This window comes from Macaca fascicularis, chromosome 11 (genome assembly GCF_037993035.2).
Source record: "Macaca fascicularis isolate 582-1 chromosome 11, T2T-MFA8v1.1".
In the NCBI taxonomy this organism is placed as follows: Eukaryota; Metazoa; Chordata; class Mammalia; order Primates; family Cercopithecidae; genus Macaca; species Macaca fascicularis.
The window spans coordinates 61,754,310-61,826,398 of NC_088385.1; the positions used below are offsets into that span (position 1 = coordinate 61,754,310).

Here is a 72,089-nt window from a genome sequence, read left to right on the forward strand (position 1 = left end):
AAATTCTATGTAAATTGTTGTTTTACCTCATTGTCTTAAAAAGTCTATACATGTTCAGTACAAATCATCCATTTTTTATCGATCAAATACTCTCAATCCATGTTAGTTGAATATGAAGATGCAGAACTCATGAATATGGGGGGCTGACTGTATTGTAAATAATTCTGTGCCATAACAATAAGGCTTCAACTTCAATGTGGGGATTTCTGGTTAACATTAGTAGGAATATCTAAACAAATGGGCTTGGAATTATTGACATAAACAATGTAGGCAACTTTGTAGCAGAATTTGAAAAAGTGACACACACACATGCACACACTTGTTATACATATATTAGTGGTGTTTCTTTCAATGACTGGTAGTGATGCTGTGGGAGTTGGATGGGCATGAGATCGCAAAATCTCCAGTTCAGTGACTTAGAGAAGTCTGAAATTCAGCTTTCCCCAAATCATACTTTTCATATTGTGAACCCAAAATATCTGAGACATGTCTCAGTCAATTTAGAAAGTTTATTTTGACAAGGTTACGGCATGCCCGTGACACAGCCTCAGGAGGTCTTGATGACATGTGCCCAAGGTGGTTGCGATACAGCTTGATTGTATACATTTAGGGAGGCATGAGACATCTATCAATATGTATAAGATGTACATTGGTTCAGTCTGGAAGGGTGAGACAACTTGAAGTGGCGGGGGGGGGGGTTTCTAATTCAGAAGTAGATAAGAGAAAAAAGGTTGCATTCATTTGAGTCCTTGATCAGCCTTCCACTGAATACACAATTTAGTCTGCCTCAGTGAATCTGCATTTTTACATAAACAGTAGGGCAAGGGAAGCAGTCAGATGTGCATTTGTATCAGGCAAGCCTCAGAAGGATGACTTTGAGTTTTTTCTGTCCTTTGCCCACAAGGAATTATCTTGCTGGCAAATTGTGAGGGAGGTATGTAGCATTTTATCTTTGTAGCTATCTTATTTAGAAATAAAATGGGAGGCAAGTTTGCCTGATGTAGTTACCAACTTGACTTTTCCCTCGGCTTAGTGATTTGGGGGTCCTGAGATTTATTTCCCTTTCAAAATATATTGTTCTTTCTCTATTCTGTAAGCTTAATTTAGGTACTTATATGGTTTGACTGTGTCCCCACACAAGTCTCATCTTGAATTATAGCTCCCACAATTCCCATATGTTGTGGGGGGGACCTGGTGGGAGGTAATTGAATCCTGGGGGCAGGTCTTTCCCATCCTATTCTTGTGATAGTGAATAAGCCTCATGAGACCTGATGGTTTTATAAAGGGGAGTTTCCCTGTACAAGTTCTCTTCTCTTGTCTGCCACCACATGAGACATGCCTTTCACCTTCTGCCATGAATGCGAGGCCTCCCTAGCCATGTGGACCTGCGAGTTTATTAAACCTCTTTATTTTGTAAATTGCCCAGTCTCATTATGTCTTTATCAGCAGCATGAAAATGGACTAATACAATAAATTGGTACCAGTAGAGTGGGGCACTGCTGAAAAGATACCCAAACATGTGGAAGTGATGATGGAACTGGGTAACACGCAGAGGTTGAAACAGTTTGGAGGGCTCAGAAGAATACAGGAAAATGTGAGAGGTTGGAACCCCTTAGAGACTTGTTGAATGACTTTGACCAAAATGCTGATAATGATATGAACAATGAAATCCATGCTGAGGTGGTCTCGGATGGAAATGAGGAACTTGTTGGGAATTGGAGCAAAAGTGACTCTTGTTATATTTTAGCAAAGAGACTGGCAGCCTTTTGCCCCTGTCCTAGAGATTTGCGGAACTTTGAACGTGAGAGAGATGATTTAGGGTATCTGGCAGAAGAAATTTCTAAGCAGCAAAGCATTCAAGATGTGACTTGGGTGCTGTTAAAGGCAAGCAGTTTTAAAAGACAAGCAGAGCATGAAGGTTTGGAAAATTTGCAGCCTGACAATGCAATAGAAAAGAAAATCTCATTTTCAGAGGAGAAATTCAAGCCAGCTGCAGAAATTCGCATAAGTAACAAGGAGCTGAATGTTAATCACTAAGACAATGGGGAAATTGTCTCCAAAGCATGTTAGAGACCTTTGCATCAGTCTCTCCCAGCACAGGCTGGGGGCCTAGGAAGTAAAATTGGTTTTGTGAGCCAGGTCCAGGGTCCCTCTGCTGTGTGCAGCCTAGGGGCTTGGTGCCCTGGGTCCCAGCCACTCCAGCCATGACTAAAAGGGGCCAAGGTACAGCTTGGGCCATGACTTCAGAAGGTGCAAGCCCCAAGCCTTGTCAGCTTCCATGTGGTATTGAGCCTGTGGGTGCACAGAAGTTAAGAATGGAAGTCTGGGAACCTCCACCTGGATTTCAGAGGAAGTATGGGAATCCCTGGATGTCCAGGCAGAAGTTTGCTGCAGGGGCAGGGTGTTCATGGAGAACCTCTGCTAAGGCAGTGCAAAATGAAAATGTGGGGTTGGCACCCCCACATAGAGTTCCCACTGGGGTGCCACCTACTGGAGCTGTAAGAAGATGGCCACCATCCTCCAGACCCCAGAATAGTAGATCCACTGACAGCTTGTACTGTGTGCCTGGAAGGCTGCAGATCCTCAATGCCAGTCCATGAAAGCAGCTGGAAGGGAGATTGTGTGCTGCAAAGCCACAGGGGTGGAGTTTCCCAAGACCATGGGAACCCACCCATTGCATCAGCGTGACATGGATGTAAGACATGGAGTCAAAGGAGTTAATTTTGGAGCTTTAAGATTTGACTGCCCTGCTGGATTTTGGACTTGCATGGGGCCTTTAGCCCTTTCATTTTGGCCAATTTATCCCCATTTGGAATAGGTGTATTTATCCAATGCCTATACCCCCATTTTATCTAGGAGGTAACTAACTTGCTTTTGATTTTACTGGCTCATAGGTGGAAGGGACTTGCCTTGACTCAGGTGAGACTTTGGATTCTGGACTTTTGAGTTAATGTTGAAATGAGTTAAGACTTTGGGGGACTGTTGGGAAGGCATAATTGGTTTTGAAATGTGAGGACGTGAGATTTGTGAGAGGCCAAGGGTGAAATGATATGGTTTGACTTTGTCCCCACACAAATCTCATCTTGAAGTATAGCTCCAATAATTTCCACGTGTTGTGGGAGGGACCTTATTACTTATTAATACTTCCAAGTGGGAGGTACTTGAATCATGGGGGCGGGTCTTTCCTGTGCTATTCTTGTGATAGTGTATAAGTCTCATCAGATCTGATGATTTTATAAAGGGGAGATTCCCTGCATAAACTCTCTTATTTTGTCTGCTGCCATGTGAGATGTGCCTTTCACCTTCCACTATGATTGTGAGGCCTCCCAAGCCACGCGCAGCTGTGGGACCATTAAAACTCTTTCTTTTGTAAACTGCCCAGCCTGGGTATGTCTTTATCAGCAACATGAAAATGGACTAATACAGGTACCATAACACCAAGTATGACTCTTGCATGCTATCTGTATTATTGCAACATGTAAAATGCTTAAATGTCCTTGGGCATGTTAGCAAGGTCATACAGAAACATGGACTAGGAATTTTTATTCATAAAAATAAAGAAGATATTAGGTGTGTTAATGTTAGTCTATGACTTTGTAAAAAATACATAAATGTTAGTCAACTTCATTTATATTCTTTGCCTAGTTTGTCCATGTAGGTTGTTGCCCTTTTTTCTCACCAATTTATAGGCATAGTTTTACCTTACTATGTGTTTGATATAATGAAAGCTTTACCCGACACATAAATAATAACATGTAATTTGAGTAAAAGCTTCCTTATGGGAAATGAAGCTCCTTTCTAAGGTTGAGGATCTGGCCTCCATCAATATCCTTTCAAATGTGCAAAGTGGGAAGGGGCAGGGATGTGATTCATACCAATTTTACATCACTAACCTGTTCTTACTTGTTATTCTCAGTGTATTAGCATTGGCCTAAGAAGGCATAAAATCTAACCAAATTTGCAGCTCCAATATAATTCAGAGACATAATTATTGTCATGCGCGTCCATGTGAAGAGCCCACCAAACAGATTTTGTGTGAGCAATAAGGCTTTTTAATCACCTGGGTACAGGCGGGCTGAGTCCAAAAAGAGTCAGTGAAGGGAGATAAGGGTGGGGCCGTTTTACAGGATTTGGGTAGGTAAAGGAAAACTACAGTCAGAGGGGGGTTGGGGGGTTGTTCTCTGGTAGGCAGGAGTGGGCCTCACAAGGTGCTCAATGGGGGAGATTTTTGAGTCAGGATGAGCCAAGAAAGGGAATTTCACAAGGTAATGTCATCACTTAAATTAAGGACCGGCCATTTTCACTTCTTTTGTGGCGGAATGCCATCAGTTAAGGCAGGGGCAGGGCATTTTCACTTCTTTTGTGATTCTTCAGTTACTTCAGGCCATCTGGGTGTATATGTACAAGTCACAGGGGATGTGATGGCTTGGCTTGGGCTCAGAAGCCTGACATTCCTGCTTTCTTATATTAATAAGAAAAATAAAACAAAATAGTGTTGAAGTGTTGGGGCAGCAAACTTTTTTGCAAGGTGGTATGGAGAGAGAATGGGCGATGTTTCTCAGGGCTGCTTCAAGTGGGATTAGGGGTGGCGTGAGAACCTAGAGTGGGAGAGATCAAGCTGAAGAAAGATTTTGTGGTAAGGGGTGATATGGTGGGGTCGTTAGAAGAAACATTTGTCATATAGAATGATTGGTGATGGCCTGGATGCAGTTTTGTATGAATCAAAAAGCTAAACGGAAGACACAAGGTCTGAATAAGAGAAGGAGAAAAAGCAGGTATTGAAGGACTAAGAATTGGGAGGACCTAGGACATCTAATTAGAGAAAGCCTAAGGGGTTCAGCATAATTACTTGCTTGATTGGTGAGTTTTTGGGCTTTATCTAAGTTTTTGGGGTGCAGTTCAAGTTGGTCTGGTGTCTGGAATGAGACTGGGACCTAATAAAAAGGGATGTCCACACAGGAGCTCAAATGAGCTGTAACCTGTACCTTTCCAAGGACATGCCTGAATTCTGAGAAGGGAAAGTGGTAAAAATATTGTCTAGTCCTTTTTAAGTTGGTGACTGAACTTGGTGTGTTTTTAAAAGACCATTAGTCCCTTCTACCTTTCCTGAAGATTGAGGACGGTAAAGGATATAAAGGTTTCACTGAATACCAATAGCCTAAAAAACTGCTTGGGTGATTTGACTAATAAAGGCTGGTTTGATATCAGACTGTATAGAGGCAGGAAGGACAAACTGAGCAATCATGTCTGACAGAAGGGAAGGAATGACTGCAGTGGCCTTCTCAGACCCTGTGGGAAAGACGTCTACCCATCCAGTGAAAGTGTCTACCCAGACTAAGAGGTATTTATTTTTCTGACTCGGGCCATGTGAGTAAAGTTAATGTGCCCATCCTGGGAGGGGGAAATCCCCAAGCTTGATGTGCAGGGAAGGGAGGGGGCCTGAGAAATTCCTGAGGAGTAGTAGATTAGCAGATGGAACACTGAGAAGTGATTTCTCTGAGGATAGATTTCTAGGATGGAAAGAAAATGAGAGGTTCTAAGAGATAGGCTAGTGGTTCGTAACCTAGATGGAAGAGGTTATGAAATGACAAAGGAATAGAATGGGCCTGTGAGGTTGGAAGGAGATATTTTCCTTGGTCTAAGAACCATTTGCCTTGTGTGGGAAGAGATTGATAGGTGGAAATTTCAGTGGGGGAGAAGGTGGGAGTGACCGATGTGAAGGAGGAAAACTGCCATGAGGGATAGAAGTTGGAACACTAGCTGCTTTTTTAGCTAACTTACCAGCATAAGCATTGTCTTGAGTGATGGTATCTGATGCCTTTTGATGGCTGCTTTTTTAGCTAACTTATCACCATAGGCATTGTCTTGAGTGATGATGGGGGGAAGCAAATAGATTTTGGAAGTTATAAGAGCTGTAGAGAGTGAGTTGAGCATATTTTGTGATTTTTAGGGCCTCTAACAGTATTAAAGCAGTGGCAGCCACTGCACACAGACATGAGGGCTAGGCTAAAACAGTAAGGTCAAGTTGTTTGGACAGAAAGTCTACAGGACGTGGTCCTGGCTCTTGTGTAAGAATTCTGACTGCATTAACCATGCCTAGGAAGGAAAGGAGTTGTTGTTTTGTAGAAAGAATTGGGATTTGGGAGATTAGCCAGACATGATCAGCAGGGAGAGCACGTGTGTTTTTATGAAAATTATACCAAGACAGGTAACAGATGAGGAAGAAATTTGGGTTTGACTGAAGTAATGGGGGCTGTCTGTGAAGCCTTGTGGCAGTACAGCCGAGGTAATTTCCTGAGCCTGATGGGTATCAGGTTCAGTCCAAGTGAAAGCAAAGAGAGGCTAGGATGAAGAGTGTGAAAGAATAGTAAAGAAAGTATGTTTGAGATCCAGAACAGAATAATGGGTTGTAGAGGGAGGTATTGAGGATAGGAGAGTATATGGGTTTGGAACTACGGGGTGGACAGGCAAAACAATTTGGATGATAAGGTGCAGATCTTGAACTAACTTGTAAGCCTTGTCTGGTTTTAGGATAGGTAAAATTGGGGAATTTTAAGGGGAGAAAAGGAAAATTAGAAAGACTTAGTGATGCTTGGGGTTGGGACTGAAGAGACAGGTGGGAGGGAAAGAAGGAAGATTTGGGATGAGTTGCATTGGGAACAGAGACTAAGGAGGGACCGATGTGTAAAAGAATGCCTGGACATCAGGCACCTCAGACCGTTTGCCCATTTTACAATGAGAATTATTTAGATCTTGTAGGATGAAAAAATCAGAAGTGCTATTTTCTGGTCATTTAGAGCCATTGTGAAGTTTGTACTGGGGCCAAGTGGTGTTGCAGAAGATAAGGCATTTAGGTTTTAGGTCAAGTGTGAGTTGAAGAGTTTTAAGTTCTTGAGAACACAGGCTAAGGGAGAAGAAGGAGGAATGGAGGATGGAAGGTTGCCCATAGTGAAGGAGGCAAGCCTAGGGAAAAGAGAGAGTAGAGACATGGAGAGAAGGGGTTCGGGGTTCTTACCCTCCAGAAAAGCTGGAAAGGGGTCAGGGCATGGAAATAAGGGGTTGGGGTGCAGAGATAAGAGGTCAGGGTGCGGAAACAAGGGGTCAGGGTGCAGAGATAAGAGGTCAGGGCACAGAAATAAGGGGTTGGGACACAGAGATAAGAGGTTGGGGTGTGGAAATAAGGGGTCGGGAGGTTCTTGCCCCCCAGAAAAGCAAAGAAGGGGTAGAGACAGGGAGAGAAGGGGTCGGGGTTCTTGACCCTCCCACAGAAAAGTGGGACTTGCTGCTAAGGGTGAAGGACCAAGGCAGGCATCCCTGCATGGTCAGACACCTCTGAAATGTGGGTGAGTAATCAGAGAGGCATTCCTGCAATGATTAAACACCAAGGGAAGGCTGCTTTCCTGAGTCTGTGACCGGCGCCGGAGTTTTGGGTCCACGGATAAAATGCGTCTTCTTTGTCTCTATCAGAAAAGGAAAGGAACTGAAATTAAGATAAGGGAAAGAGTGAAGTGTGGCATCAAGATTGAAAGGAGAAAGAGGTTGAGGGACAGTGAGAGAGGTTGGAGAAGAAAGTAAAAAGAGGGGCCACTTACCCAATTTAAAATTGGTGAGATGTTTCTTGGGCTGGTTGGTCTGAGGACCAGGGGTCATAGGTGGATCTTTCTCACCGAGCAAAGAGCAGGAGGACAGGGGATTGATCTCCCAAGGGAGGTACCCCAATTCGCGCCACAGCACCAAAATGTCATGCGCATCCGTGTGAAGAGACCACCAAACAGACTTTGTGTGAGCAATAAAGCTTTTTAATCACCTGGGTGCAGGCGGGCTGAGTCCGAAAAGAGAGTCAGTGAAGGGAGATAAGGGTGGGGCTGTTTTACAGGATTTGGGTAGGTAAAGGAAAATTATAGTCAAAGGGGGGTTGTTCTCTGGTGGGCAGGAGTGGGGGTCACAAGGCACTCAATGGGGGAGCTTTTTGAGCCAGGATGAGCCAGGAAAGGGAATTTCACAAGGTAATGTCATCACTTAAGGCAAGGACCATCCATTTTCACTTCTTCTGTGGTGGAATGTCATCACTTAAGGCAAGGACTGGCCATTTTCACTTCTTTTGTGGTGAAATGTCATCAGTTAAGGCAGGGGCAGGGCATTTTCACTTCTTTTGTGATTCTTCAGTTACTTCAGGCCATCTGGGTGTTTATGTGCAAGTCACAGGGGATGTGATGGCTTGGTTTGGGCTCAGAGGCCTGACAATTATGAGCTATAGTTGTAGTTTCTATGAAGAAATTTTTGGACATAGCAAACAAGTTGGCCATATGAGACATAATGAATGGCTTCAACTATTTCAAAATTTGTGTACTGTAGCGTGCCATTTTGGGGCTTAGAAGATAATGTTCCAAAATATGGTGTTTTGGCATGCCGAGTGCTTGAATTAAAGGAAATAAAACCCCTCAGAACCAAGGTATCTCTCTGACTTTCCCCTGCCTTTCTGATCTTTTTTTTCCAAGTACTGAGAAACTTCCTATTCTGACTAGGGGAGCTTCTTTACAAAAGAAATAAAATTGTTTTAAGATTTGCCCTCTGGTAATCTCATCAAATAACCAGGAAATATTGACTGTTAGAGAAGAGAAAAGACTGGGAATCATCACATCCAGACAGGCTTTTCATTTATTCTTCTGAAGGTAGCTCAGAGGGGTTCCTTGGGAAAGTTTATCTACATAATGAAACAACTTTTGCTTACTGTGAAATTCTACCCTTCCCCTTCCTGCCACCTCCCCTAGAGCGTATTTTCCTGGAAATCAAGTACTCCTATACCCACTCCCCATCTCACCTTCTTCTATGAAGAAGGGTGTGTAAGCATCTGGACCTCATTGGGTTTTTGGATAATCACTCCCTTGAAATTCCCTGGTGTGTATGCACATTAAATAGATCTGTAAGCAAATTTTTATATCTTAAAATATTTAGCAGAGATAGTATCTGATCTGCTAAATTAATTTGAAGATGTTTCTATCTTATTTTACCAAAGATTTAAAAAATTATCTTTACCAAAGATGACTAAAGTCATGTAAACTGAAATGTATTTGAGTTAAAGTTTTAATTTTTCTGATAAAATAGTTGATTTAAGTACTCTTTTCTTTAAGCCAATTAGAGCTGTTTTATATATTTCAGTAGTAAAACATTATATACACCTGACATGTATAAATACATAGACATACAGTGGCAGACCGAAGTGGATCTTATAGATTTATAACATTATTATTTTGACAGTTTTCAAAATTTCTCTGCCCCATTGTAGACTTGCAATTTTTGTGAGAGCCTGTCTCATTGCTCTAGGCAATTGTCAGCTAGGCAGCTGTAAATTTGCATTCTAAAACAAATTCGGGTGAAATCAGATAGAGAATTTACATCTCAAAGTACAGAGCTAAGAAGTTGGGCCTGAAAGATCATTATATGCTCAAACCAAGGAAATAGAAAAAGAAATGGTGTAAGTAAATTTTAGTTAAGAAAGCCAGGAAAAGCACTTTAAATGGAGGTATGACTTATGACAATAAAGAGAAGTTTTAGATTTAAGAATCTCTCTGCTTACAACTCTGAGGGTTCCATGAGGAAAACAGAGGTTCCTCTTAAAAAGGAGTTTGTAGTGACTTTTCTGTTTCTCCCAAAGGAATCCCAGGCTGTTGGAAATTATTTTGGGTCCTCTCATGTGGGCATCCAAAACGGCAAGAGGAGAGAGAGGTCGAAAGCCCGAGTGGTAAAAACTTTACCCTTATGTGGGCATGTCAGGCTTTTGGATTCCCTTCCACTGAGCCCAATCCTAAGCCAACCAGTTTAGGGTTTGGGAAATCAACTCTTTCCAGTTTGGAGGATGCATCTGAGGGGAGTGTCCCACAGTACGGAGACACAATTATCAGTGAAGACAGAACAATGAAGGAGCAAGGAAAAAAGGTGCTTTTTAAGAGAGTCCCAGGAGTTCAGGATGCATTCGAGAGGGGTACAGACAAAATGAATGACTACTCATCTAAGAAGGAAGGCCTTCTTCCTTCCCTCTTCCATCTTTGCATCCTCAACTCCTGGTGACCTTGGCAGGCACTGCCATGGGTGTTAAGGTGACTTGCACCCATGAAGAAGAAATGGCCTAGAGAATAGGAAAATGTGCTGTCACCTATGTCTCTTTCCCACTTACTGTCAGTAGCTTTGGGTTTCCTAGACTTCATTTATGCCATAGACACTAATGTGACCTTTATTCACTAAACAGGAAGCTTGGCTTAATCATCAGGAATCCACAATGCTCACCTGCATTGTGCCTTTTAACTTCCGTTATCATCTGCCTTTGGATCCCTCAGATTCAGTTTTCCTTCCTAGGGCTTTGACTCAAAACTTGGAATTGAGTTTGGGACAAAAATATTTTTCGGGGGGCTTGCATGGACTCCCTATCATAAGCCAAATGCTAAAGTGAAACAGTGGGACTGAGTCCTCCTCCAACAAGAAAGAGGAAAGGATGTCTTATAACACACCCAGATAACTGGTAGCTATAGAAATGCTTGCTAGGGTTTGGGTGTGTGGTGCTCGGCTTTGGTTAGATCCCTTGGTCTTACTTTTCCAAAAGGAAACCTCTGAGTGATGGGCATTCTATTTATTCCTATCACCTAGCAGGACTTGCAGGATAATTGCTCAGAAGTAGAATATTGATCCAGATTTAGGCTCGCAGGCAATTTGAAGGGTGTGTAAAGGTTTTATTGGGTGAAAAGGGGGGAAAAAAAGGAAAAACAGAGACTCTTGGTGAAGTGAGAGAGTGTGCTTTCTGTCTTGCAGATTGAATCCCAGGTTCCACCCAGGAAGAGGAGAGGCCAGGCTCCTCCCCACTGCAAATGGCATGAACTTCTGTGGCTCTACCCCAGAGTGCACTCCTCCCAGTGTGCAGGCCAGCTGGAGTTTTGCCAGGGAGCCCTTCCCACCTGGCTGTCTCATTATTGCCAGATTTTAGCTGAGGCAAATAGCTGATATTCCTGGCTTTTGAGCATCTTTACAAAGGGTAACTTCCCCAATGAAGCCAATAAGCGTTAATAAGGTTATGACTTATCTATAGAAGGGCTCACACAATTTATATGATTACTGAGTACTCTAATTGCAAAGAGAAGTTAAGAATAGCTGGTTGTCAATCTTTATGTTAGTGGAAAGAGGTCCTGATCTAGACCCCAAGAGAGGGTTCTCAGATCTCATGCAAGAAAAATTAGGGGTGAGTCCACAGAGTAGAGTGAAAGCAAGTTTATTAAGAAAGTAAAAAAAATAAAAGGGTGGTTACTCCATAGACAAAGCTGTTTGGTTATTTTTATTGTTGTTTCTTGATTATGTGCTAAGCAAGGGGTGGATTATTTATAAGTTTTCCAGTAAAGGGGTAGGCAATTCCTGGAACTGATGGTTCCTCCCCATTTTAGGCCACATAGGGCAACTTCCTGACATTGCCATGGCATTTGTAAACTGTCATGGTGCTGTTAGGAGTGTCTTTTTAGCATGCTAATGCATTATAATTAGTGTATGAGCAATGAGAATGACTAGAGGTCACTTTCATTGCTATCTTGGATTTATTGGGCTTTGGCTGGCTTCTTTACTGCATCCTGTTTTATCAGTGGGGTCTTTGTGACCTTTATCTTGTGCCAACCTCCTTTCTCATTCTGTGACTAAGTACATAGCCCAGCAGGTCTCAGCCTAATTTTACCCATCCCTTATTCAAGATGGAGTCACTCTGGTTTGAATACCTCTGGCACTAACTTAGTCATTAAAGAGAATTTTTTAAGACAAAATCTCAACTTAGCTGTTATCCAGGAATGAGGCTCAGGCTAAAGACTGCTCTCTACCATTGTAAAAGCAGGAAAAGTCACCTTCTTTTCCAGAAGCAAGCAGAACTCCAGAATGGAATTGTAACAGCAAAATAAACCTTAGATCTCACCCCAATTTTGGGAGATCAGGGCTTCGCTGGAGAGGATGAAGTTTCTAGACCTCAGCAAGTTGTCCTATCGGTTTGAGCAATAAAAATAGCCCAAGTTGGTACCAGGCACTGATAGGAGATTTGCCACATGTCCAGGGCCACCTCCACTCAGAATTTCATCATGGTTGCCAATTTGTAAACCAAAAACAGTGTCTGTATTAATTTAAATGTTCATTTTGTCAAGGTTGAGGTTGTCCCTAGGAAGAAGAGACACAAGCCATAGTAGGATCTGTGGCCCACAATTTTTTCCAAAGAGGATTTTGAGGGCTTCAATATTTAAAGTGGAAAAAGTGGGCAGGTGGGGAAAGGAGGAAGGAAAAAAAAGGGAGAGTATGTCACATTTTTGTGAGGCTTGGGTTAGCCATCACTGAATCTACCCGTTACATGAAAAGGAAAAGGTAGAGGAATAGCCAATTATATATTTGTCTTGCACTTCATAAATCTGTGCTTTGCTTAAGGTAAAGTAAACATAGAGCAGAAGTCAAATATACATTCATCTCAGGGAGGACAGGGGGACAATTTTTAGTTTCCTTTTGTTCCATACCTGAGAAGATAAGCTGTTAATTTACATAGTCAGGGTGAGGGAGGCCCCTTGAGTAGATATATGTCCTCCTGTCTCATTATCTGTTTAGGAACAAAAGGAAAGTCAGCATTTTACATGACTCAGTTTCAAAGCTTTATTTTTTTTCCCTTTGGTATAGTGAGTTGGAGTCCTGAGATTTTATTTTCCTTTCACAGGGGTACAGACACACAGAGGATGAAAAGGTTTCAACCATTTTTCTTCTAAGAAGAAAGTATAATAGACTCTCGGGTAGGACCTCAAAAATTGATCAGCAGGAATTAATCATCCCTTTCCACTGCCAATACTTTTACCTTTCTACATGCATATTTGATTTTTAATCACATTTCTCTCTTTTTTTTTTTTTTTTTTTTTTTTTTTTTTTTTTACAGAGTTTTGCTCCTGTTGTCCAGGCTGGAGTGCAGTGGCGTGATCTCGGCTCATTGCAATCTCCACCTCCCGGGTTCAAGTGATTCTCCTGCCTCAGCCTCCTGAGTAGCTGGGATTACAGGCACCCGCCACCACACCCGGCTAATTTTTTGTATTTTTAGTAGAGATGGGGTTTCACCATGTTGGCCAGGCTGGTCTCGATCTCCTGACTTCAGGTGATCCACCCGTCTCGGCCTCCCAAAATGCTGGGATTACAGGCATAAGCCACCACTCCTGGCCCACATTTTTTCATTGCCATGAATTCTTAAAGGTTTTTCTGAACTCACAGCCCTTTGAATTCTATGGAGAATTTTCGTTTGCAAGGATTTCCAAAGCAGAAGTTTTTAGCATCTTGCCCAGTAATCATGTGCTTCCTCATTATTTCTGACAGTTAGTTCCCTCTGGGTTCAGTCTTAACTTTGTTATGCTGAAATCTTAGCTCTTTCTCTCCTCCCATTCTTTGGCAGGGAAGAACATCCGTTCTCCATTCTTTGCAGGTAACAACGTGGCTTAGATATGTAAGCAATGACTCAGTCCCTACTCAGTCTGCTCTTTCTTCAGCTGAGTCATCCTGACACCCACTAGAAAAACTGAAATAGTCTCTTAGTCTTTTTGTGTTGCTATAATAGAATACCCAAGTCTGAGTAATTTATAAAGAACAGAGGTTTATTTACCTCACAATTCTGATGGCTAGAAAGTTTGAAATTGGGCAGTTGCATCTGGTGAGGGCCTCAGGCTGCTTCCAATCTTGTTGGAAAGTAGAAAGGCAGGTCATGCAACAACATATCACATGGTGAGACAGGAAGCAAGAGAGAGAAACCGAGGAAACCAGGCTCTTTTTAAGAAACCACTCTCCCACAACCTTATCTATTCCTATGAGAAAAGAGAGAATAAGAACTCACCTCCACAAGAGAACATTAATCTTTTCAGGACGGATCTTCCCTTATAACCTAAAGCCCTCCAACTAGGCCCCACCTCCCAACACTACCACACTGGGGATACAATTCCAACATGAGTTTCAGAGGGAAGAAATTCAAATCTACAGCACAGCCCAATGCCTTTTTAAGGCATTTTTAGTAACAGATAAACTTAGACCAAAAAAAAAATCTCACCCATCTCTTTGCAACTGGGCAGGATCACTTCTTTCTGATGAACTAGACTCCTCAAGGAAATGGGCCCAGGCTTCCCTCATACTGTTCCGTTGGGTAGCTACTAAGGCCCTACTTTCAAATTGCTTACCTTGTTTCTTTGGGCATACATATGAACAGAAGGGCCAAGTGCCTGCATTCTAGTAGTAATATACATTGAGAAACACATTTTATTCAAATGGAAAAATTGAGATCTATTTCTGTTGTAGGAACTAACATAGAATTCATTTCTGTGTATAAGAAAGCCTTTAGATCTAACGTGAATCATTCCGGCTGTTTTTAAGCTCATTGAATGTGGAAGCATTTCTTATAATTCTTTTGGGGGAGGATAATGCAAGGTAGAAAGAAACCACATGGAAAAATACCTCATGACTAAATCAAAGATTCAAACAATTAATATTGGTAAATCTGAAGTCATCTAGTTGAATATCTTTAGTCTTCATTAATTCATGTATTTAGTCACAGAGAGACTCAGGCATAAAGCACTAATCTTGCCCTTGAGGATATAGTGGTGGACAAAAAAGATAAAAATACCTTCCCTCATGAGCTTACGTTCTACTAAGGAGAAAGAGACAATAAACACATTAAATAAGTAAATATAAAATGTGAAATAGGGTAAGTTCTATGGAGGAAAATTATGGCAGGAAAGGGGTAGATAGAAGATGTGGGCTGCTGCAGGTGGAATTGGAATTGGATGAGAACACTGAGGCTGAAAGATAGAGAGAGGATTGTCCAGGGTCAGGCAGCAAGTAGAAGCCATGATGAGACAAGAATCAAGGTTTCTTTAGTCTCAGTCCTGTGTACATTTCTCTACTCCTCCTGCATGTGCCAAGATCAGAAGGCACCGTTACACAGATCGCTACATCCTGACTCACCCTGTTGAAAGTAAGTAGGTAAAAATGCAGAACAATGCATTTTTTTCTTAGAATATTGATACAATAACTGGTAAGTTTAGGGAGTGGTGGAATATGAAAAGCGAGTAGCTGTGCCTTAAACTGCAACTTGTGAAAAAATATAATTCCCTGGTATATATTTGACTTATGGTTTAGAAAGCACTCTCTTATTCTTTTGTCTGATCTTCACAGCAATAACTTGAGAGGAAAGCAACCTTTATATTATTATCCCCATTTTAACAAATGAGGAAACTCTCAGGGTGCTCTTGAGCTGTCTCTGAATCTAACCAGAGCCAAATACCTGGGAAGAGTTAACTTGAAATAAACACCCAATCCCTAGATTTTAGCAACTCTGGAGACCTTGTTAAAAATTTAGACAAATTATATTTAAAAGAGTTTATTTGAGCAAAGAATGATGCATGCATCAGTCAGCACTAACACAATTGTTAATATTAGGTGTCAACTTGGTTGGATTGAAGGATGCCTAGATAGCTGGTAAATTATTGTTTCTGGGTGTGTCTGCGAGGATGTTTCCAGAGGAGACTGACATTTGAGTTAGACTGGGAGAGGAAAGCCCACCCTCAATGTGGATTGGCACCATTCAGTTGGTTGCTAGCTCAGTTAGAACAAAGCAGGTGGGAAAAGGTGGGGTAAGCTGGCTTGCTGAGTCTTCTGGCTTTCATTCTCCTCCCATGCCAGATGTTTCCTCCCTTTTCTCCTGCCTTTGGACATCAGACTTCAGGTTCTTTGGTCTCTGAACTCTTGGACTTACACCAGTGGTTTGCTGGGGGCTCTCGGGCCTTTGGCCACAGACCGAAGGCTGCACTGTCGGCTTCTCTGCTTTTGAGCCTTTTGGACTATTGGCTCCTTTCTTCCTGAGTTTACAGGTGGTCTATTGTAGGACTTTGCCTTGAGATAGTGTGACCCAGTTCTCCCTATGAAACTCCCTTTCATATATGCATATATCCTATTAGTAATGTCCCTCTGGAGAACCTTGACTAATACAACACAGAACCAGACAAAGTTCAGAAAGCTCAGCCAAGCATTGTGAGCAGTGAACTTTTACAGGCTACACACAGAAGCTGAGTAGAGATATCATCTGACAGCTAGGAATCTGCCTTATTTGGATGTAGTGTGATAAAGAATTTGCCCTTTTTGGACATGATTTGATGAGTTGGCTGCCTGTGATTGGTTGAAGTTCAATTACTTGTAATTGGCTTTTGTTACCAAAAATGTTCCAGGCATACTCATTTTCTTGTGTTTTATTTTATTGTACTTTGCAGATATTGAACTTAGTACAAATAGAAGGTTTGTGGCAACCTTGCGTGGAGCAAGTCTATTAGCACCGTTTTCCCACGGCATGTGCTCCTTCACGTCTCTGTGTCACATTGTGGATGTTCTTCTAATAGTTCAAACTTTTTCACGCTATGGCGATCTGTGATCAGTGATCTTTAATGTTACTATTGTACTTGTCTGGGACACCACAAACTGCCCAAATATGATGTCAAAGTTAATTGATACAGGTTGTGTGTGTTTTCTGACTGCTCCATCAATTGGCTGTCCCCCCGCCTCATCTTTCTCCCTTTCCTCAGGCCTCCCTATTTCCTGAAACACAACAATATTGAAATTAGGCCAATTAACAATCCTGCAATGGCTTCTAAGTGTTTAAGCCAAAGGAAGAGTCACATATCTCTCACTTTAACTCAAAAGTTAAAAATGATTAGGCTTAGTGAAGAGCCATATCAAAAGCTGGGATAGTCCAACTGCTAGGCCTCTTGCACCAAACAGCCAGGTGGTGAATGCAAAGGAAAGGTTCTTAAAAGAAATTAAAATTGCTACTCTAGTGAACACACAAATGATAAGAAACTTATACAGCTTTATTGCTGATATGAAGAAAGTTTTAGTGATCTGGATAGATCACATAAGACACAATATTCCCTTAAGCCAAAGCCTAATCCAGACAAAGAGTCTAACTCTCTTTTATGAACTTCATAAAACTCTTAGTTCTATGAAGGCTGAGAGAGGTGAGGAAGCTGCAGTAAAAAAGTTTGAAACCAGTAGAGGTTGGTTCATGAGGTTTAAGGAAATACATTATCTTGATAACACAGAAGTGCAAGGTGAAGCAGCAAAGTGCTGATGTAAACGTTCCAGCAAATTATCCAGAAAATCTAGCTAGGGTAATTGATGGAGGTGGCTACACTAAATATCAAATTTTCAGTGTAAGTAAAACAACCTTCTATTGGAAGATCCCATCTAAGACTTTCATAACTAGAGAGGAGACATCAATATCCGGCTTCAAAGCTTCAAAGGACAGCCTGACTCTTGTTAGGGTCTAATGCAGTTGGAGGCTTTAAGTTGAAGCCAATTCTCATTGACCATTTCAAAAACCTTAGCGCCCTTGAGAATTATACTAAAACTATTCTGCTAGTGCTGTGTAGATGGAAAAAAGCCTGACGGATGACAGCACATCTTTTTATAGCATGGTTTACTGAATATGTTAAGCCCTCTGTTGAAATCTACTGCTCAGAAAAAAAATATTATTTTTCAAAATATTACTGCTCATTGACAATGTACCTGGCCACTCAAGAGCTCTGATAGAGATGTACAAGATGATTTTTTTTTCATGTCTGCTAACAAAACATTTATTCTGCAGCTCATCAAGGAATAACTTCAACTTTTAAGTTTTATTGTTTAAGAAATACATTTCGTAAGGCTTTATAAAATGGATGGATCTGAGCAAAGTAAATAAAAAACCTTCTAGAAAGAATTCACCATTCTAGATGCCATTGAGAACATTTGTGATTCATGGGTGAAGTAAAAATATCAACATTAACAGGAATTTGGAAGGTGTTGATTCCAACCCTCATGGATGACTTTGAAGAGTTCAAGACTTCAGTAGAGGAAATAACTGCAGATGTGGTAGAAATTGCAAGAGAACTAGAATTAGAAGTGGAGCCTGAAGATGTCATGGAATAGCTGCTTGTAATAAAACTAACAAATGAGGCCGGGCGCGGTGGCTCACGCCTATAATACCAGCACTTTGGGAGACTGATGTGGGTATGTCACCTGAGGTCAGGAGTTGGAGACCAGCCTGACCAACATGGTGAAATCCTGTCTCTGCTAGAAATACAAAAATTAGCCAGGCATGGTGGAGTGTGCCTGTAATCCCAGCCACTTGGGAGGCTGAGGCAGAAGAATTGCTTGAACCCAGGAGGTGGAGGCTGCAGTGAGCCCAGATCACACCATTGCACTCCAACCTGGGCAGCAAGAGCACAACTCCGTCTCAAAAAAAAAAAAAAAGAAAAAAGAAAAAAAAAAAGAAAAAAAAAAAAGGAGTTAGTTCTTATGGATGAGCAAAGAAATTGGTTTCCTGAGATGCAATGTACTCCTGGCGAAGACGTTGTATTCGTTCTTGAAATGACGACAAAAGATTTAGACTATTACATAAACTTAGATAAAGTGGCAGTGGGGGTTGAGAGGATTAACTCAAATTTTGAAAGAAGTTCTGCTGTGGGTAAAATGCTATCAAACAGCATTGAAAGCTACAGAGAAATCTTTCATGAAAGAGTCAATCAATGCACAAACTTTATTGTTTTATTTTAAGAAACTGCTATAGCCACACCAACCATTAGCACCCACCACCCTGATCAGTCATCAGTCATCAACATGGAGGCAAGATACTCTACCAGCAACAAGGTTATGACTTGCTGAAGGTTCAGATGATCCTTGGCATCTTTTAGTAATTAATAGAATATTTTAATATTAAGATGTATACTTTTTTAGACATAAGGCTATCACACACTTAATAGATGGCCATATAGTGTAAACATAATTTTTATATGCACTGGGAAACTAAAAATTCATATGACTCACTTTACTGTCATATTTGCTTTATTGCAGTGGTCTGGAACTGAATGTGCAATATCTGAGAATTCAGATGAGGTAGTCCTGTGCTCTTAAATTAGGTTGCAGTTTGTTAGAAAGCAACTCAAATTACAGTCACAGCCTCAGGCTAATAGTCTTCTACTTTTAAAATTTAACAGTCTATATCCTCTTCAAGCCAGATGAAAGCCTCCTCTCCCTCACTTCCCATCCCAGCAGCCTCCACTGCCCTATTCCACCCAGTAGCCTCAGAGGCCTTTCTGTAACTCAGAAAAGTGATCTCCTAAATGCTTCTCCACCAATGTCACTTTCCTTGGAATTAGCTCCCTGTAATGACCTTGGCTTTCCTTGGCCTCCCCTTAGAATTCACTTAGGAACTCTAATTTGCATACATACACTTGTCACTTTTTGTTTTTTTGGGCAGCACTTATGAGGTCCGGCCTGTTTCCTGAGGACAGCCTATCTCCCAGATTGGCCTCTCTTCCTTCTACAGGGCTTTCAGATAATGCAGGAGAGAAATAGGGGGTGGGAGAAAGTCATGGCTGAGATAAGTCAGCACTGAAAGGGGATAGTGAAGAATTGGGGGAAAGGCTTGGACAACATGGAGAATGCATATAATAGAAAAAAAAAAGCACTTCTGCTCATGGCCATAGGAACACAGCTCTAGCCCTGGATGCCAGTCTGCGATCTTGATCACATTCCTTTGCTCTCTCTGGCCCTTTTTTGTTTCTTTTCAACGAGACAACTGGGTTAGTCCTTTTGAATTGTGATAGTCTGTAATTTCCAGCCTCAGTTTACCCATTGGGAATGGAAATATTAGCCCCTGTTTTGCTAAGTTCACAGTGTAACAATTTGGTTTACAGCTTGTAAACAAGCCTACAACTTTATCAAGACTGCAGCGCTGCACTCCGCTTAAGAAGCCACTGAATTGCCATGTGTCTAATCCACTTTTCCTAAATGATGCAGCAGCTCTGCCATCCACCCAGCTTCTGTCACTCACATGGGAGAGAGGAGGGAACTGCAGAGGGGGCTAGAAACAATGAGCAGTTGTCCAGCAGCAATCAGCCAGTTCCCTTGGAGTGCAGACTCCGTAGTTCCATCGCCTCATCGTCCTTTCACTTAAGGACAGTTTGTGGCTGGGGAGGCTGGCAGAGGAGTCTGGTACTCCCTGGTAGTCAATTGGAGGAGATGGAGCCAGGCAGATTCTGGAGAGAGCTAAGGCAGCAGGGGAGCAAGGGAAGTCGTTGTTCTCAGGGTTAATAATAGAACTTGCTGCAAAAGATTCACTCTCACCAATTCAGTTCTTTCAGAAACTTTGAGGTGGGTGGAGAGGGTAGGGCAGCAGGGAAGCATGCATTGTTTCTTTCCCCCTCCCTAGTGTTCCCTGTGCAGATCCATCAGTCACTCCTCATGGACTGTGTGGCCTGAGACTAGAGACTAGGAAGCCCCTAGGGAACAGAGGAGATTATCTTGACCATACCCCACTACCTCCAAAACGAGATCTCTGATAGACATGCTCCCTAGATGCCTTTCAGTTGTCCACTTTCAGTTGTTGAGGAGTAGTGTTTGGCAGAATTGATTGTGGGGATTGCCTCATTCTGCAGCCCCAACCCATTTCCTCATGGAGATGGGATCAAGGATGCTGTTAGTCTCAGGTTCTTAACATGGTTTGTGTCATGCATGTCCTTGTGAAGAGACCACCAAACAGGCTTTGTGTGAGCAATAAAGCTTTTTAATCACATAGGTGCAGGTGGGCTGAGTCTGAAAAGAGAGTCAGCAAAGGGATATAGGGGCGGGGCCATTTTATAGGATTTGGGTAGATAGTGGAAAGTTACAGTCAAAGCAGGTTGTTCTCTGGCGGGCAGGGATGGGTGTCAAAAGATGCTCAGTGGGGGAGCTTCTGAGCCAGGGGAAGGAATTTCACAAGGTAATGTCATCAGTTAAGGCAGGAACCAGCCATTTTCCCTTCTTTTGTGATTCTTCACTTGCTTCAGGCCATCTGGATATATACGTGCAGGTCACAGGGGACATGATGGCTTAGCTTGGGCTCAGAGGCCTGACAGTTTGGTTCTGCTTCCCTGCCCAAATCTCATGTCAAATTGTAATCCCCATTGTTGGAGGTGGGGCCTGGTGGGTGGTGATTAGATTGCCGGGTAGAGTTTTCATTAATGGTTTAGCACCATCTCCCCTTGGTACTGTATAGTGAGTGACTTCTCACAGGATCTGGTCATTTGAAAGTGTTAGCACCTCCCCTTTTCTCTGTTCCTCCTGCTCACACCATGTAAGATACCTGCTCCCACTTTGCCTTCCATGAGTTAAAGCTCCCTGAGGCCTCCCCAGAAGCTGATGTTGCTATGCTTCCTGTATAGCCTGCAGAACTATGAGCTAATCAAACCTCTTTTCTGTATAAATTACCCAGTCTCAGGTATTTATTTATAGCAGTGTGAGAATGGACTATATCATTCTTTAAATGAAATACTCTCAGCTCTTTCTGTTCTCTCGTGACCAAGATAGCCTTAACTTTCCCCTCAGCTTGCCCAAATAGGTTTCTTCCTGACTCCAGGCCTTTGACCTCCCTTAAGAATATTTGCTTTAGGAAAATTTATGGTAGTTCTTTCTATTTCTTGAGATGTAAATCTTCTCACAGCCTCTTTCCAGTTTTACAACTCAGGAATATCTTTCTCTAGGACCTGAGAACCACCTCTTTGAAATGCAAACATCAAGGAAGGTTGTGCCCCTGTCTCCTGGTTTCTGTGGGTGGGAAGGGTAGGAAACTTGGAATGGGGGCTTTTTCCAAATTGCAAAACTATCTTAATAGGAGAAAGTTCATTTTTTTCTTTTGGTATGGCGAATTAGTAAACACAGATGGTTTAAAATTTTTCCACCCTAGCCCTTTGTCTCTGCCTCACTAGGTATCAGATTTAGTTTGTGCCTTCTCCCCTAATGCTGGCAATAGCATCAGAACAAAATCAACTTCTGTTTATCATGTCTGGTGTAACTTTTTCCTTTTCACTTTTAGTTATGATTTCCCTCAAATTCCCTCAAGTCCCTCTCTTCCTGTCATTTTTTTTGTCTCATAATTTATTAGGCAGCCAAATAATACACTTCTGGAAATGCATATATCTTACTTCTCCCATCCTATTAATACTAACACTTTCTCAGGGGAGAAATGTGTCCAAGATGCTCTGAAACCTCATACTGCCTAAGAGAGCACTACATGTGCTCAAGCCCTGTTTATTGACAAAACATTTAACTTCCAAAGCAAACTACAGCTGTTAATTAGCTTTAAAAACATGCCATGATTTAAAAAAAATTATTTGTATTGTTTTCTGCCAGCAGAAATAGTGTTTTCTTCCCCCACAACGGCTAGGAGAAGAGACTCTGAATCCTACTTATCTCTTTTTCTATAAAGATGCAAAATTTTGGGTAGAAAAAGAAACTGGATTTAAGGAGGAGCCTCCAAGTTGATTTCTTCAAAGGAGGTCTCAAGAAGAAAGATAGGACTCTGGTGTTGTGGAAGATTTTCTGGAATTTAGTTAGGAACACAGGGATGAACAGAGGTATAGAGGGAATCCTACTGTGAGATGAAGCATGCTTTTAGAGCCAGAAAGTGAGATGTCCTTCCTCTCTTAGCTTGGGCCCTTTGAAAGTACTAGAAACAAACTTGTCCCCTAAACTTGATCCTGAAGTCTCCTAACTGCCCTTGGCAATGTCAAAGCTTGGGAGAAAATTAAGGCTTTGTCCAGTTTACTGTGGTCCATATTATATATTTTAATACATACATAGTAGATACACCAGTGTACAGAGAAACAAAATGATGTGCCTAAGGTCTTTCTCTGTGCATGCAGCTTGTGGCAGCATTAGGATGTAGATTCCAAATCGCTCAGTCTGGTCTTCTTTCCCATGTACCATGCTGCCTTTCTCCTGCAGAATTTGGGGGTTTGGAGGACCAAGGTGTAGGGGCTGTATGTTGAGGGCAGTGCAGTTTCCTGCAAGAGGTTGGAATTAGGTTTTCTATGAAGCCACTTCTGTCAGACCACATGCTGTTGTGGTGGCGGAGAAAGCCTGCAATGGGAATAAAAAGGATACATATCATGCATTTTTGAAACAACTTTGGGTACTGAGGTTAGTAGGAATTTTCATACCTCAGCTGTGGAAATGTTTCTCAGTATTATAAGTGATATTTAAAGTCATTAGCAGCAGCAGCAGCAGCAGAGTCATGTGACTTACGGTTTCTGTTCTTTTCATCATGAGGTGAGATTCCTGCAAGAATTTACCTCTTACTGTTTAATACTTATAAAAGCATATATTTATACCTTTATTCTTTTGTATAGATTGCTGAGCACTGTTGGAGAATATCACTAAACCACTATCAATTCATGTTCTGCACCTTGAAATGAGTCTAACATTATTCACCTATTCAACTAGCAATGCATTTTCTATTAATAATTATTTCTCTTGTTTTTTCCCCATAGTAGAATTCTCAAATTTTTACCATTCTTTTCCTGACTCACACTTTTTAGTAATGACCCTACAGGAAAAAGAGAGAAAGAAATAGGCAGAATTTTTCTTGACTTCCTCTCCAGATGACCAATATAACTGTATTGACACATATAATTTTTTTTTCATTTTGTCTTTGCTCTGATCTCAGAGAAATATCTGTCACACTACTTTATGGCTAGCTACACCCTCCAAAAGTGCCTTGGATCTCATCTCATCCCAGTTCTCAGTGACTTCACACCATCATCATCCCTGATATGGTTTGGCTCTGTGTCCCCACCAAAACATCCTGTTGAATTGTGATCCTGAGTGTTGGAGGTGGGACCTCATGGGAGGTGACTGGATCATAGGAGCAGATTTCCCCCTTGCTGTTCTCATGACAGTGAGTGAATTCTCATGAGAGCTGGTTATTTAAAAGTGTGGAGCACTTCCCCCTTCTCTCTCTCTTCTGCTGACCATGTGAATATGTGCTTGTTTCCCCTTCCCCTTCTGCCATGAATGAAAGTTCCTGAGGTCTCCACAGCCATGCTTCCTGCACAGCCTATGGAACCATGAGCCAATTAAACCTCTTTTCTCTATAAATTACCCATTCTCAGGTAGGTCCTTGTAGCAATGTGAGAACAGACTCATACAATCCCTTCCCTCCTAAACCATGGCCTTTCCCATTCTATTGATTCTTTCTTTCCAGGGAAATATTTACTGTATGCTGAAACTTTCCCCATCCTAGAAAAAAATTATTTACCTACTTTCTTTTCATCATTTCTTCCTCACTTTTCATATTAATATTTTAAAGTCTTGTCACCCAAATAAAAATATTCTTATCAAGGTTAGTAATTGTTATCTAGTCACAAATACAATGGTATCTTTCCATTCTCCTTCCTATTGGATATTTTATGGTAAATGTTACTGAAGACTACACCCTCCTTCTTGAGAGAAACATCACTTGGTTTCTATTTGCAACTTTTTTTTTCTAATCAATATTACTCCTTTATATACATTGTTTCTTGATAAATCCTTAAATATTAATATTTCTAAGTTTCTTTTTTACTTCAGATTCTGATTCTGCATACTTTCTTGGGTAAGCTATCTTTCCTCATGCCTTCACCTATTATAAGTAAGCCTTGAACTCCAAAAACCTCAATTTCTAGATTCCTTTATCCAACTGCCTTATGGATTGCTGTTTGAGTTTGCCCTCCAAAATTCATGTTGGAATTTAATTGCCATCGTGATAGTATCAAGAGGTGAGGTTTTAGGGAAACAATTAGGATTAGATAAACCCATCAGGTTGAGGTCCCATGATGGGACTGTTGGCTTGATAAGAAGAGGAAGGGAGAGCTGAGAGGGCATGTGCTTGCTTTTTTACCATGTGATATTCTCTGCCATGTTATGAAGCAGTAAGAAGGCCCTCACCAGATGTGGTCCCTCAACCTTGGACTTCCCAGCTCCCAGAACTGTAGTAAATAAATTTCTTTTATAAAGTAAAATAACCAGCTTGTAATGTTCTATTATAGCAACAGAAAATCAATGAAGACATGGGCCTCTTTTTTATAGTATTTTAGAAGTACCTTACACTCACCATGTTCAGATACAAACTCATCAGCTTTTTCTAAATAGTCAAACAAGATAACTAGATATTCTTTCAGTACAGTGTTAATCTTGACTTTCTCTTTACACTGCTATTTTACAATTTTGCAAGGGCAGAGATTACTTTAGAGATTTATGTTGGGTAGAGATGCAAAGAATTTCCATCCAGTGGAACCAGTAATCCGAGAGATAAAGTTTATGCTGTTATTGAATATTAACCAGTTTTGTATCTAATATGGCAATCTATTAAGTTATCTCTCTGTATAAACTGACTTCTCAAATAGTCTTTGGACCAGGTCAAGCATATTGCTGGTACCTTTAGTAATTAATGAGTTCAGTAAAGTCTTTGAACATGTTTATCTACATTTGCATGAGAGTCATTATTTTACCTTTTTGAAAATTATACTTTAATATATTTGCCTTCCAAAGTGTTATTCCTATTTTACTTCATTCTTAATAAAATGATATTTACATACATTTAATCGCCCAAGAGGAAACCTGTATGCCTTATCTTTCTTTCTGTTCCTTATTCCATTTTTCCTCCCCAAACACAAGTCTAATCGGTCCTAGCTTAGACATTTTACCTTCTAAATATCTCAGAATCTCACTCATCTTCCCCTCCATTCCCACTGCCTACAGCTTATTTCTGATCATCACATTTCTACTTAGGTTTCTGCAGTCGATTCTTAAATTATTTTCCTTACTCCGCTGGCTTCCTACCCAGTCCATCTCCCATACTTCTGCCAGAATCATCTTTCTAAAAGACAAATTTAATCACATCACTTCCTTTGTAAGTTTTTCAGTGGGTTCCTGTCTTAGACTAAATCAAAACACTTAAAATAACACAGGAGACTTTGTTTTATAACTTCCTTTCTATTTATCTTTCTTATTTTCAGTTTTGATCTTTCTCCAGCACATCCCCTTTCTCCCACTAGGCATAAGGTGTAGTTTCAGAACACAATGTGGTATTCCATTCACCTGTTTTTGAACTTATCTTTCTCTCTGCCTAGAATATCAATATTCTGCTTTTCCTTTTTCTACTCTCCTCAGTCACCTTCTCCCTGTTCAATGTTGGACGCATCTGTCCAGACTTACCTTTGCTACATCTTTGCCAACACACATCGTTAAAAAAAGTAATGTCATCTTCTGAGAGGTTAATTTCTGGTCCTTATGGCATTTAATGAAAAGTATTAATAATTGCTGATTTTCTTGTCATGTTTTTCACTAAACTATGTGCTCAAAGCATCCTGTGAACATTTCTGTTTATTCCGTATAATGCTTCTCTTGCTGGTGAGTTTACAAGAAGGCAAGTACATTTCAGTGGTGACAAAGGTAGTGAGAGAATTGCTACTTAGCTTAAAGGGTCAAGGCACACAGTAAATGAAGGTCAGATCCAAGTACAGGTAGTGAGGCTTGCCCAGATCCACAGTAACAGCCTAAACTCCTGCTCAATCAGGGCCATATGCTGTGATCAAAATGGCATTGACTTGAATTTCAGGAGACCTGGGCCTTAGTTCTGGCTCTGATACTAACTAGTTGCATGATCTTGTTAAGTCCTTTTCTTTTCCTGAGCCCATTCAAGTATAAAATGGATTTCAGGTAAATGAAATCACAAAATGCAAAACCACAGACAAAAGAAGACTGCTGTATCTTCTTGTCTCTTCCTCAGTCTTCCCTTTGTCTATACTGTCTCATTCTTTCCTTGGCTGTGGAAGGTGGAAAGATAATTTCTATTTGCCCGGCATAATCCCCATTTTCTAAGTTGTAGTTCAAATGGATCACCAAGGCTACTTCCAACGCTGCCAAGGCACGCGACTTCAGGTGTCAACATTCACATCAAAAGCAATGTAAGCATTGTTTTTGAGGATGTGCAGAGAAGAGGAGGTCCCGGCTTCATCCACACTACTTTACACAGTCCTTCTGGTAGAAAGAGCCTCTAGTAATTATACTGTATAGCATTTTCAGAAATATTGTCTTACGTAAGTCTTATATAGAGAGATGATGTCCACAAGATTCATCCATGCCATCACATATTGCAAGGCTTCCTTTCTTTTAAAGGCTGAATAATATTTCACTGTATATATATGTCACATTTTCTTTATCCATTCATCCACTGATGGACATTAAGTTTCTTTCCACATCTTAGTCACTGGGAATAGTGCTGCAGTGAAAATAGGAGTGCTAATGTCTCTTCAGGATCCTGATTTCAATTCTTTTGGATAAATACCCAGAAATAGGATTGCTACATCATATGGTAGTTCCACTTTTTATTTTTGTAGGAAACTTAGTAAGGTTTTCCATAGCCTTTGCACCATGTTACATTCCTACCAACAGTGTACAGAAGTTCCAGTTACTCTACATCCTTGCCAACATCTATCTTTTTTCTCACTAATAGCCATCCTAACACGTTTAAGGTAATATTTCATTGTGATTTTGATTTGCATTTTCTTGACGATTAGTGATATTGAGAATCTTTTGATATACCTGTTGGGCACTTGTATGTCTTCTTTCAATAAATGATAATTCCAAAATATATAAGAAATGTCTTCAACTTAATAACAAAACAAACAAATAGATCATCCAATTAAAAAATGGGCAAAGGTTGACAACCATCCCTTTGAGATGTAATTATCAAGGAAGATAGAACCTTTCTCTTCTAGTCTCCGTGGGCAGGTGGACGTCTAACTTAAGCACTTTTTTTAACTTGCAAGACCACTTCCTGTCTTAAAAATATGAGAAGTTTATTTTTTTCTTTGCATAAAGCCACTTGACTGACACAGATGGCCACTCCAATTACCAGGCAAGTCTAGGGTGAACTGTGAGCCACAGATGATTCTGTTAAGTCTTCTTACTTGAGGACAAAGTATTGTTTATTTGACAACAGCCATGTAATGGGTTGTATCTGCTTGGCTACGTACAAGGGTAAGATTTCGTTCTGTCTTTGCAATCTGTTTAGTGGATGTTCTGTAATGCATATCATAGTCTGCTTCAATGCTTATTCAAAAATAAAACTGCTTTCTTTCTTTTGCACCTTTGTGGAGTGATTTCCTGGGGTGGGAGGAGATTTTGTTTTAATTATATTTTCCCAACAGAGGCAAAACAATGTTGGTAAGAATTGTAAATGAGGTGGAAAAATATTCACATTTTCATGGTGTGCTCCCACTGTCCCTCCGCCTTGTCTAATCTCTTCCTACACTTCACATCTGACAGTCCCTCTTCAGAATTTATTTTGGTATAAAAATAACTGTGTCCAGTATCATCATCTATAAAATGGGGAATAATGAAAGATCTTATATCATAGGATGAAACGATTTAATATCCATAAGTGCTAAGGATTCTGTCTGCTATGTAGTAATACCTACATATATTTGTTGTTATTGGTAATATTATCATACAGAACCATCTTACATCAAAGAGAAGACTGCAGCTACCCAACTTACATAGGTTCCACCAAGCGCAAAACAGATAGTGCTTTGAGTTACCCACCATTTGGGGGTATCTCAAACTAGTTTTCTTCTTTGTCTTGTGCTCTGAATGAACATTCCCCCCAGTCCCTCCTGTCTCTTCTGCTGCCACCAGCAGGGTTGACCAAAAAAATGAACTTCCACCTCTAGATATGGTCACTTCACAAAGAGAATAAATATTGGCCTGTGCTACCTCAGATCTGGTAAAAGAAACAAAAAGAACAACAAAATATAAAAACTTTCTCCTTGGCTCTGCCTCTTATAAGCATGATAAAGGTCAAGTGGTTTAAATGTCAACACAGGAAACAAATAGAAAGGGCTGTGAATTTGACATTTTTGAGCATGGTGGAAATCATGAGGAAAGGTGTGGGTCATCCTTCCTCGGAACTTGGAGGAAGATTAAAACCTCTTTCCAAGCAGACACTAAATGAGAAGGTGGCAAGTGAAGAAAGCTGTTGGCTGGGAGTCAAGGTCCTCTTTCAATAGAAAAGGTGCCTGTTTGACTTCATTTCATGTTGCCATAACAATACCACAGATACGGCAATTTTTAAAGGAGAGAAATTTATTTCTTACAATTCTGGAAGCTGGCAAATCCAAGGTTAAAAGCCCGCATCTGGTGAGGGCCTCCTTGTAGCATCACCCTATGGTGGAAGATGGAGGGGGAAGAGCACGAGAGAGCAAGAAACAAGACACAGCCAAACTTGGTTTTATAAAAAGCTCACTTGAGATAATGAATCCTCTCCCACATGGATTAATAGTGACATTAATCCATTTACGAGGACAGAGCCCTCATGACCTAATCACCTCTCAAAGGTTTGACCTCTCAGCACTGCACTGGGGATTGAGGTTCCAATATATCAACTTTGCAGGATTCATTCAAACCACAGCAGTGCCCTTGTGCTAATTACAGAAAGGCACTCACCTTATGTGAATGAATTAGAAAAAATTGGAACTCGCTCTTAGAAGATGAAAGCCCTAGAGTTTTTGGATGGCAAGCTCAGTAGGGCGGGATTCTAATTCCCATTTGCCTGCTCAGCTGGGTGTCTCTGGGCAATGCACGGGCTGCACAATGCTACATGTTGGCTGGCTGAGTGCTGCTACCACTTCCTATCCACTACTAACAAGTAGTAGTTAATACCTGGGACTTGAAACGACATTATAATGGAAGATCATTAATCTCCAGGAAATAATTACAGACTCTGAACAAGGGAGAAGTGGGACTATTTCCCAGCAGAACTGAAAAAAATATCCCACTTAGCTCTGACTTTGATTGTGGTGAGTGAACTTCCGCCTTCCATATTTATCACACAGGCTTTAATATTGGCAGTACTGAGCTGTTGCTATAGCTCTCCCCTCTTCTGGAGATTTCTTAAAGGGTAATAGAGGAGTGGATTGAGAGAAATAGGTTATAGCTTTGTGAAAAGATGGTTAAACAAATGCACAGGACATTGGAAAAATTTGGGAGCTACTGTGACCCCTTCCTCAGCCAAAGACTGTGTCAGGAAAGAAGAGGTCTCTTATTTTTCTAGGTAATTATAGAAAAAAATTCTACAAAATATTTTCCTAATTTACTTGAGAGAAAAAGTGTATTTAATTTATAAATTTATTCTATTTCATTGATTATGATAAACTATCTTTTGTAAGACTCGTAATTATTTTACATTTTCACTTAAGGAGGCAAATAAAGACAACTAAATTGGCTGACACTATGAATTTTAAGGCACAACCTAATTTCAGAGATGTTAAAATGTGGAAAAATGTGTGCCTTAGAATCAATAAAATACAGCATTTTAAAACATACAGGTAATGGTTTAAATGCTGTAATGAAGCCCCATCACAGGCAGAAAATGGAATCTAGTTAGGTACTGGAAATGTGTGACTCCTAGCAATACTTTCTCCCTAGCAAATCAATTCTGATATTTTAAAATACTAACCTTTAGACAAAGTTGGGACAGGTTTGTGAGAGGAACTTGTGTTCTGGGCGTTGCATAGATTGCCCAGAAGTGTATAACCATATAAATCCTGCACACAGCCTGCTTTGTGGAACATCTTGGCATTTTTCTTGTGCAAGCCTGACATCTGCTGGACAAACGACACTTAAGCAAAGTGCTGCATTTTAGAGTATATTCAGTTCTTGGCAAGAACCTACTTGTGGAGTGAGTATACACTACACATTTTCTGAGAAGAATTTGCATGTAATTTTTATCTTTCTTCTTTTATAGGTAAGGTGTTTTTTCCTTCTGTCTTCTTTTATGATTTTTCCCTTTATTTTTGATTTTCTGTAGTTTAAAAGTTACATGCTTAGGTGTAGATTTTTGGTTTTTTTTTTTTTTTTTTTTTTTTTTTTTTTTTTTTTTGCGTTTATTCTTTTCAGTGTTCTCTGAGCTTTCTGGATCTGTGGTTTGGTATCTGACATTCATTTGGGGGAAATTCTCAATTGTTATTGTTTCAAATATTTCTTTTATTCCTTTCTCTCTTTCTTCTCCTTCTGGAATTTCCATTATGCATATGTTACACCTTTTGTAACTGTCCCCTTTCTTGGATATTCTCTTCTATTTTTTTTCAGTCTTCTTCTCTTAGCTTTTAAGTTTTGGTGGTTTTTATAGCTATAGTCTCAAGCTCAGAGATTCTTTCCTCAGCCATGTCCAGTCCACCAATAAGCCCATCAAAGGCATTCTTCATTTCTGTGACACCATTTTTTATCTCTAGCATTTATTTTTTATTCTAAGGATTTCCATCTCTCTGCTCATCTGTTCTTACACACAGACTACTTTATCCATTAGAACCCTTATCATTTGAATTGTTTTAAATTTCCAGTTTGCTAATCCTAACATCCCTGTCATATCTGAGACTGGTTGTAATGTTTTCTCTGTTTCTTCAACCTGTTTTTGCCTTTTACTATGTCTTTTTTTTTTTTTTAATAACTAGACACGATGTACTGAGTAAAAGAAATTGATGTAAATAGGCTTTTAGTAATGTGGTGGTAAGGTTTAGGGAGAAAGGAAGTGTTCCATGGTCTTATGGTTAGGTCTGAGTCTTCCAGTGAGCCTGTGCCTCTGGATTGTGACTCTCATCTGTGCTTCTCAGTCCTCTCTGTCCCCTTTGATGGGACGGGTTGGCTAGAGTAGGCTGGAGTTGCATGTTTCCCTTCCTTCAGGTCGGTTAGTCTCTGATAAAACCTCATCCGGTTAGGTTTTTGGTATCTAGTTTCTCCCGAGGGAAGACTTTGTTAAGAGGAATACAATGCTCTGGTGCATTTCAAAATGGTTCCTTTCTCCCGTCCCCTGTTGGAAACACTAGGGGAATTTTCTCCAGTATTTCCTGTGAGAACCTGGTTGAGCTCCTAGAAGTAAGACTCCCAGAAATAAGGGGCCTCCCAATGACTGGGTCTCCCTAGAGTTTTTATTTCTCAGACTGGTCCATGCTGAGCATCCAGTAATTCCTCGGTTATTGTCCGGGTTCTCTACTGTGGTTCTGATTGCTGGGGGAGTTTATGCTTTGAGGTTTTTGCTCCCATAAGTCATAAATCTTTGTATTTGCCCATTCTCTAATTTGAGGGGAAGTGGTTTGCCCTGTGACCCACTTCTCTGATGGGTCTAGAACGGTTACTAATTTTTCAGTCTGTTCAGCTTTTTACTTATTGTTTGGGCAGAGTGGCCACTTCCAACTCCTGACGTGCCAAACCAGCAACTGAAACCATCTGAAACTTCCTGAAGTGCGCATGACATATTGATGCCTTCTGCTATTTACCTCTTTTGTGGGTGACTAAGTATATACATATGATTCATATACCCTGAGATGTTGGTAGTAGGTAAGAGAGAAAGAAGAGTTTTAGATTCCTAAAACCACAGAGAATTAGAATTAAAACAGTTAGAGTTGTAAATATATTTGTGTGTCTGAGCAAGTACCACTGATATTTTGGAGTATTAACCAAGAAAACAATTGGACTAGAAAATGCAGAAAATGGTACCCAGATATCCAAAACAAAGGAATCTCTAAGCAAGGTTTATTTACTTAATTCAATAAAGATTTTAATTTATACTATCTGGGGAAAACACCATTATCCCTTATGTCATTTTCTTTGTGGTTGTAGTAGATGGGTGGTTAAAACTACAGGAAGACTAGTTTTCATTAGTTTAAATAATAAATTACTGGCCAAACTATTTAAAGGTATAAGAGATTCCTCTGAAAGAAAATTAATACTGAAAAACTCATATCTGGAGGAAAGAAATTTTAGCTGTAATAAATAACAGTGTGAAATTCATTTCCTGCTTTGACAAGGGGAGGGAGAGCTATGCTCATCAGACCGTAGTTGCAGAAAGGAGATCAGACCCTAAATGAGCATAACTGGGAGGTACATTGAGGAGTCTGCCGAGTCCAATGATGTGGGCTGATTAGAACATAGCTGAAAGCAGGTGTTGGGATATTGATTGCCATGGCTGGTCCTCACCTGTTACAAAACTTCTACTACAATGCGTTTCAAACTTCAATATGCAATGAATTATCTAACCTAAAGATCTTGGTAAAACTGTGATTCTTTACGTCTGGGGTAGGGGCTGACAGTCCACATTTCTAACAGAATCCCAGGGGATGCTGATGCTGATGCTGCTTGTATCTGTAGACTACATTTTGAATATTAAAGTTCTACACAATGTCTCAGGAACAGCATTTCTCAGACTGTGATTACCAGACCAGCAGCAATAGCATCACCTGAGAACTTCTTAGAAATGCAAATTCTTTGGTTCTATCCAGGCCAACTCAATCAGACACTCTGGGAGTTGGGATCCAGTCATTTGTATTTTAACAAGCCCTCCACGTGATTGTGGTGGCTGCCAAAGCCTGAGCATCATTGATCTAGAGAAGTATTTTCCAGCCATAATAGAATCACCTGGAAGCTTAAAATAATTAGTCATTGGTTTCCAATTAAATCAGAACCACAGGATGTGGGACCCTTTATTATGGGTATTTTTTTTAAAAACCTTCCTCATTTGATTACAATGTGCAGCCAGGTTTGAGAACTGCCTGAGAGAGGCCCACTTACTTCACGAGTCTTTGCCAGCAAAAGCCTGGTGGTGGGGCGGGTGCCTCTGTCTGCTGGGCCAGCGACTCTGACTCTCCTCCTCTTCACTGTTGCTTTGCACCTGTAACCAAGATCCCACAGACCTCAGCCAGAGCCAAGGGGGAAAGGGGGTAAGGAAAGGTGCAGGTGGCAGGTAGCTGTAGGGGAAGGAGGCTGAGTGTATTTGAGAGACACCCTCTTCTGTGGTGTCAGGGACACAGTAATGAGGAAGGCAGGAGCTGAGGTGTGGCTCTACATTCAAGGAGAGGTGACATACATGCAAATGATATTTCAAATAATCACGGCTTCTTTTGTGGCAAGGATTAAAAAGCTTTTTAAAGAGATCCCAATACCTCATGGAAGTACCTTCCATAGACCCAGGCAAGAGGAGTTCTGAGTTTTAGAGGGTCAGAAGAGTTGGTGGACTTAGACAATGTAAAGAGTTGGTGGACTTAGAGAATGTGCCCATGTGTCCTGCACTATTCGTTTTAGAACGTTCTTTGGTTACCCAGAATCACAAGGTTTGCTGGTCAAATGGCCCCAAGCCGGTTGCAGGAACGTGCGCTGGTTTTGACTGATGACTGTTCTCTCAAGGGCTGACCTCTCCAGTATTGTATGCAACCTAGGCCCGAATGATGACTGATGGCTGTTTGTGTAGGTGGGAGCTTGTGGCATTTGGATGTGCAGGCTCGGGTGACCAAACATGGGCATGCAAGGTCCCTGATGGTATAGGACAGGTCTGGGCATGGGAAGAGAAGGGGACAGGTCAGGAGCTGGGGAGTGGTTCTGCTCACACTGTCACGTTCTAGCACAGAAGTCCTAAGAGTCTGAGAATCCTAGATTGAAATCTGGACTTCTAGGTCTTTATGGTTAGATATTTGTCAAGGTAAGGGAGAATTTATTTTATTTAAGAGTGGTTAGCTTTGTGTAAAACTGCTCTCCATTTGTAATCTTATGAGGACCACAGCAAATGGTAATGACAGGTGTACTTAATGAGAACATTAAATGGCAATCAGATCAGGTAAGTATTACCAAAGGAGCTCTGAAAACTTGACTGCTCTTAGGAAACCAGGCCTCTTTCTCTTTCTCCCTGTATATTAAACCTGAATTCAAATCAGAAAGTATATATCTGGCTAGGACAGGAAGCCTGGATTTTTTTTCCCCCAAGGGTCCTAACCCTTCATCTTCTGGGAAAGAATCTACAGCCTTTCTCTGCCAGTCTCTCCCTCACCTCCAACCCACTTACCTCCTCCAAGTCAAAAGTGTCCTGTGGCTGCTGGCTTAAAGACCGACGCAGTTCTGGTCTGTCTACACTCTGCTTCCATTTCTGCTGGGTGCTGGACAGGTCCAAGGACTTAACCTTCCTGCCCATGAGATTCTTCTGGAACAGGCTCTTTCTTGCTCTGCTCTTTCTTTTCCAGAAAGTCTCATCCTTGGCTGGATGGGTTTCCGTATTGGTGGCTGGTAGACTACACAGCTCTCTCCTTATCTGAGCTGGGTCTGTGCTCCACTGTGGATCTTCTATGGGCAGAGAATGTGTGCAACAGGGTACCTTGGGGTTCGAATCCAGAGTTTGCGATGGTGCTAGCACTGTGGACATCCCTTGCTGTGTTTCCTCTTTGCAGCAGAGGACACATGGATAGGGAGAAGTGGGCAGCTTTTCACCCTCAACAGGGGGCACAGGATCTTCCTGTGAGAATTGTCCCAAATCAGAGTCTTGCTGGAGGACCTGCTTCTCTTCTTTCACTTTGTCCATCACTTCCAACACAACTTGGTCCAAACTGTTCTTTCTGGGGGCGTTGTGGGGTGGTGGTGGCCGATCTCGGGGGCATGTGTACAGACACATCTTGGAGATGGCTTTCCGAAGGCGGTCTCTGGGTGAGTGGGGTTCAGGCTCTCGGGACAGAATCCTGATGGATGGCACATCAGTTGGATGGTTGCAATTCCAGAACATGTGGGATGGTGTGAACTTTTGGACGGGTGTCTTAGATACGTAGGAGTAGAGACAGAAGAAGGCATCAGCTGTGACAGCCAGTGTTTGCACCTGCTTAAACCTGCCTGGGTAAAAGAGTTAAAGATGGTGAGTCTGGGGTTCATCAGCAAATTTTCTTAAATCATTCCCTTCAGAAGGCTCCCCAAAGCTCAAAATTCAAGGAGAAGCTTCCAATTTTCCTACTAGTGTTTCTCCCTTTTAGATTTCTAACACCCAGGGTTCTTTTTCTTGAATTTCATGATTTCTTGGCACCCCATCCCGTGTAGATATTCCAACTGGGAAATAAAAAAGAGGGATAAGATTTATAGACATCATGCTGATACGATTCACCAAAAGGCAAGAAGGCCTAAAGGAAGCAGTAATGGCCTGAAGTCTCTTGAAGGCTATTTCTTTAAGAGAAAGAATCAGACAGAGTTCTCCATCTTCAATGAAGACGACATAAGAGGAAATAGACACAATAGGCAAAGGGTCAAAGCTAACCAAGAGAAAGCAGGATTTGAAGTCACCGAGTCCTGCTGTGAAAATCTAAAGGGTAAGGGAAATAGAGCAGGGGTCTGGGAGGGATACTCACTGGCCAGCATGAGGCAGGGGTCTTCCATTTCAATCCTCCGCACCTGGGACTTCAGGAAGAGCTGGAAATCAATGCCCTTGGCCTGAGAGGGGGTGGTGAAAAATCGGGCGGGTATCCGAGAAGTGTCTTTGTGATCCTCTTGGCAAAAGCCCAGACTGAAGAGGACATCTTCTGCATCTTCTTGCACTTTGTCGAGAATCTCTGAGATGCTGAAATGAGGGAGTTTGGGTAAATAAGGGACAATTTTGAGACATATGTTAATTCAGAACATCAGAATATCTAATAAAAGTGTCAGAAGACTGAAATTCTTTTCTGTTCATTTCTCTGCTTTTCCCTGTGACTTTGAGAGAAGCTTTCACTTCTCTGAATCTAAATTACCTGTCTGAAACAGGGAAACTACAATCCAACCCTAGTTATAAAAACTGAATAAAACTTTAGAACAGTACTTTGAACAACTTATTGCAGATGGATAAAAATTTAAGTAAATATGAAAGGATTTTGAAAAATGAAGAGCAGTATAGATACAAATAAATTTCATGGCTGAATCATTAAGTGCTCAGTTCCCAAATTTGCCCTCTGACTTGCCCCAGTGGTTTTTGTGTGGGACGCCTAAGCAATGAATGTGTAAGAAACATAGAACCCCTGAAGGTCAACATTTTTATTCCTGACCTCAGGGCAAAAAGTAATCAATAAGTACATCCAAAACCTGATTTTGAGAGGTATGCTCCTTTCTAGCCTGTTTTCGGTACAGAAGTCCTGTGTCACAGAAAATCGCGTGCATGCACTCTCCCTGTATCGTATCAACCTGGATTTACGTCTAAATCGGAGTTCCACCAACCCGGGTGACACTAGAGCTTAGTAATTGTGTTTCAAACAGTGAGGCTAAGGGAAGCTATTGTTATTTGACGCTTTGAATAATCACTATCACTCTCTTCAGAAAGTATTCTGGGCTTTTTGATCAAATAGGGAACATCTTGTTTAGCTAATAGCTGGACAGTCAGAATCCCTGGATCTACTCTTGCGCTTGCCAGCTTTTACCTTCATGGTCCTAAGTTTCCCTATCTGTGAATTGTGGGCATAAAACTGGATCAGTGCTTCTCAACCATGGCTACATGTAATGGCCACTTTTGCAGGCTTTAAAAATGCATATATTTGAATCCCATCTCCAGACATTCTGATTAAATTGAACTAGGGTATGAACTAGGACTAAGGCTCAGTGAGGATAAATTACTAAACCTGGTCATGTGACAAAATTTAAGTCTCAGAACCAGGTCTCAAATTCAAATTTTGACTTCAAATTTCAGATACATTTCATTATATCATACTAGTTTTCCAGACTTTTCATCTTTTTTAAAGAGTTATTTGTGTGTATATTTTGCCCACCCTATTAAATCATTCAGCTCCTGGGGTCAAGCTATTTGTCTGCTTCATCTTTTCTTTTTTTATTTTTATTTTTATTTAAGTTCTGGGGTACATGTGCAGGATGTGCAGGTTTGTTACATAGGTAAACGTGTGCCATGGTGGTTTGCCGCACCTATCAACCCATCACCTAGGTATTAAGCCCAGCATGCATTAGCTATTTTTCCTAATGATCTCCCTCTTCTCACCCGACCCCCTGACAGGTCCCAGTGTGTGTTGTTCCCCTCCCTGTGTCCATGTGTTCTCATTATTCAGCTCCTACTTAGATGTGAAAACATGTGGTGTTTGGTTTTCTGTTCCTGTGTTAGTTTGCTGAGGATAACCAGCTTCCACCTCCATCCATGTCCCTGCAAAGGACACGAACGTGTTCCTTTTTATGGCTGCCTAGTATTCGTGTATATGTACCACATTTTCTTTATCCAGTCTATCACTGATGGGCATTTGGGTTGGTTCCACGTCTTTGCTATTGTGAATAGTGCTGCTTCATCTTTTTCAAATTCCATACAGTCATTGCCTGGCCTGCATGTCTGAATGAATTAATATTTTATTGCTTCATTCAATCAGCAAATTAGTCAATTAATCAATGCATTGTTTACTGAGCATCTACTCTGAGTCTTGGAACTGTGATGGTACCAATACTGTACCTCCTGGGTACAAGTTTCAGTGGGAGGAGACACCTATATTTTACACATAGTTTTCAGCTCTGAGAAGACTCCTCTGCATCTTTCACAATTCTTGAAACAAATATGGTCACATTTTTCAAGTATGCAGTAAAAGTACATAAAAGCTCCAGTAAGATATCCGAGAAAAAAGAGGCCATGGCTCTTGGTTCTATTCTCCTATGCTTCTCATCTTCTCCACCCTTCCACCCTGCCAAACTTTAGTACCTACCTTGAACTAGTCTTGTTGGTCCCTGCAGTCATGCTGCTGGAAGCCAAACTACAGCCAAGATCAAGTAGCTGGAAAGGCCTGGCTGTCTCGAGGAAACTCCTGCAGAGATCAAAGCTGATGTCATACAAATCTTATTTCCAGTTTGCACCCTGGCTTCAAGGAATCCCTGCTGGGCTTATTCACCCCCTGATGGGTACCTTTTAGTCTATGTAGTTGTTGTTCGTTGGAAAGTCTCACTTTCTAATGTGAATCTTTAGGTCTTTATTTTAATCTCTTTGACCTACCCCAATTCACTGATTTTTAAAGGAGACATCATTTGCCCTGGTTGAACCTAACACTTACCTGGAGAAGAGTTTGCCATTGGCGGCCAGTAGTGTGGCTGGACAAGAAACAGAGAAGCAAAGAACAAATTAGAAGGGAAAATGAAAATCACCTGCGTTGCCCCTCTGACCTTAAAACTCAGTCCCCTCCGTTTCCTTTTGTCACTGTGACAGACTAGCTGGACCCCATGAATTCTGTACTTCTTGGGGCCTCAAGATTACCTAACACAGTTCTGGAATAGGAACAGATATGCCAGAGAGTAACTGGCCTTAAGCCTCTGAACTTCTGACCCATGACTGATGTCTAGGCAAGAGCCCCTCTGTGCTAAAAAGGATAGAGTCATTTGGTCCTCCTGGCTAGTGTTCCTGTCCCCCTACACAAGTCTTTACAGGTCCCAGGAGACACTGGCAGGTTGCTGTGCTTTCATTCTTTACTGATGCCCTTCTCCTCCTGAAGTATCATCTCTATTTTACACCCAATGCACAAACTTGTTTGGAGTTTCTGTACAGGAAACAGTCTTAAAGATATCTGGGCAGCAAATGTTGTAGTAATTTTATATGTCATTGTCCCGGGGTCAAAGGAAAGTTCCAATGATGAACCAGTAGGAGTCATGATAGGCTGATGAGGAAGTGTTTCTGGGCATGTGATGCCTTCTGTATTTTACGTTAGATAATAATGAGACTGCTCTTTCCCTATAGATAAGACCCCAGGGATGGGCTGTTTCTTTTTGAAGTTTTGCACTTCCATCCTATCCAAAACTCATCCAATGTATATCCCGTTCTCATCCCAACCTCAGAGAACTGTGCCACTTACCCTCTGCTCCCAGGGTCAAGTCATCTTCAAAGCTGGTCCCATGGCTGCAGAAGCCTGTCCAATAATCAGGTGAGGGTCACAGAAAATAAGGATGGAACATAACGCATGCACACACACACACCCCTGCATACACGAACATCTTCATATGCCCTTAGACTAGACTTGCACAGCCACATAATCATACTAGATATCCACATGTTTGTCAAATTATTGTACATATACCGCCTCAGAAGTCATATTCATTTTTGATTCAGAAAGAATCATACATACATTCACCTATAACCTTTCCCTTATATCACATAGTTATGTACACAATGCCCTGCCAAACAGCAAACACACGGGGGTGTGCACTCACACCCATATAAACACATATTATAAAATATATAAGAACTTTATAAAAGTTCTTATCCTACAGCAGTGGTTGTTATCTGAGCAACCCCTAGCAGAAGACAGCCTATGACTGTTAGTGAGCCTGTGGGCTCTGAGCCAGCATTTTCTTCTGGATTTCCTGAAGCCTTGTGACCACGAACAGTGTTTTGCAGCCAGTTTGAGAACACTCAGGTACTCTTTTGCATGCCTATACATGTACATGTACATAAACACTCACATACACACACGCACAGGTATGTCACTCTCCAGGTAGAAGAACAACAGAAGGACAGAACCTGTACTCACCACTGTAGATAAACTGCCCTGCTTCCTCAGAAAGTCCTTCTTCGGAGTATCTAAACCAAAAACAGTCTTATAGGTTGAAGTCACTTACTACATTTTCCCAGGAGCTTTTAAAAGCTCATACATGTTCATATTCTTTTCCAATAAGAGTCAGTAGTGTTTAATTTGCTTTTATATTGGAGAAAACAAAGACAGAGTGGTTACTTGACTGAAAAATTCACAGAAGTAGTTGGGGAAACCGAGGCTGGAATGCACTATGTTTTAGATTGTGCTTCTGTTGTCCTGGCCACAGGACTAAGAGACAAAAGTCAGCTTAGCAATGATTCTTTGATCTTTAGGTAAAATAGGAAAGAAAGAATATTGAAGCAAAACTGGAGAATTACATTCATAGAGGCAGGGGTTTGCGTGCCATAATTTCCAAATGGCAAACATAAATTTCTAGGTTTTCTTAGAACTTTTAGATCACCTTAACTACCCACATTTCCTTCCTTCTCTCTGAACCATGTTATTGCTGAATATCATGTCATTCAGGAAACAGAAGAAATCGTATCCTGGTTAGAGATATTTTAAAATTTTCAGACATGGTCTTATCAAACATTTACCATCTCCACCAGAAGAACAAACAGAAATCAGCATAAATGGTAGTGAGAGACAGCTCAGTTTTACAAACAAGGAAGAAATTCTGTCTGTCAAAAACAGGTGTGTGAAGTAATCTGTGACAGGGCTTTGAAATGGGACCAGCACATCTAGATGCTAGTCCCGGCTCATTGTGGCTCTTTTGTTCTCGAATATCATGTAAGGGAATTTGGATCCCTAGATATTATCATCATCTAAGTCTACTTCAAACACTGACATGTTGTGAATTTTGTAGAGTTTGCTTTCCTAAAGCTTTTTACATGGAAGTTGTTCATGGTGCTTTAAATATAATCTCAAGTGGAGGTTGGAGGGAAAAGGGTCAGTAACGTGAGTTAGCAGGGAAACTGAAGAGTGTCCACTGGTGCTGGTCCTAAAGGAGCTTTTCTCTTCATCAGTCTCCAGCAATCCAGATTACTCTCAGGCTACTGGAGTATCACTTCATGGCGTGTGTAACAGTAGGAATGGGCTTACTAACCAAATATCTGTAGGTCAAGTTCTGCCTAAATTTTACAAAATAAGTCATTACATATATAGATATCTTTTGCTTGTAACTCCTTTCAATAGTAAAAAAGCCAACCATGCTTACCAAAATCTGAATTTTCATATGTCCTCATGAAATTTCATAGAAGCAGGTTCTACATCAAAAGTTCATTATAAAATGTGAAATAATAGGCAAGCTCGTTAAGAATAGGTAACTCTAATAATGCACCTAGAACTATAAATATATTTTTCTCTTCCTAATATATAATTACATAAAATATGCCATGGTATAATACTACAAACATGTGTAACTATATATAATATTTACTATTACTACTAAAAACAGCATGATAGCTAATATAGTCAGGTACTAGAATATTGCAATTTACTACTGCATTTAATGCTTGTGTTGTAACTGCACAGTAGTGCAACTACTAAGGCCTACTATGGTACAATTTAAGTAGACTACAATTCCATTCCTAGGTTGTACCCAGTGGACATGCCTGTATATGCTCCCCCAAGTAAATACTAGTAGTGATAACCAAGAAATAGAAGCCTCCAAATCCCTAGGGATGTATTATAAAATTAAACAATTTTATAATAACTATACAACTTAATATTGCACAATAATAAGAACGAGTTACTACTGCATGCGAATACATGGATAAGCATCATAAACATAATGCTAAGCAAAAGAAACACACATAAAACAGTACATGTTGTATGACTATTTCTATAAAGTTCAAAATAATCCCAAACATATCTATGATGTTACAAGTCAGGGTATTTGTTACCCTTGGAGGCAGGATAGTGAATGGAAGGGATGGAAAGGAGACGCTTGGAATGCTGGCAATGCTCTGCTTTAGGTTTCATGGGTGTATTCCCTTTGTGAAAATTCACTGGGCCATTTATGTATTTATTTATTTGCCTATGATTTATTTGTTGACAGGGTCTCACTCTGTCTTCCAGGTTGGAGTGCAGTGAGAATAGCTCACTGCAGCCTTGAACTCCTAAGCCCAAGCAAGCCTCCTGCTTCAATCGCCTGAGTAGCTAGGACTACAGGTGCTGCCATGCCTGGCTAATTTTTAAAAACTGTTTTGTTTTTTCTTGTAGAGATGGAGTAATGGTACATTGCCCAGAGTGGTCTTGAACTCTTGGGCTCAAGCATTCCTCCTGCCTTGAACTCCCAAAGTGCTGGGGTTACAGGCATTAGCCATGTGCCTGGCCTCAGTTATATATTTAATACTCCTTTATTTTTCAGTAGGTATATTATACTTCAATATAATTTATATTAAAAAGAAAAAAGTTACTGATATGTATGCTGAACTTCAATACGATTTACATTTAAAATGTCACTGATAAAATTTCTGGTTTATCCAAAGCAAAACTCACTTGTATTCATTGGATACAAGTTTTTATTGGGTGCTCATCCTACATTTTTCTTCTTTAGTTATAATCTGTCAAGTATTTCTATTCTGTTTATGAGGAACAGCCCCTGATGGGTCTTGGGGAAGTCTGTGGAACCTTCAACAGAAGTGTGGACATGGGCCTGGAGCTATTGATGCTTTCTCACTGAGCACAATGATTTGAGACTTTATGGCCATCACTCAAGTCCCAGGCCTTCCATGGGTTATTGGATAGGCCATAAAATCAATGACCAGGGACTAGATCTATAGCTGCTCCCCTCTTCCCACCCTTGCACTGAAAAATTCCTTAGCATCATTTTAAGTCTCAAATGAAAGAGCCAAGATATTGCTCTTCCTGTATACCCAGTTCCTAAACAAATAGTAGGGAGGAGGGGTTGGATTGTGGGAAGAAGTATATGGCTATTTTTAGCTTCTTCTAGATGTTTCCATAGCTACCTGCCTGCAGAGATTTAAGCTGAAGCCCACACAGATGATTTTTGGGCTCCCAACCCCACCTCTGGTGATTCATGAGCAACACAGTCATGTCCCAGAAAATCTCGAGAGCTTAGGAGGAGAAAGAAAAAAGGAGAGGCATAGTTTGCAAAGACATGCACGATCGGATCCGGTGGCAGAATAGCCGGCCGCTAGATTCAATTGCACTGAGAAACATTGACACTAAATTGCCTGAGATGTTGGTGTACTCTCCTGGAGAGCTTGTCAGAAAAGAAAATGCTCTTGCTACCAGAGGATGTTTGGCTTTGGAAAGAGAAATTGAAACTATGTGGTCTTGGAACAAAATTTGAAAAGTGCCCCTCAGGGCACCTGGCAACAGAGTGGACAGATAATCAGTAAATGTGGGCTCCTTGTTTATCCTCTTTTCTCTGTGGTCTTGGAGCGTGGAATATTGTGGTAATTCAGAATCTCATATTTAGAATGCATTTTCCCTCTATCTTCTTCATTATCTATTACCAAAATTTAAGTGTACTCTCACTATCAATCATCGTCATTATCATCCTTTAATTTTTCTAGCTTTTCCATGCAATTAAGAAGTATCACATACTTAGACAGAATTAGAAAACAGAGGAAATTGGAAAATTTTCTGACTCCAACAATTCCCCTTCCAAAGACAAATGCAAGTATGTTGATTAACTCTTTATGGCTGTTTTGAAGTTTAAATATTTGAAACCTTTTCAAAACACAGATACATAATGAAAATGTAACAGATACCCTTATTCCAGTCACTCCATTTTCACACATGTAAACATTTTTCCATATTTGCTTCAGAAAAAATAAAATATTCAGTAATATATAATATAAAATAAAAAATTAAATACTAAAGATATAACTAAAGTCTTATTTTACTTCTAAAGTCAATTCTTTTCCTTCTTCCAGATAATCACCATCCAAGAGTTAATATGTATCATTTCTAGGCATATTTTTTCTGATAAATAAACAGATGTAGATAGATGGATAGATATAGACAGACATTTTGTGGAATGATAGGTAGGTATAAACTCCTCCTTTATAAAACTCACCAGTCACTATTAAAAGCACAAAACACATACACATATATTATCTCATTTAAACCTCAAGAGAGCCCTTAGACTGTATTATTCTGAGTGTCCCACTTTACAGCTCGGGTGTCTATAATGAACAGAATTTAAGTTATTTGCTTATGATTGGTTAAACACTTAGTAGCACAAGAATTAGGCTCAAATCTTGGAGACTTTTCCCTAACCAGACCACCTTTCTGTCATAAATTTTGGTTCAGGGTTTATCTTTGTAGAGCATGAGTGAAGAAAGATGAGTTCTAGAGTTTATTATCTTGTATTTCTGTGAATTTATTATTTTCAGTTAGGATGAAAAATGTTCTAAGTCAAGGAGCATATTTTAAACTACTTGGCACCCCTCTAGGTTATTCAGATAATCAGACAGTTAGCAAAAGCGTAATTAATAATTGTTGACATGAATTGACGACTCAAGAGTAGTTAATGAGATAAGGACATTAACTGAGCTGACTGTTTCCCCTGTACATATCTGGTAAGCATTTTAAATCCTAGCACAGTTCTCATTCTAGGCTTTTCACCCAAACCTGCAACCATTCTGATTACCACCATTCTTTTCTTCCTGTATTTTGTGGGTCCTCTAATTGACTTTGAAGTCAATGAATTGTGAATAAGATGAGAGCAATGAGAACAATAGGTTTGTTTTTTTAAACAACAAAACAAACACAAAATAAATCCTTCCTGGCATTGCCTTCTTGGGCACAGGTGAAATAAACAACCTTGGATTATTTGGTGCTATGTATTTCCTACCAAATAAGCAAGAATGGGTTTCTTTATGCCAATTAGTAGATGAGTTTAGATTAAAGGCTATATAAAACTTGAGACATTCCTGGAGGGAAAATAAGGAGCAGGCAGAAGTTGTCCATTCTGAGAATTCATTATTACACAGAAGACTAAATAGGTCACAGAATCCTTCCTTTTGTGTCTGGGAATACTGAGCCTAAGAACGGTCTAGGCTGATGGGGCTGTGGGGTCTCATATTTAAAGTATCTCTGAGGAAAGAGATAATGCACTGCCTTGAAGTGCCTGCTCCAATTCTTCCCTGCTTTGAATCACTGTCATAAACCCTAAACTTCTCCTATGTTCTGCAGTAGAAATAAATAACACAGATGAATTGCTCTTCAGCAAGAAAGATCAGGTTTCCAATTCCTTTTGTTACACAATGTAAGACTCCAATCTAAAGGGGAAGTCAGGGGGAGTAGGGGTCTGGAACTCACCCCAACTATTCCCCATCCACTCTTAGCTTTAGACCGAACACAACCTCCATTCCTAGACCTGGTGCCTAATTTAGTCTTAGCCCCGAGTTGCACTTGATTCACAGTTGTGATTACCGGTTCACCCTAAACCCGCAACACCCCTCCAACAACCACCTCAACCTTACTTCTAATCTTTAGGCCCAATTCAAATCCATCTTCCTGTCTCTGAGTTTCCAGGAGTTGTATCTGTTAGCAAATCCAACCATCAGTCACATATCACCCCGTTGCCTGTCCAGCACTTACCCACAATCCTGCAGCCAGTCTTCAATTTTATTGATTGGATTCCCTAGAAAAGTCAGATACTAGATCACTGTGAGAACTGAACGAAATCAGACCTCCTCCCTGCAACTAATTCCATTCCACAAGTTTATTCTTACATAAGCTGCGTCATGAATCTTTTTTTCTACATAAAGCTTTTCTTTAAGATATGAGAGGAATACACCGTATATAAAAATAGTGGATATTTCTTCTCTCTCTCTGCTTCTTTTCTCCCTTCCTCCCAAGAACCTGGAAAGTGCCCAAGATGTCAGGCCCACTGCTGTCTTTTGAGAGTTCCTTTCCCACAAGGGTGGATCCTTCTCATTTAAAAAGAAAAAGAAAAAGAAAGACAATCTTGTTTTTGTGCTTTTTTGCTTCCTACCATATAAGCATTTATTTCCATCAGAATTTTTGTTTTACTCTTATGACTGTGGTCTCATTTGAACCTCAAAGAAGCTCTGAGAAGTGTAGGAAAGGTACTACTGTTTCAACTGGACAAATAAGTCTTAGAGAGGTGAGGGACTTCCCAAAGGCCACACAGCTTGTTAGTGACAGCATTGTGGCCAGAGTCTAGGCATCCAGCTTGTGTGTGGTCTTGTTACACAGACAAAATAGAAACACCGCAAAGCATTCATAGAGAACCCCCAGCCTCGGGTTCTTACAGAAGCTTCTCAGGATGATGCAAAAATGTGCTTTTCCCTTTTTCCTAATCTTATGCCTGTCTCTTTCTCACATAACTCATATTTTGTATTACTTTAGCTTTTCTCTTAAACATATTTAAACCAGTCAAAACAGCCCTCCACGAGGTCCTCGCTAAACAAGGGACCTGTTCACACTCTGCAGACCTGGGCCTGCTGTCACCTTTTACCACTAGACAACATAGACATCTGTCTGATGTTCATCTCTTACCTTCTTGGAAAACATCATCCAGGCTGGAAGGCTCAGGATCTGGGACATCCTGCAGGGCGGCGGCAGCCTCCTCTTCTAGGACCTGGGTCTGCCAGTTACGGCTCTGACGCAGCCAGGCCCGCCGTTTCTCCCAGGATGTGGGGCTCAGCACAGAGGCCTCCATGGCCCTGGCTCAGACTTCAGAGCCTCCCGTAACAGTAATGCTGTCCTAAGAGTTGAAAAACAGCGATGCTCCCTCATCCTGGGCTCAGAAACCACCATGATGCTCAGGGTTGCCCCCGAATTTTCCTGTCTCTGCCCAAAGGAGCTTGGTCTCTCTACACATTCAAGAGTAGGGAGGACATCCCTAGCTCATTTTCTGTCTCTCCTGCAAAAAAGGAATGCTCTGAAAACTCTAAATATCAGGGTAAGTCTTTCAAGTCAGTAAGTTTGAAAGCTTCAGACATCACGATTTAATGGATATTAAGAAAACTCTTCTGACTTAAAGAATCTCAATTTCTCAGGGTAGCCGAAATGCTGTATTAGAAAACATTTTTTCTTTAATCCTTAAGAATGTTGTCTACCAGAATCTTCCATTATGACTAAAACATCTATAAGTTTAAAATGTATAAAATTCATTTATTTTTTAATCCTCATCAAGACATATGAAAAAGTTGAAGGTCTCAACGGTGAAACAGATTTTCTAAGGTCCCACAACCAGGATGTCACTCCAACTATAGGAATTCTAGGTTTGTTTGTTTAGTTTTTCTCTTGATTTTTCATGTTCCTGTTTTATATATTAGGAGTCCACATGTGACTTATCTCAGAAAAAAATACCCTGTGATTAAAAGCAAGGAGACACTGCCTTAACCAATTAGCAGCCAGCACCTTCAGGATAATCACTTTCTAATTTGTCAACCTGTGCTTCTACCTAACTATGAATTTATTCCTCAGCTCATCAATGCAATTACTAATCCTATAGATTCATATTTCATGTAACATTACCTAAACATGCCTGTATTCTTCCAAGAGACACAATGATGGCACTAGATACACATTCAAAGAGGAACAGAGGGGAAGAATCATTCAATTGTCCAAATAGAGCTTTAAAAAGCTTGAGGCTAATGTAATATTCATTGGCTCATACTCTGTTCTGCTGCCTCTCCCCCGCTGGCCATACTTGCATCCCACCTCACTGAGCAAGTAGGAGTGGGTCTGAAACTCTCCAGGTCTTATCCCCCTATTCCCTCAAGCTGCCATAAACAACTTCATCTTAAGAGCTACACTTTTAACTATTGGAATAAAATAAAATAAAATAAAAATGAAGACTACCAGTTTACAGAGACTTCTGTTCCTCCAGCACTTAAAACCATTAGTGAGGCATCCAGTGATTTAGGCACTAAAATAGCTTTTTTGAAAAGAACATCCTGAACATAAAATGCATTCCTAGGGCAATAAAATTGTTTTTAATGCCTCTGCTTGTTACAGACAAAACATACCTAGGAAAAAATAGTACATAATTACTGTTGTCTGATCTAAATTCCTTCACTTCAGGTCCGTCCAAGACATATTTTTCTTCCAAGTGAGATAGTAGTTAGCACTATGAGACTTTGCTCGTTAACCCTGGGTACCTGGCTGTTTGTCTACTGCCTGTGCCTTTTAGAGAAAATTAAATCATTAAATTAAGTTTGTGTCATAAAGAAGCCTCAAAGAAGAGTACCAGAGATGACTTGCTATTCTCTGGTCAGAGCTGTCGGGAGGAGATAAAGACAGGATGAAACTGCCACTAGAATGACCTTAGGACAAGAATCTAAAAAACCTTGATCAGTTTGTTTACCTAGTCCTGTGATCCGAAATATTTAATAGATTGGTTCCAGAACCCAGAGAAGAAAATCACAAAGGCTAACTTGCCTATTGTTTTTAATTTCCAAAGGCAATGGACCTCCCCTAAATCACTGGGAATCTTCAGCTCACAGAATATTTTTGGTAGTAGAACTCAAAAGGAAGGCAGGAAGCCAGGAGGGCAGGAAGGCAGAAGGGCAAGAGGGTAGGCAGAGAAGGAGGAAGAGAAGGAGGGACGGAGGGAGAGAGGAATATCTGGCTTCCATACTTTATTCTGCCACTTCAAATGGGATAACCTTGGAAAATTTCATCCCTTTATTTGGTCTCAGTTTGTCAATGAAAACATTACAGCCGTAACATTTGATGCGTCTGGTACTACAAACTTCTGGATGTGCCGTTTTACAGTCGAACCCCTATAATGCCTAGCACAATCCCAGAATCTCACTAATTGAAATGGAGGTTGGGGCTTTCAACATCCTCTGTGATGTGAATCTATTTTACATTCCTCCCACATCTTCAAAAATATATCGCAATAATATAGGGTAATTTCCTCTGCATCCCCTGAAAATACTTACCTCTTTTTTTAACCTCAGTTTTCTCATATTCTTCCCCCTTTCTCTTCATCTTCCTCAGTCTTTGCCACACTCACCCTGCAGTGTCCAGCTTTTAACCAACCTCCTCCATGGAGCCACGCCTGGCTTCCACAGCCTACCTTAATCACTTTCACTGAGCTCTTTCTCTGCTTGAGTTTTTTCTTCTTAGGTATTATCACTAACGTACTTTACATTTTACTTATTTACCCAATTTATTGTTTACTCTTCTGATTAGAATACAAGCTCTAAGAAGACAGAATTTTGGGGTCATTTACTACTGTGTTTCTAATGCCTAAAACAGAATCTAACACATTGTAATAACTTAATGAATACCCATTGTCTAAATGAGTGAATGTCTAGAAGGTGACCGTTCCTCATAGGAGCCCAGTGCCTTTCAGAGTCATCAGAGACACATGCAGGGAGATCAACTTCAAAACAGTAACAATAAGCTGGTAACTACGTGCTTACTAAGCATGTAAAAATGTTGTGGGTTGAAAGCTGGAGAGAAGAGAGAGGGTTATTCTAAGACTTGTTTCTATCCTAGAAGTTCCTACAATTGAGAACAAAAGTTGTATTTTCTTGACTAGTCCCTGTTTACTGCCTGTCTCTATGTCCTATGTACGGAAGTTTTACTTAATGTTAATTCCTAAAGGAAAGTGCCTATGGAAACAATCCTTAATGCTTAAGAGTTCCAAAGAAAGGCTTACAAATAAATGGCAATTGTAGGTATGACAATAAAAAGACCAGACAGGTTAAGTGTTCACTGAGAATGACAGACATTTTCCTGGCAATTTGGGTGAGAATGTAATAATTTTTCTACTTGAAAAAGTAACAGTGATCTCAAGTCTGAAGAAAAGACACAAGGTAGATCTAAGCTGATCTTCACAACTCTAGCACACATGATAGGGGACTGGGAAATCGCACAAATAATTTTTTTTCCCAATCTCAGCAACACTTGAGTTGTAGAAACCTGTCGATGGAGTGTTATATAGGATTAGTATAAGTGCAGCAATATCAAGAGGTAAAAAGAAATGGTAGTGTCTGGTTAGTGGTAATAGGAGGAAGTTGTACTGCTGGGAGATAAGAAACTGGGTTTTTTTTTTTTTTTTTGTGGAAATCTGCAGGAAGCAGCAAATGATTATCAGACAAACACATCAGCCATGAGAGTGTTACAGAGAATTAAAAAACGAGTGCACACAGATGTCAAGATAGCAGCTTTGTGGGTCTTGGGGCCCCTTGTAATAGAGACAAAGACATGAAGATGTTTTCTCCAAATAAGTCATTCAAACACGTACACTGATAATACAATGGAGTTTGGTGCAGTGAAAAGAAAACTGATTAGAAATCAGGAGACTTGGACATTTTTCTGACTTGTCCAATTAATTGACTTATGGCATATCAGTTAGGTTTCTTATTAAGGTTTCAGTTTAATCCTCCAGGAAACGGATTGGTTGGACTCAACGTTTGTGTAAATTTACTTCCACTACCAATGTTTATTAATTTATTTAGGTGAGTTTGAAATACGCATAGGAATAGTACCCATAAAAGAAAGTGCATTTATACAGTTTCCCCATTAAAAAATTGGAAATGGGTCAGTGGTCTCTGGAGTTACTTCCCATTTACCAAATTCCCTTTCAAATTAACACCAACATATGGAGCTCCTGCACATGTGGCCTTCACACTGGATCCAGGAAACTGGTGAGCCTGAACATGAAGGCCATACGGGAACTTATACAGGGAGTCAGTCAGGTGCTACTCATTGACTGTCAACACTGCTTGAACTTTTCTGCTTCTTTGCTTTAGCTTATAGTTTCATCCACTTTCCTCTCTAATCAAACAAATTCTTTCTACCCTTTAATGGCCTACTTAAGTCATCTCCTTTCTCTGACCTGCCTGTAGCAACTAACATCCATGCCTGCACCATATGCAACAAAACAGTAAGTGGCTACCTCTCTTGTCATCATTTACCACTACTTGCAACTTCTCCCCTAAACCCATCATAGAACATAGCACAGTACTTTGCAAGAGAAGGGACTCCGTAAGTGCTGTACCTGCAGAGGAGCAAGAATCACCCTGGCACTGGGAAATTATCCCCAATTAGTATTCATCATAGGACAGGTGCTCCTGACTGTCCTCATGGCCTTGGATCCTAATGTACATTTTTGCACAGCTTGTAGTAAAGAGGAAAAAGGCTTAGAGCATAGTCTTTCCAGTCCTTTGCTGATATAACACAAGGTCACCCAAGTCTGACTTAATTTATGAAGCTTGAACTACCAAATTCTCCTATTTAAAAAAAAATATTTGCCAGTCTTTCAAGTTTTTATTCATTTCTTCATCAAAATTTCCTTCTGGAGTTCATCTGTCATCTCTCTTGATGCTGGCTTATAGTACATGATCATATTTGGTCTTCTCTGTGAGGATAGAAATATAAAGCCTGCAGATATCTGTTCTCCAATTTTCCCACGAAACTTAAGAAATTCCCACACTGGTACTATTGCTTCTTGCCTGAATCAGCCCAAACCTTATTTCTCCCTTCTGCTACCATTTCCAGCCTTTTGTTCTTTCCTCTTTTCTACATTTCTTTAGAGGTTCATTCCATAAATCCTTCTCCACAATCTGTCAAGAGTTCTGAAATCCTGTTACAGCCAAGTGGAGTAAGACAGAATTCTTGTTCTGAGGATGCTATAGTTAAAAGCAGAAATTGTAGCAGATAGGATTGAGGTTAGACAGGAGAAATATCCTCTACTGGTTAAGATTAGGGAGTTAAGAGCTGTGAAATGAGTATCTTCCAACAAAAATTGTTATTAGAGGCAGTAACTGTAGCAGCAGCAGAAAGCCTGTAGAGGTATGTCATAATTATGACATGAAGAACATCACCTATTTCTAGTCTCTGTTTTCCAAGGGAAGCAGTCTGGGATTCACTACATATTGACATGGGCAAGTCAAAGGTAGGTACTAATAATAACTCATATGTAAAGAGGACTGTATATGTATCCATAAAACTTTCCTGTAAACTGCTTAACTGAATCCTGACAACCACTTTAGAGCTAATCACTGTTACCTGACACTCATGGAGATATGTTACTTGTCCAAGGTCACCTCCCTGTAGTGCTGAGATTGAAACTCAAGTTGGTCTGACTCCATGTTATATAGTTTTTCTGCTGACATTACAATAAGAAAATGGCCCAATGTCACCATCCAATGTAATTTGGGATTTAAAAAAAAGGAGAAGTAGTTTTAGTAAATTCTCCATTTCGCATGCTATGCAAGCTCTCCATCTTATAGTCTAGTAGAGAAAAGGCAGCATGAACACAAGGTAATTTATATTTGGTTCTGTGACAGTCTTAGTGCGGGAAGTGTTGCTTTGTTTGTGTTATTAGAATAGTTTCCTTTCTGACTCCAGCGAGGTGATTATGAAGCAGTTTAGCCTTCCTCAGGCTTACAGAATGGTTTTTTTGGCAAGGGTCCCACTAACTTCCAGTTGGGAGGAGAGAATCTGCCTGGAATTCCACATTACTTTCAGATTGTTGTGGCATTCAGAATATTTCATAATGGTTTGGGGCACCACAGAGCAATGAGAGCTGATACCGTCACAGCCCTGTGGTGGGGCCCCACTCAGTACATGGGGCCTGTCTGGGGAGTCTTGAGGAAAGAGCTGGGATAGCTGGGCTGGTGACAGGTACTCAGAGGGCTTGGGAAAGTGGATAATTACCATTATTTGCTATAGACATATTTTAATATTTTAGCAACTATTAGCCTACCAATTTGCACCTGACAAATACCAGCTCTACTTACAGATACTTCACTATGGGGAAATTTTCAAGGGGCTCAGTAAGGAAAACCAAAGCTTCTTTTACTTTAAAGTTCAGAGTGTTATTTAGAAATTAAAGAAAAGGAAAACTGTAGAAAGAGTTTGGGCCTTGGAATCAGAGTTAGCCTAATTTGGAATCATAGTTCTGTCTACTTCCTGCGTATTTGTCCTTGGTAACACTATCTTTCCTTCTATACGTAAGTTTCTTTTTCTTTTTCTTTTGTCTTGCTGTGTTACCCACGCTGGTCTTGAACACCTGACCTCAAGCAATCTTCCCACCTTTGCCTCCCCAAATGCTGGAATTATAGGTGTGAGCCACCGCACCTAGCCTATACCTAATTTTCTTCATGTGCAAAATACTGTGCCAAATTAGATGGGTGACTGGCAGCTGTAATCAGATAACATATATTAAGTCCCTGATGTATAAAGGTGGTGCTTAATAATTGATAGATATGATTATGAATCTGCCCTCAGTCTAAGATGTTCACTAAAGTTGAAACATCTTGAGGAATAAGGAAGGAAAGAAGGAAGGAAGAAGGTGTGAACAGCAGGGTACAGCTGACAGTATAAAATCAAGATGGTGAAAAAGATTTTTTAATATGTGGTAAGCAGAGATAAAAAGTAATCAATGAAAAGTCTTTCTTTCTTACCTAATTCTCCAAGGGACCAGAGAGATTATCTAATCCTGGTCACTCATTTTGTAGTTGAGGAAACAAGAGAGAGAGGAGGGAGAAAGAGAGAGAGAGAGAGGAGAGAGAGAGAGAGAAAGAGAGACAGAGAAGCAGGCTTGTCTGGAGTCACAAAGAATATTAGTGGTTTTAAATGGGGACCAAACTCACAAGTTCTGAGTTCCAGATGCATGCTTTCTTCCTTTATATCGTACAGCCTTCCTCCTGCCACACTTGGTTTCCAAGGCCCAGTCCTAGGTTTGTCTTTAGTGCTCTGGGGGACATGTATGAGACAGACTTCTCTTCTCTTCTGTCTGTTTTGTGCCTATGCCCCAAGCAGTGCCTGTAAGTTGAGACTGAGAGTGAGAACCAGTGTGGGAGGAGAGAAGAAGGAAATGGGGTTTCCATGATGTGGCCCATAAGATCTTCTGCATCCACAGCCAAGATATACATCATTACCATCGCAAAGAGCTGTGGGAAATCCCAGAGCAGCTAACATTTCTCTGTTTGTGAACTGGGCAAATTCCACCTCAACCCAGGGGAATTGTCCCCCATTTGACATACCCCAATCTGCAACAAATTCACACATTCCTTCATAGATAAGAACTGTCTTCTAGCTCCTAACCCTCTTTAATGTCACTCAGGTTGGAAGATCATCAGAACAAGAATTTCCCAGAGAATATTTGAACATTCTGAGACTTCTGTTGTCCAAGGAGCAGTTCAGTCTGCTCAGGGAAAAGGGGAGATGTTATTTGGTAAATAATAGAAACAAAAAATGCCCATTTATCAGTGGAACTCCTATTTCCCTCCCTTTTCATACTCTTTCTCCCACATATAAGTGTAGCTGAATAAATACTGAAAGAAGATCATCTAAGAGCTTTTTCCTCTCCTTCCCTTTCTTTCTTACTTCCACTTTCAGGATATGAATTTTAAGAAAGGCTTGTATAATGCTACAGGAAATACTAAAGTTGTGTATTTGGAAAAAAATCCCATATTCTCAATGTAGGGAGACATCAAATATCTTCATTTGAATGGGCAATAAAGACATCAAGAATAAGAAACAGCAGTTTATCTGAGCTGATTTGTAGATGGTTTCATCAAGAGAAAGTAGGAAGAATGAGCAGATTTCTCAACCATTGAGTTAGCTCTGTGAATTTGTATCTTTCATTCTTCAGTTTTATCTCCTTGGTAATAAGCTCTGTCCTGCATATACTCATTTTCTTCTTTCCTGCTTTTCCTTTTCAATATCTGCACACAATCTTCTTGTCCTCGTCCCTCTGCTTATTTGACTGAACTCTTTTCTTAATCTAGAATCTGTGTTTAGGTCACTCTGCCTCAGGCCTGTGTGTGGTAGGGTACCTAGTACTGTGGGTACTGGAATATCCACTTTGGTCTTGTTCCTTAGGTGGAAAAGAGAACAGTTGTCAGTTTGCAGGTGGAAATAAATGTGTGATCTTTTCCCCTTACTGTAGCCCAGAAGGAACCTTGTAAGTCACAGTATTGGCTGAGACGAGACCTCCTTTTAATTCTCTACTAGAATCCAAATCATACACATTGAACTGAAAATGACAATTGGGCCTTCATGTTCACTACATAATGCTGAATCATAAACATTGAACTGAAAATGACGGTTGGACCTTCATGTTCGCTACATAATGCTGAATCGCAGGGTTCCATCTTAATTTTCAAAAACCCAAGAGTTATGAGGACATGTTGGTAGTATGGCTATAAATGGTTTCTAAACACCCTGGGGTGCATGTGAATAACTCATATGTTAGATTGCTCTCTATCCCTCCTGCTATATCTTCAGCTTGTTATTTCTGATAATAGTCTAAGTAGAGACAGATAATAAATCTGACTTCCCTTCCTCCTCCTAACACTTCATGCTGCAAGAGAATCATACAAGATCTTTATCTCTAATCACTCAGCTGAACAACTGTTGAGTCTGATACTTGGGCACACAAGTTGAAGGTTCCTACCTCCAACCTCCCATCCTAGGTACTGCCCTGCACCATCTAGAAAGTCTCCTTAGCTCTCTACTCAGGACCACTTGTGTTATACAGAGGAACTAGTACTTCCCTGGATATCTCCTGTAAATGCTCACAGTCTTGTCAAATCAATTCTGTGGAACTCTCCTCTCTTGGCCTTGCACTGCCCTGGGGACCCACCCTTTCTCTTCCACCCACTGGTGAGCTCAGTGGCACAGAAGGGGGATGGGAAAACCCCAGGGTGGAGGATCTTTCCACTCCTCCATCTACCCCAAAACTCATGTAGGTGGTAACATGCTCTGCCTGCTACCACTGGGGCAAGGGGTGTTGGAGGATCATGAAGCCCCCAATATTATGTAGGTCACCGAGAGGTCAACACATCCATCTATCCATCTTTGAGATGTGAACCCTGAAATCCGGTCCTGACGGTGGCTCTCCATCTATCTTGAGCCTCCCAGTTAATTTGACCTTGCATCATTCAAGTGTGTACATCCTCCCTCATAGCTGACCTCAATATATCTTGCTGCAATTTATCTCAACAAGTTTCTTCTACAGCTTCTGAAGAAAGAGGTCGTACCTATAGAAAGCAAAGTTGATTTCAGCCAGGTACTCTCAATGCTTGGAGCTATGGACACTAGAGTAGGGCCCGAAATGAAACCTGGAAACTTCTTCCTTGAGAACTTTTCAGTGTTATAATCAGATGGAAACTGCAGCAACAATGAGTTCAGCAAGACACAGAGAGAAACTTTGCAGGTGAGAAAAGTAATAAAATTCCTAAAATAGTTATTTAAGTCATCAAAGAGACCCAAGTTTCGAGAATCTAGAAAGATTACCTCTCTGATAATAAAAAGAAAACAAACAAACGAAAGCAAAAGGCACCCGGTATCGTTCTCCTAGGCATAATGATGGATGCTTTTAAGGTTGAAGTAAGAGCGGTGGGAGATTTTCTCCTGATTTTCCCTTGTCTTGATCTTGATAGCCTGATTTTTCTCTGACACGTTTCCTTCTTTCTCTTAGCATCACCCTAAATCAGTACAGCCTTGAAACTGAGATAAAGGCTGTACTTACCTGTCCGCTGGTAGAAAACTGAGTTCGAGGCAAAGCAGTCGTCGAAGCTGGGCCGAGGCCTTCACAGGTGTGGGCACAGAGGTGAAGCGAGGGAGAAAGTATCATGTTGTAGATTATGCCTTTCTCCCTGAACTCATTCAACTGCTGTTGCCTGCTCAAAAGGGGAAGCGGAAATGAGAACACACCACACACACACACATCCACACATGTAGACGCAGTCCCCGCCTCCCAGCCCAGCCACATCCTTTGCTCCGGCTCAGGGGACTGAGGGCAGGACAAACCATCTGGAGACACGGTGCTCACAACTAGGAAGACCTTCCTGCCCCAGAGTTGTCTCTGTCTTTCCAGAAAAACAGATCTTTTCCTATTAAGGCAAAGGTACAGTCCATTTAAAGAGGTGTGTGCAGGAGTCTTCCTACCATATAACTAGAATTCCACTGCTGCAGACAAATCCTTCTGTCCTCCGGAGCGCTGTCTGAAAATGGGAAAGCTCTCTCTCATAAATGATCTGGCGTTTATCTCAGAGAAGATGTTTCCAGCCCTGTCACACACTTGAGAGGGATCCGAGCCAGTCGCTCTGTGTTTATAACTTTCAAACTCTGGTAAATTCCCCCGAAGCTTGTTTTTGAATACTGCTTACTTTTTTTTCTGTTAGTTTCTTAACTTTGTTTTTATGTTCAAACCACTTCAAAGTTTTCGTTTTTGTAATAAATGACTGCTTTCCCCCACGTTTTCAAAGCTGAACTTTTAAAATCAGTTATACCCTGAAGATGTCTTCAGTTTACTGGTTTTCAGTTTGGAGAAGGCTTAATGAACTCTAAAAGGTTTCTCCCAGTCCTCAATCACTCTCACCCACCAGGGGCATTCAGCACTGCTGACGATCCCTCCTTGCTTCTCCAGTATCTCCGAACACACTTTCCTCTCTGTATGATACTGCTGCATTTTGGGTATCTTCTTTCTCTCTCTCTCCTGATTCTACTGTTTCCTTCTTTAAATCATTTATTTATGAATATATATCACAATATTTATTCTACACGGCACTCCTCTAATGTGTTAATTGTGACTGATTTTCACATGTTCATTACCTTCTTTCTGATTTTTTGGCTATTTTTTTTTTTTTACCATGTTTCTAAATTCCATTTCCAATCATCAATAGGACAACTCCACTGAGTATCCATAGTATAGCTATAATATGATAGAAATAATCCTAAATAAAATTCTCGCTTGGCAAATTAAGTTCCCAAAACATTATTTTCTTCAAGTATAATGTGAGGAAAATGACAATTCTCTCTGTTTCTCACTCAACCCTTCCCCCACCCTATTCCTTTTACATAGGCATGAAAATATCTAACATGTTTTCTTAGGACATAGTAGATGCTAAATATGTGCTTTTCTGAGAATTAGCTTCACAGTCAACAAGTAAAACACTAAACCCAACATGCCTAATTCTCTTTATTTACTATTCTTTTCTGTACAAATTAACTGTAAAAACTCAACTAATGGAAACTTAACAACTCTTAAATCCTAAGTTTCTGGAATTCAATGTTTTCCTGAACAGTTGTTTTTCAATATGTTTGGGATATGGAGAATATCATTTCTGTAGGGAGTTTGGAAATATGTGAGGGAGATTTAATTTTCAAAGAAATGGGAAGCTGATACTGGTATTTACTTCTGAGGGTCAGTGATGATAAGTGCTTTGGAAGGGATAGGACTGTTCAGCACAAGGAATAATTGTCCTGGCCCAAATGTCAGCATTTTGTTAACATTGATAGTTTGATGGTTAGGAGAGCAGGCTTTACAGTGAGGCTCTGGCATCAAGTAGCTCTGTAGTCTGGGATACATTAACATCTCTAGGTCTCAGTTCGTTGGCTGCTAAATGGGGATAACCTTACAGGAGTGATTGTAGAGCTATAAGAATAAAGGAATACAGAGTATTTAGTCCAGTGCCTACCTTACAGCAAATGCTCAAGAAATTGCAGCTATTTTTAAGACTCTTGAAATATAATAGTTTCTTTTCTTTTGACTTTTATTTTAAGTTCAGTGGTACCTGTGCAGATTTGTTACATAGGTGAACTCTTGTCATAGGGGTTTGTTGTACAGATTATTTCATCACCTGGGTATGAAGCCTAGTACCCAATAGGTATTTGTTTTGATCCTCTCCCTCCTTCCACCCTCTGCCCTCCCATAGGCCCCAGTGTGTGTTGTTTCCCTCTACGTGTCCATGTGTTCTCGTCATTTAGCTCCCACTTATAGGTGAGAACATGCGGTATTTGGTTTTCTGTTCCTGTGCTAGGTTTCTAAGGCTAATGGTCTCCAGCTCCATCCATGCTGCTGCAAAGGCCCTGATCTCGTTCTTTTTTATGGCTGAGTAGTATTCCATGGTGTATACGTTCCACATTTTCTTTATCCAGTCTATCATCAATGGGCATTTAGGTTGATTCCATGTCTTTGCTATTGTGGATAGTGCTGCAGCGAACATACACGTGCTCGTATTTTTATAACAGAATGATTTATATTCCTTCAGGTATATACTCAGTAATGGGATTGCTGGGTCTAACGGTATTTCTGTTTTTAGGTCTTTGAGGAATCGCCACACTGCCTTCCACAAGGGTTGAACTAATTTACACTCCCACCAACAGTGTATAAACATTCCTTTTTCCCTGCAACCTCGCCCACATCTTTTATTTTTTGACTTTTTTTTTTTTTTTTTTTTTTTTTGAGACGGAGTCTCACGCTGTTGCCCAGGCTGGAGTGCAGTGGCGCGATCTCGGCTCACTGCAAGCTCCGCCTCCCGGGTTCCCACCATTCTCCTGCCTCAGCCTCCTGAGTAGCTGGGACTACAGGCGCCCGCCACCGCGCCCGGCTAATTTTTTGTATTTTTAGTAGAGACGGGGTTTCACTGTGGTCTCGATCTCCTGACCTTGTGATCCGCCCGCCTCGGCCTCCCAAAGTGCTGGGATTACAGGCTTGAGCCACCGCGCCCGGCCCTATTTTTTGACTTTTTAATAATAGCCATTCTGAGTAGTGTGAGATGGTATCTCATTGTGGTTTTGATTTGCACGAAATATAATATTTTCAATTTATCCAAATGCTATGTCTATCTGTCAAAATTACCTCATTCATTAAAGATGCCATTTCACAAGCAATTGCTAGAGATTTTTTTATTAATAAAAAAGATTTATTTTTTGATTTTTATTTATATTTATTCTTAATTTTTGTGGGTACATATGTAGGTTTATATGTTTATAGTATTTGTGGTTTATTTTTTGAAAGAAATATTTTTCTCTTCTACAAGCAGCTTCTGAAAGACGAAGATGAAGACTACATGATTCCTAGGAGGAGAAGGAGGCCCAGGGTATTTCTCTGTTTATCTTCTTTCTCTTTCTTTCTTTGTTTCTTTCCTTCTTTCCCTTCCTTCTTTCCATCCCCTTCCTTCCTTCCTTCCTTCCTTCCTTCCTTCCTTCCTTCCTTCCTTCCTTCCTTCCTTCCTTCCTTCCTTCCTTCCTTCTTTCTCTCCTTCCCTCCTTCCCCTTTCTCTTTTTTCCCTCTCACCTGCCCTTCCCACCCTTTGAAAACGTTAAGTGTCTCTATATCTTTGGCACCATGAACTTCTCTGAGCATATATTCCAGGTGCTTCATGAAAATGGCTTGTTCTTTTTATACTAGATGCAGTAGTTCAGGGTTTCCGAAGGGTTTTTTGTGAGCTTGTTCATTTTTTTCCCTTGGTTAAAAATAAAAACCCTTATGCTAACTGAGATAATGAATTTGTTCTCCACTGCATGTGTGATTCAGCACTTTGGTGCCTCATGATAGGGCCTATTTGTCATTCCATGGCTCCCTCTCTTGTGTTTTATAGAGCTTAGTAAAAACACTGAACTAGGGGTAAAAGAACTATCTGAGTTTAAAACTATACTAGTTACTTAATTTCACTGGATATCTGTATCATCTTCTGACAGAGAAATGTTTTCTAAGATCCTCTTGGCTTTAGATGTCTGTAACATCTGTACAGACTATTTTTCTCTACCCTTTTATAACTACATGTAGCTTATTATGGAAAATGAAAATATTAAGTGACAGATATTTGGTAAGAAATTATTATAAAGGTAGTAGAAAAAGTACTTTGAAATACTCTTTTCCATGGAAAAGGCAAGTAAATATTGCTTTTGAATAACATTATCCTCCACACATGTAACCTGAAAACACTGATAAATAAGAACAATTTCTGAACACTGATGTGCCCATCAAACAGATGGGCTGTAGTTGGGTATAAGTTCTGGAGCTGCAGAACTAAGGGCTGAGCTGGCAAGTTGCCCAGACCTGGGGCAGAGCCAAGACAGCTGTCCATAGAGGCTGTACCAAGACAGAGAAGCTGCTGCTCAGAGCCACTGCTCTGGGCCGAGCAGCTGGGCCCCTCTACCCAGGCCCAGATGCAAATCATCTGCCTCCATTTCAGCTCTCAACCTTCTTCTTTCTCAGATCCTGGGGTTTGCAAATGCCGTTTTTGTTTGGTTTGGTTTGGTTGTTTTGTTTTTTTTCCAGGAGTCTGTTCCTCCAAAATGCTGATGTGGGAGTTTGAGTGAATTTGTCTCCTTCCTATCCCAAAGGCTCAAAAGTAGAGAGAGAGAGTGGCTAGAATTGTAGGGGAGAGAGCAGTGGTTTAACTCACCACAGATTTTCTGAACTTTCTCCAGGCAGAAAAGTGTCCACCAAGGTCATCTTGTTCTTTTCTCTGCTTCTATGTTCTGGTTGTTAAGGATACAGAAAATGGGATTCTGTAACTTTTCTAGTCTAACCATTCTCCTAAATTACTCCACTCAGTGCCAGAAAGTTCTTCCTTCTGTCTGGCAGTACCTTCCCTGTGTAAAAGTCCAGGAGAACAGAAGAGCAATCCATCTCAGGCCTCTGCAGAGGGTGTTCTTTCGGTGATCCGGATTGCAGTTCTACCCAAAATGTATTTTACTGGATACCTTCTGAGTGCTGGAAATGAGATAGATCTGGGGAAGGGGCTGAGGGGAGTGTAGAAGGAGAGGAAGAGATACAAGGGGGAGAAACAGTGTCAAATATTATCCCTTAGAGGGCTTATTTTCTAGTATGATCAAGTAATTTGGGGAAATACAGGGTTAACAAAAGACAAACATGTTCCTTTAAGGCAGTGGTCCTCAATCTTTTTGGCCTCAGGGACTGGTTTCATGGAAGACAATGTTTCCATAGGAGCAGGCTGAGGGGGATGGTTTGGCGATGAAACTGCTCCACTTCAGATCATCATGCCTGCCACTCACCTTCCTGCTGTGCGGCCAGGTTCCCAACAGGCAACCAAACTGTGCTGGTCTGGGGCCCCCTGCTTTAAGGCATAACTTCTTGAGGTTTTTAATAGATTAACATGAATTATGACTCTCTTAGAAGGGAAGGTTTTGTATTTCCCAAATGTATTGGCCTATGGATTCCCCTCCCTTCCCCTCCCCTCCCCTCCCTTCCCCTCCTCTCCCCTCCCTTCCCCTCCCCTCCCTTCCCTTTCCCTCCCCTCCCCTCTCCTTCCCCACCCTTCCTTCCTTGGAACATCCCAAGGAAATTATTTTGGAAAAGTTTTCTTGCACTACAGCCACTTCTCTGGATTAAATCGTGACATTAACATCTTTGATTATATTCAGATGGCTATGAACACAGGATTGACTTTTCAGTGAGGCTATGTTTCATCTTTCTTTTGATCAAGCCCATTTAACTCAGAATCACAGGTCTTAATTGAGTTCTTCAGTGTGATTTGCGTGGTGAGTACTCTGTTTTGTAAGCCCATGGAGGAGGACAGAGCCTGGATGTGGGTGTAAGTGCAGTGGAGGAGGAGAGATCTGGGGGTTTCATAGGATGGGAGGCAGGAGACTTTTGGGGCTAGAGAGAGATCTATCAAGAAAAATCGCATGGACTTGACAAACAAGAAATGTGGAATAGTTTTAAAACTTGATCTCTCTACCTAGAAGAAAAGAGGGCTTCTAGCAGGGTTCCTCCCTACACCAGGGACCTGGTACAAAGTAAATACTCACAGCAATGGTATAATTATTGACGGGGAAAGAAAGAAGAGGAGGAGTGAAAAGCAGTCAAAATTTTTTAGATGAAAGAGGATTTAAGGTGGTTTGAACTATTACTTTAGTATGTTCAAGCTGCTATAACAGAGAAAAACCCATAAAATGGGTGATTTACAAACAACAGTAATTTATTTCTGACAGTTCTGGGGTGATGTCCAAAATCTAGGTGCTGGTGGATTTGGTATCTGGTGAGCGCCTACTTCCTAGGTCATAGACACCTGTCTTCTCACTGTGTCCTCATGTGATGGGAAGGGAGAGCTAGCTCTCCGGGGTCTCTCTTATAAGGCACTAATCCTGATCATGAGGGCTCTGCCCTCCTGACCTAATCACTTCCCAAAAATGCCACCTCATAATACCATCACCTTGGGGGTTACAGTTTCAACATATGAATTTGAGGGGCTGGTATGAACATTCAGACTATAGCAACCTCGGAGAAACCATGAAGGGAGCGTCAGGGGTCAGTGACTTCATGGATTTGGGGAACATTTAAAACTGGGTTCTTCAGGCCCAACACTCCAAAGCCTTGAAAAGGATAAGCATCAAAAGACAAAGTAGCAGGTAAAATTCGGGGGTTGTTGTAGATTTGGTATAAGGGAAAAATAGGTAGGGTGAGTGAATATGGGGTTAGAACTTAGAGGTAGAACATGAAAACTTGGGTTATTGTGAGAAAGGGGCAGGAGGTCACAGATTGGAGGAAGGGGCAGATTTTTTTTTTTTTTTTAAGCCTAGGTTCATCTCTCATCTCCACAAAGCAGGAGCCTGGAAGTCTGAGGCCACTCTACCGAAATCAGACTGCATTCCCCGTCCACAGGAGTCTGGACTCCCTGGTGCGCAGAATGGACGCTGGTCAAAGCAGAAGAGGGTGCGGGGCAGAACCCAGCAATGAACTGCAGAACAACAGACCAAGGTTTCTGGAAAGATGTTAAGTGTTTCCTCAGTGTAGTGTCAGTTAATCAGAGGAAGTGGGACAACTGCGGCCTTCTCATCAGAGGGATATCTGCAGGTGGCGGGATGGTGCATGTGGCACCCCAGAGTGCGGTCCGTGCACGCAGGAGTGTCAGGTCCAAGGAGAGTTCTCTTTGTTAGGTTTGAGAAAGAGTAGGAGGAAGAGGTGGAGGAGGAAAAGAGAGAAGAGAGACTGAATCAGAGAGAAGCAGAGAGAGAATCTGAGGGAAATGATTTACATGCAAGAGAAAGTGAAACTGAAGTGTAACCACCCACCCAAATTGCAAAAGGCAACTTTTCTTGTCCACCCACTAGAGGAAACATCTCATCTTTTTCAGGCACCTGGCCTGGCAGCAATCATCCTCCTCCCATCGCCTGCCCTGCCTCCCTTAGAAGGTGGGAGCAAGAGAAAGTGGGAGTGAAGGAGATGTCAATGACTTGAAATGCTCCACAGCTACATATTGTAATTTTCGCTATACTTATATTGAACCTGTCTCTTTTGACCTACGTGTTAAGGAGTGAGAAGTAAAAAATCCTGTCCTTTAGGCCTTACTCTGCTTCTTTTCTTGCTTGCAGATTCCTTAAATGTAAAATGAGGAAGTAAAAATAAATTGTCTTTAAGGTTCTTCCCACTGTAATGTTTTACATTTCTAATAATACTATCATTTAATGAGTGAATACTCTGTGAAAAATGACTAATATATCTTAACTTGAATCCTCAAAACAATCTCAAAAGTGGATATTGTGATCCACAGATGAATTACGTGAGATTGTGTCTCTTTCTGACTTTTCCCACCCTGCAAACCTCTGTCTTCACAGATGAACCCCCAACCTGGTAAACAGTCATGCATCGCTTAGTGACGGGGACATCCTCTGAGAAATGCGTCCTTGTGCGAACATCACAGAGTGCACTTACACAAACCTAGATGGCACAGCCTACTGCACACCTTGGCTCCACAGTACAGCCTATTGCTCCTCGGCTGCAAATCTGTACAGCATGTTACTGTGCTGAATGCTGTAGGCAACTGGAACACAGTGGGAAGTGTTTGTAGATCTTAACACATCTTAACGTAGAAAAAGTACAGTAAAAATATAGTATAAAAGATAAAAAATGGTAAAGGACACTTACCATGAATGTGGCTTGTAGAACTGGAAGTCGCTCCGGGTGAGTCCGTGAGTGAGTGCTGGTGACCATGAAGGCCTAGGACATTACTGTACATCACTGTAGACTCTATAAACACTGGACACCTAAGCTACACGAAACTTACTTAAAAATATTTTTCTCTCTTCATTAATAACTTAATCTTAGTTTACTGTAAATTTTTTATTTTATACAATTTAAAATTTTTGACTTTTTTGTTAGTAACAGCTGAAAACACACATTGTACAGCTGTACAAAAATATTTTATTTATATCCTTATTTGATAAGCTTTTTAAATGTTTAAATTATTTTATTTTACTTTTTAAACTTTTAAAAAAAATTAAGACACAAATACACACATTAGCTTTGGCCCACACAGGGTCAAGATAATCAGTATCACTGTCTTGCACCTCCACGTCTTATCCCGCTGGAAGGTCTTCAGGGGCATGGAGCTGTCATGTCCCTATGATGATGATGCCTTCTGGAAGAGGTCCTGAAGGATCTGCCTGAGGCTGTTTTACAGCTCACTTTTTAAATAAGTAGAAGTAGTGCACTGTAAGACAACAATAAAAACTATAGTGCAGTAAATACATAAACTACAAAAACTATACATAATTATACGTAAACTATACATAAAAGTTTGGTGCAGTTCAGTACATGTATAGGAGCAGAGCAGTATACATAAAAGTATAGTGCAGTAAATACACAAACTACATACATAAACTGTTACTCCAGTAACAGTGGTTTATTATCATTATTAAATATGTGTTATACATAGTTGTATGTGCTATACTTTCATATGACTGGCACGCGGTATTTGTTTACACGAGCAATCAACACAAACGTGTGAGTAAACGTGAGTAATGCGTTGTGCTACCACATTACCATTGCTACGACGTCACTAGGTGATAGGAATTTTTCAGCTCCATTATAATCTTACCGGACGGTCCGTCCTTGACCAGAATATTACTATGCAGCTCCCGACTGTACTCCTAATAACCACCAGGGGGCAGCCTATACCCATTCTTTAATCTCACAGTTACATAGGTGGAAATCTGAGATTAGCCCACTGCCCAGGAGGCTGTCTAATCCAGACTGATGAATTAACCCAGTTATGGAGTATCTGGGCAAGCCCTGTTTGTCTGATTTGTATCACAAGAGACTGAACGAATTTAGGAGCTGAATAAGCAATTGAAGATTTCTTCCTTTGATGTTTTGGATTTATTTTTCATCTTTGGAGACAGGGTGTCCCTATTGCCCAAGCTGGAGTGCAGTGGCATGGTGACGGCTCACTGTTGCCTCGACCTCCCGGGCTCCAAAGATCTTCCGACCTCAGCCTCTCAAGTAGCTGGAACTAGGCACCACCACCATGCCTGGCTAATTTTTTGTAGAGACAGGATCTTAGTTGCCCAGGCTGGTCTCCAACTCCTGGGCTCAAGCAATCCTCCCACCTCAGCCTCCCAAAGTGCTGGGATTACAGGTATGAGCTACCACCATGCCCGGCCAGATTGCTCATTTTAAATTAAAGAATGTTCAGGGTTGAACAGAATTTCAAAAGGTTAAGGAGTAAAAAGAAGTCTGTCCTTGCAGAGAGATCTGAGTGAGCATAAATACCAAGATGGAAAAGTATAGAGTATGTCTGGGAAAAATCAAGTAGCTCAGCATGGCTATACTGTGAGTTGTGTTATGAGAAAGAATGAGTGGAACCTGAGATAACCTAAATTAAGTTTAGATCTAAGAAATCTTGAATACCGTATTTTGGGTTAGGAACTTTAACAGTTTTCCTTTGAAATGGAGAACTACTGTACACCTGTCACTCTGACTTAACATTGTTAATATTTTGCTTTATTATAATGTCTTTTTTCCCAACATTTTGAGAATCAGTTGTAGATATTACGCCCCTTTACCTCTTAAAATTAAAGACAATGATTTTCGGCCGGGCGCGGTGGCTCACGCCTGTAATCCCAGCACTTTGGGAGGCCGAGACGGGCGGATCACGAGGTCAGGAGATCGAGACCATCCTGGCTAACACGGTGAAACCCCGTCTCTACTAAAAATGCAAAAAATTAGCCGGGCGAGGCGGTGGGCGCCTGTAGTCCCAGCTACTCGGGAGGCTGAGGCAGGAGAATGGCGTGAACCCGGGAGGCGGAGCTTGCAGTGAGCCGAGATCGCGCCATTGCACTCCAGCCTGGGCGACTAAGCGAGACTCTGTCTCAAAAAAAAAAAAAAAAAAAAGACAATGATTTTCATAACTGTAGCATAATTATCAAAATTTTAAAAATTAACATTGATACAGTCATCTAGTTTACAGACTTTATTCAAACTTGATTATTTTCCAAATAATTTGTAGGATCACACACTGCATATAGTTTTCATGTCTCTTTTGTCTCCTTTAGTCTGAAATTCTTTCTCTACTTTTCTTTATCTTTCATGGAAGTTGACTTTTTTTCCTTCCCAAGTTTTGTTTTAGGTTCAGGGGGTACATGTTACATGGGTGAATTGGGTGTTGGGGGGTTTGGTGTACACATTCTTTCGTTACCCAGGTAATGAGCACAGTACCTGATGGGTAGTTTTCTGATCCTCACCCTCCTCCCACTCATCACCCTCAGGTAGACCCCGGTGTCTGTTGCTTCCTGCTTTGTGTCCATGGTGTACTCAATGTTGATAGTTTTAAAGAGTATAGTCCTTCTATTCTGTAGAGCGTCTCTCAATTTGACTTGTCTGCAGTTCATGTTATTCAGTCTGGGTTAGGCAGTTTTGTCAGGATTACTACATATGATGATGCCTCCCCAGTATATCACATCAGGAATCATGTGGTATCAATTTTCCTATTATTGGTAATATAAGTTAGTATTCTTTTTTTTTCACTGTAAATTTATAATTTTCCTTTTTAAATTAAAAAGTACTTTTAAATATTTTTAAACTATGTCAATATCCTAGTCCTTATTAAACTTTCAACTCTCACCCACTAGTTTTGGTATTTTATCTTCTTAAGAGTTGGGAGTCATCAAAAATACATTGAGTTGGATAGGATAAAATCAGAACCATGTTTAGAAGTGTCACCCTAGAAGCTGTGTGTGTGTGTGATTTTACTATCTTCAACTCCGATGCATTGTAGGCCTTCCTTTCCTTTTCTTTTCTTTTTTTTTTTTTTTTTTTGGTTTGTTTTATTTTTTGAGATGGAATCTTGCTCTGTCTCTTAGGCTAGAGTACAGTGGCGTGATCTCAGCTCACTGCAACCTGTGCCTTCTGGGTTCAAGCAAATCTCCTGCCTCAGCCTCCCGAGTAGCTGGGATTACGGGCGCCTGCCGCTACACCCAGCTAATTTTTGTATTTTTAGTAGAGACAGGGTTTCACCAGGTTGGTCAGGCTGGCCTCGAACTCCTGACCTCAAGTGATCTGTCCACCTCGACTTCCCAAAGTGCTGGGATTACAGGCGTGAGCCACTGTGCCTGGCCTAGGCCTTCCTTTTGTCTGAGACTCTGGTACTCAAGTTCTGACCTGCTCCAGGTAATCTTTTAACCTTGAGTCTAGCACATAAGAATCTTGGTAGATTGGGGATGCCCTCCCATCAGGCCAGTGCAGCCAGGCTCAGATCATACATTTTGGATGGATTTATTCCTTTGGGCAGATTCCCTTGTGCAAGGCACAACCAGCGCAATCATAAGCGCAGAGACCTAACAGCTCTGGATTAGATTTGGGGAACATTTGAATCTGGGAGAAAACAAACATACATTAAGCTCTTCCAACTCACCCATCTCTCTTTTGGTTGTTTCACTGTATGTCCTCTCATGTAAATCTCACAACAACCCTTCAAGGCAGGCACTAGCATTCTAATTATACAGATGAAGAAACTGAGATTCAGGAGTCTCTGTAAAAGGCCACAATTTAAAGCTTGATGTCTGTGATTCTGAAACCTATATGCATTATATATGCTACTTTATAATCCATTGATTGCAATGACAATTCTAAGAGCAAACCCTGTCATTGATTGTCACTGACATACCAGCTTTTTAAATACACATTTTCCTCACATTCTCATGACAAGTTGTGGGAAATAGAGAGCACATGACATTTGTCTCATTTGATAGATGAAAATCAATGTCCACACAGCTAGTGGGAAAATCAAGCCTTTTGACTTTTAGTCGAGAGATCTTTGTAATTTTATCATGTGCCCTTTTTGGGCACATGAGGATTTAGGGGAGTGAGGGAGAAGAGATAAGGAGAGAAATCGATAGGGGTGGAGGACATCAGCAGGAGGAAATCTGTACAATCAAGATGGCTTCCTGGTCGTGAGCTGTGGAGCTGCCCAGCGATGCCCGCAGGCTTCAGGATGCAGGACACATCCGTGCCCCCGGTTCCTCTTGCCAGAGCCCAGGAGATTGGCAGGGACCCTAGGGAAGACCCACTTCTGGGTGCAGGGCAGATGCTGAGCAGCTGAGCAAGCAGAACTCTGCAGGCCGGCGTGGGGGGTTCTCCTCTAGCTAACTTGGGTTTCCAGAGGCCTGAGAGCACAGCCTCTATATCTTCCTCCTTTGGGAGGAGGAAGGCTGGCTTCTCTTCCCTCTGACTCCCAGTGGTTCTCAAGGCCCCAGTGGGAGGTATTTGCCTGGGAAAAACAGAGCTGAAAGAGCAGCAGAACCTCAAGGTATGAAGGAAAAGGAGAAACTGGCTTCTCCTCTGCTTTTTCTTATAAGACAAGAGGCAGTTAGGGTAGGGCCAAGAATGATTTTGTGAGTCCTTGGAGGGGAGAGGAAAGGTTAAAAGCCACGGGGAAAGTTAACTCTGAGGGTAAAGAAGAAGATCCCCAGTGTGTCCCTACATGCCTACCTACTGTCTGCAATAACAGACACATCTGAGTGGGACTGGCTTAGGTTTGTCATAAAGAAAGAGTTCCAAGGTTTTCTGACAACGGGAGGGATGTGATGATGCCTGGAGGGGCCGTGTGTTCCATAGGGAGGCAGTGACTAGAGAATGGGCTGTCTGGGTTTGACTCCCTGCTCTGTCATTAACCTGCTATTTGAATTTGGGCAAGTTACACAGCCTTGAAGCCTTCGCCTTCTCATGTAACATGAGACAATCATGGTGGCGACCTCAAAGTGATGTGCAAGTGAAATGAGGGAGTATGTAAAGCTTAGTATATCATCTAGTACATAAGAAGAGAGCAGAGACTTTAGCTGTTGTCACACTTGTCACTTCCAGAGAAAGGGCATTGGGTTGAGGGTGAGGAAACCCGGTTTCTATTTGTTTTTGTATATCCAGTTCTTTCCTTGGCAAACAATATCTTCTTCTTTTCCCCCATATGTCCTCTGGTAAAGAGGCAGTATTGCGTGAGCTCCAAATTCTATTTTAACTTCTGAGAGTAACTCACATTTTGAGCGAATGCAAATTACTTTACCTCTCTCAGCCTCAGTTTCCCCATATGTAAATGGAGAGGATGATAGCAATTTGGAGTTGTGGATTATTAGCATAATGTTTCAAGTCAGACAAGCCTGGATTTGAATCATACCTTTAAAACTTACTAGCTATGTGACTGTGGGCATTTTACTTAATATCTCTGAGCCTCAGTTTCCTCAATTGTTACATGAGGCTTATAACACCTAACACTTTTGTTGAGCTTGACAAAGACTACTTAAGACAGTAAGTGTAAGCAGCTTAACCTAGAACCCAGCTGAAAGTAAGTACCCTGGCAGCAAATTTGTAGCTGGTAGCTTTCCTGTATGAACAAATGAAATCACCTAAGGAGTACTCTTTTAATCACATTGCTTCTGCCTGAAACAAAAAGGAGATAATAGATATGCAAATTTCATGTCCTCATTCTGCTTCCCCCATTTAGATTGATCCACCGAAAATGTATCTAAGAATATTTGTCCCAAATTCAGCCATAACCTGCTCCAACATCCCTCATCTATTCCCTCCAGGGTAACTCACAAGGCCCATCCATCAATTCTCAAACTCACCTTTGTCATGCAGAGTGGACCAGCCTGGAGCTACAAATCCCCCTCCCCCAACACCCACACACCCCAACACACACGCACACACTCACACACACACATACACTGCACACGTAATTTCTCAAAAGCCAAATTAAAGTCACCGTCCATCTACTGCCAGAAGCCTCTTTCCTCTTCCTTACTCCCAAAGGAATCCTCGCCCTTCATTGACATCACCCTCCCCGCCTGACTCCATCCTGTATCACAGACGCGCACTGGTCACCATCCCACTTCTCCTCCCCTTCTCTATTGCTTGGTAATTATATTCTCCGCCTCCCAGTGTCATGCTAATATAAGCTCCTGGCACAGCTGCCCAGATTAAATTAGAGTCCAAACCAGCAGGCCGACTAATTATATTTTCTGGGATGGAATTGTCTTCCCCCACCTTTGGGGTACGGGGCCAATAAAAAGTAAATGAGCACTGCCAATATTTGCAGAGGATATTTGACTCTTCTTGCCTGGGTGGTTTTGTCCTCCCCAACCAATCTGGGCCCTTGAATTAGATTACACCAGAATGAGAGAAGAGAGTTTTACTCAAATGACCCTTCTAAGTCCTATCCATTTTCCTGCAGGTCAGCTCAGCTGGGCCTGACCACCATCGTCAGGCCAAGGAAGAGAAAATGGCATGGAATCCTTTCTCAGGAACGAGACTCTTCTGCTACCTTTGTGAGTCCCTCCCTCAGTCCCAGCACCGAAATCTTTCCTCCAGATACTCACTGTAACCTGTCCTGAAATGATTGTTGCTGAATTATTTTTACTTCTGTCTCATGTGAAAAAGAGTGTTGCTTCCCTTGCAGAACACTGTTCCAAGGCCAATCCTTCAACTTTTACCTTTCCTTATTTATGGCTGGAACAACATAAAAGTTTCAATTGTGAAAAAAAAAATATTTTAGACAAGTTAAATTTGACAGAGCTTAATAGTTTTTTTAAAATTAAAAAAAAATTTTTTTTTTCCAGAGACAAGGTCTTGCTATCTTGTCCAGGCTGGTCTCAAAATCCTGGGCTCAAGCAATGCTTCTCCTCTGACCTCCCAAAATGCTGGGATTATAGGTGTATGGCATTGTGCTGGCCAACAGAGTTTAACGGAACAAGAAAAAAAAAAAAGATTCATGAATTGGGCAGCCCCCAGAATCACAGCAGATTCAGAGAGGCTCCAGGGATGCCTGGCGGTCAGAGCGAGTTTATGGACTGAAAAAGGAAAGTGATTTACAGAAAACGGAAGTGAGGTACGGAAATAGCTAGGCTGGTTACAGCTTGGCGTTTTGCCTTGCTTGAACCTGGTTTCAACAGCTGTCTGTG

The 72,089-nt window shown here is 41.0% G+C and overlaps 1 protein-coding gene across 4 annotated transcripts; it reads right to left on the bottom strand.

The window, feature by feature from the left end:
• Positions 1-22,634: 22,634 nt before the first annotated feature.
• On the bottom strand, positions 22,635-56,780 carry TESPA1 (thymocyte expressed, positive selection associated 1). Of its 4 annotated transcripts, none has more exons than XM_074005914.1 (12): positions 56,635-56,780; positions 46,686-46,893; positions 45,762-45,804; positions 41,398-41,446; positions 40,179-40,228; positions 39,504-39,557; positions 38,712-38,748; positions 38,370-38,468; positions 36,060-36,268; positions 34,742-35,553; positions 33,478-33,577; positions 22,635-22,953 (listed from the first exon to the last, which is right to left on the bottom strand). In XM_074005914.1, exons 8-11 carry the CDS (start codon positions 38,399-38,401, stop codon positions 33,479-33,481), a joined length of 1,152 nt encoding a protein of 383 aa, XP_073862015.1. In that variant the 5' UTR covers positions 38,402-38,468; positions 38,712-38,748; positions 39,504-39,557; positions 40,179-40,228; positions 41,398-41,446; positions 45,762-45,804; positions 46,686-46,893; positions 56,635-56,780; the 3' UTR covers positions 22,635-22,953; position 33,478. The 4 variants fall into 4 exon arrangements, with proteins under 4 accessions (XP_073862015.1, XP_015286478.2, XP_045221349.2 ...); XM_015430992.4 differs by lacking the exon at positions 41,398-41,446 and adding an exon at positions 53,750-53,921; XM_045365414.3 differs by lacking the exon at positions 41,398-41,446 and adding an exon at positions 53,750-53,921 and having other exon boundaries at positions 40,179-40,343.
• Between the last annotated feature and the right edge of the window lie 15,309 nt (positions 56,781-72,089).

Excerpts from the sequence above, each read along its gene's own strand:
- TESPA1 (XM_015430993.4), bottom strand. The coding sequence starts at position 46,848 with ATGGAGGCCTCTGTGCTGAGCCCCACATCCTGGGAGAAACGGCGGGCC. Across the intron at positions 38,469-38,711 it reads AATGGCAAACTCTTCTCCAG|GAGTTTCCTCGAGACAGCCA; the intron begins GTAAGTGTTAGG and ends TGATCTCTGCAG. Across the intron at positions 36,269-38,369 it reads ACCAACAAGACTAGTTCAAG|CATCTCAGAGATTCTCGACA; the intron begins GTAGGTACTAAA and ends CCCTCATTTCAG.